This window comes from Ptychodera flava (genome assembly GCF_041260155.1).
Source record: "Ptychodera flava strain L36383 chromosome 23 unlocalized genomic scaffold, AS_Pfla_20210202 Scaffold_23__1_contigs__length_28996876_pilon, whole genome shotgun sequence".
Taxonomy (NCBI): domain Eukaryota; kingdom Metazoa; phylum Hemichordata; class Enteropneusta; family Ptychoderidae; genus Ptychodera; species Ptychodera flava.
This window is the reverse complement of record NW_027248277.1, coordinates 10,965,237-11,037,325: the sequence shown is the minus strand read 5'-3', so window position 1 is coordinate 11,037,325 and position 72,089 is coordinate 10,965,237. Positions and strand designations below refer to the sequence as shown.

The following is a 72,089-nucleotide window of genomic DNA, read 5'->3' as shown; positions in this document are numbered from 1 at the left end:
GTTTATTTGTGTGGGGAAACTTGCCCGTTTGCACGCGAGCGCCACGTTAGCTGCCCATGATGGTTTAAAAAGAACACAATGACGAATTTCGAGTATGGGTGGAAGTGTTTTAGTCGAAATATATCTTTTTCGGCGTGCTTTAATGCGGCCTACTTTTCTGAGACCACCGATTAACTCCCGGGCAATAAACAAAGTTTGCCTTCGATTTGCTGCGATAAGCCGATTTTCTGACAAGACATGTTTATAACCAATACGTACACCAAAGCGTCGGGTTAGAGTTATTTAGGTCAAATGAATATTTATTGCACATATTGATAAAGCCGGAGACAAACTAAAGGGCTTTTAAAATTTTCTTCTGGGTCATCAAATATACTACTTTTGTGACATTTTTCTCTGTCTATCCAAAGCATCGGAATTCTAGAACTAGAGTTGACTACTGCCAGCCTTTTAAATCCCTTTTGAGTATTCCCTGATAGGCAATTTTAATGATTTCCATTCAAGTTCTCCATTAAGTATGTACTGAGGAAAAATTTCGTGTTTGCCAAACTCCAGTCCCCAATGATAGGATTCATTCAGGAGGCCCCATGTCGCCATGTATATCAAGTTTCTGTCCTCTCAGAGCGCTTTTAGAAGTTGTTCACAGTATGTCAGCTCCCCTTCTCTCTGTCTCTGTCTCTCTATCCTATGTCTATCTGTCTGTCGGTCTCTGTCTGCCTGCCTGTCTGTCTGTCTGTCTGTCTGTCTGTTTGTCTCTGTCTGTGTGTCTCTTTGTGTCTCTGTCTGTCTGTCTGTCTGTATCTCTCTCTCTCTCTCTCTCTCTCTCTCTCTCTCTCTCTCTCTCTCTCTCTCTCTCTCTCTCTCTCTCTCTCTCTCTCTCTCTCTTCTCTCTCTCTCTCTCTCTCTCTCTCTCCAATATCATCATAACACAGCGTTTATTGGTTATATTACGCGGGAGTATAGCTCAGGCTTATTAGGCGGATGTTTTGTCTCCATGGATACAAACCCGTGTCAACAATTATTGTTGATCCATCACGGGTACGTTTATAGGCCTCTGCCACATCGAAAACGCGCTGACACAGCAAGATATTGTCCGCAGCATAGTACAAATAAGTAATATCTTTCAGAATGTTAAATTTTGCTATGGCTGTGGTGTTAGATATTTTCGGGTAATGAGGGCGGTAATGATTTTTCCTCTTTGTTAAATGCCGAAGTTAGTATTACATGGCAAAGAGAAAATTAAACACTGAGGCATCTGACCACAGGTAATTTATATGGAGACCTAATTGTACAGGACATGTGGTTCACTGTCTCTGTGCATTAATATTTTAGAAGTAGTGGGAGTTAAAGATTTCAGGGGAAGGATCTTGTAAATGTGTTACATCGGTTTTAGATAGTGCATAATAATATCAGCCACGACCTGAGAGCTGCTATCAATCATGTACACTTGTAAAGAGCCGATGCTTTTCGTCGTGACTTGTCGGTGTGGTAGATCTTTCGTACAAAGTTTGTATTTTCAAAAAATATGGAAAAATTGGTATTGATAGATAAACTCACAGACTATATGCTAAATGTGCATCGTGGGCGCTATCACACCACACTTTCGACGAAGGCGAAGTTGAAATACAAAATTTGTCATGCATGGCAACCGAATAGTTGGCGCCAAATTTAGAGTTGCCGACAACTGGTAATCCCAAAGAGAATATATTAATGGGCGTTTTTCATATATATCAAACACTTGTTGTGTGAGTCATGATCATCTTATGCAGAATTTAATCCCGCGGATACGATAAGTTTTAAATTTACGCAATGAAACTGACAGGCGCTGAAGAGTTACGTGCTGAGACGATGTTTCTCAGACTCCTGATTAACATGAATCAATACGCGGGGGCAACAACCGAACACTGAACTCTGAGCATGTTTGCTTCTGTGTTGTTGCCTAGCCACACTGCGTCGTGTCAAAAGCTTGCTGGCGACCTACAAACTTGGACACTGAAGGTTTCCCATTTCCTTTTAATGACTAAAGTTTCAATGACAGGTGAAATTCAATGTCTAGACTATGATGAGACTTGACAGTTACCGATGAGTAACGTGTTGGAAGTGAGATTTTCATTATCTGAATAAGACGTGCAATAAATACAAAGAGAGAGGGCCCTTCTTAACAACAACCAGTAAGAGGTTGCCATACTAGTATCTATCATCGATGCATTTAACGTATTGACCATTTTTGAAAGTAGAGCCCATTTCCTTATGATTAACTTGCTTACGATGAGAGCTGAAACAAGGGATACATAGTCCGTGTGTGTTTTATTAAGAAGATATAAATACTGATAATGACATTAAAGACGGTTAATTATCTGATAATGAAAACGCATGTTTGAAAAACAACAACTGAGGCGTGTGTGTCATGTGTGTTAATTAGTGTTGAGAGAAGGCAGTAAATGAAACATGAGGCTCTCTGCGGATTCTGCCGGCCCGTCAATGTCAAATATGCTGAATTATTTTACTTAAATATGCCCCATTATCACTCCCATAGATTCAAATTAAATATCTTACATGTGGCATGAGAGCGAAAAAAGTGAGGAATACCAAGATTTAATATTGACATGAATGAGCTGACCGTCAAAGGACCCTAAGTCTGTCTTCTTGTACGACACAGTCAAACGTCTTCCTTATGCTAATTCCATGTTACAGTGGTGTTTGTCTGGTCCTTAGTCTGGTCCCCTGACCCATTTCTACCGCTGGCTGCGCTGCTAATGAAAATAGGGTCAGGTATGGGCTATTGTAAGCATGGCTATCATTGGTCAATAGTACGAGTGCAGTGATTGCGTTGAATTTATTTCCAACTTGGAGCTACCTTCGAATTTAGATTTCGTATGCCAATGGAGTCATTTCACCTCCATAGTTTCCTGAATCAAGCATCCTATCTCGACATTGAATGAAAAACGAAAAATCATTTATTTTTGAGTCATTGCCGCACATGCCAAAGGTCACCATGGTCACGAGGTCACGTCTATGAAAAAAAACCAGTGACGATAATCGTAATTTCACTACTAAATACAATATTAGAAGATCAGAGTCGGAGAAGCCGTGCAAAGAACTTCAATGTTCGATGTTTCGTCATCTAATTTCCGAGCTCGCCACTGTACAGATATGCTGATCACATGATCTTGTCAGGTGACTGTGCTCATTAATATTCAGACAAAATTCTGACTGAAACATTAGCCTATACCCGAAACCCATTTTCGTTGCAGCGCAGCCAGCGGTAGAAATGGAGACCGGGACCCAGATTAAAGGTTTCATTGCATTGGCCAGGATGTACACCAGAACTTACAGAGGGCGCACTTGCTTAGAATGAACTCATTACTGCCCTGGAACTTCCCAATGGTCTAAGGAAACACATAAAGACATACCTTTTCAAGAAAATCAACAACAGCTGAGTTTTCTTTTGTGTATTCTAGTTTAATGCAACCTCGCTGTGGAGAACGATGCGTTAAAATGTTTATTAGTTGATGTACATACTGTAGTCGACACTGTGAACAGTTGGTAGATTACGCCCTCTACAATTGCATATCACAATTTTCTTGTTAGTCTGGCTCCTTGCCAAGTTGCACTAGTGTTTGCAATTGCACAACTTGAGCACAGTACTGTCTTCGGTATGCAACAACGATTATTACACGATATCAATTGCAATATCAATTGAATCTCCTGTGTCGCTGATACAATACAAGAACAATCTAGCATGACTACGCTTGGTGACTGCAAGTTGAGGTATTATTGCAATGAACGTAGCCATGTTATACTTATTATGGTTGGAAATTTGATCGATTGAAACACACAGTGCCAATCACGTGTCTGCAACGAAGGAATTCGACTTATTGTACGTGAACACCGTATGATCGTTACAGAAAACATACATCTATAGGGCTTTCGCTAAGGAGCAAGTCGAGCGATTTTTGTTTGCAAAACTGCGGACACGGTGCTTCGCTAAGTATGACCATGAACTAGCAATCTCTTGCGATCGAAATTTAATGAAAGTAGAGTGTTCGATGTCGACATATTTCATGAACGCATTTTGCGGACAGGAAAAAATTCGATTTTCACAGGCCCTTTGCAGCGCATGAAAATTTAGACATCCGAGAAACCTGTACTGTGGGCCCCACCAATTAGGTTACAGTACCTGGACAATTGCCACTTAAAATATAATAATGAATAATGCTTTTCAACCTAATTTTATTTACGAACCTTTATTTTCCTTGTTCTCTTCTCTGTAGCTCTCTGTTCATAGACCCTCTTTTTAAGAGTCCTTGGGAAGATAAAGTTACCGTTTGAATGAGTACGCCCTCTACAGTTTCACGTCGTCGTGCTTGTCTGACTCACTACCTAATTCTGCCACTGGTTGCATTCCATAACGAGGTTTGGTAATATCACTATATGAATTGCCATATACATTGAATTTTTGATGCAATACAAGAGCAATCTAATCGTTGACTGCAATGTGAGGGATTGTTGTAGTGACGGTAGCCATGTTATTACCTGATATTTTCGGGAATTTGAGCGATTGAAACATAAAGCGACAATCACTCTATAGTCTTCACGACACAGTCATTCGACTAGCCTAACTAAACGCCTTTTGATCGCTACTGTAAACAGCGTAGGGCTTTTGGGCGTTTGCTGACAATCGAGTCGCGTGACTTTTGTCGGCAAGTGACTGCGACACGATCCATTCGCACACAGGCACGCCCGTGAACTATCAATATTTTGGGATCAAAGTTTAATGAAAAATAGAGAGTACGGGTCGACATATTTCATGCGTGAGAACGCGTTTTGCGGGCAGAAAAATCGTATTGTCGCCTGTCTTGTTATAACATATGAACACTTAGGAATCCAAGAAACTTTCACCAAGGCCCCACTGATCAGATTATTCGATGAAGCAGAACTGTCAAGGCTATGTCAATCACAACGCATACTAATCCCATTTTAGCAAGGGTCAAATAAGGGCAATGGATTTTATATTCTAGCAACCGAGTGTATCCTGCGTCCAGTCTAGTTGTCGTCTTCAAAATTAAAAAAATCTGTGTGAACCAGGAATACCCGGATTCGTGTGCAGCATTAAACCTACGGTGGAAACAAGAAAATCTCAATTAATATAATAACATTACGAAATCTCTCATTCAAATTTGAACTCGTTGTTTTGTGCAGTATACTGACTTGGCTTTGTTTACAATACCATAGATCACTGTGAAAGAAACATGATTGACGTTATGGCTTGTGACTCTAAATCAAAACAGCTTAAATATTAAAACTTGGTTTCAAATGTCCAGCTGCCCCTCTCCCCTCACTTTTTTTTTTTATTTGTGTAACAGTCATTTCGGAATGTTATTAAAATATGAGCGGCGGTACTATAAAGGAAGCGACTATAAGACAGGCGTTAGGAAAACTAATATCCGTAGTTTTAAACCCATTTGAGTGACAGTGCAGTTGGAAATACCGAAGGTGGCATATATACGGGATTACTGTGTTTGTAGCTGGCTAGTGAATCTTGAAGAAGCTAACAAAAGTAAAACACCCTAGTCTGATGTACCATTCTTAGAATTGTCTTTACACACGGATAAAATTGCGGAGTAACATGAATATTTCAATTTGCAAACCAATACCTTTCAGATATTTGATAAAATTTTCATATTCATAAGGAAGGTCGTGCGATAGGATTATGAAAGGTTTGCTTGTGGGCTTTTATTTTTTAACTCTTGGATTGTACTTTTCGCATCTGGAAGGTTGAATCAAAATCGAGTGTTATCCAAGCAGTTTACACCTGCATGTTAGACTGCAGCTGTGGTAAGCCACTTAACGGACGAAGATATTGTTGACGTCTCACGCAGAAGCGCACGATTGGCCCTGAGCCGCTGAGGTAAGATCCACTTCACACTTACATCGAACTTTTTTCTCTCTCATTCGACCTTGTTCGGGTCTCGTCCCCTTGCTCCGCTGTACTTTCTGAGTGTCTGCAGTCAGGCCTCCGACTCTATCTAACTTCTAGATATGAGAACTAAATATTATCATATACCCATGCCCATATTGCTACATCATAGTGACGTTCAACGTAAAATATCAGCCGTGATGCACGATGAACGTCATCAGTTTTAGAGTTTTCCCGAACTACATTAGCAGTTTGTTGGTAAACAACGTAAACAACAAAAGGGCTGCCGCTCCCCGCCTGCAAAGCGATGTCGCCGACTTTGAAACTTGAAGGGCTTCGAGGAACACGGGTATTTCTGGTTGCGCGGCAAAATACGGAAATATCACATTGAGTCTTGAAATGTTTTCCCATGGTATTTTTTTGGTCAAGTTCTAGCAAACATTCTGCCGTTCGCACGGCGCCAGCACTGTGCACGGTGTCCACTGAACAGGTAGTGAGCGCGTGGTGTGACTGCGATGTCGCGCGACGACTGTTGACATGGCAACTCTAAAGGTAAACAAACAAAATGGCGTACCCTCTCCGCGCGAGCTCCGTGCCGCACGACGATCGAAATGAGGATAGATTTAAAGCTGAGCAGTTTTTGATCGGTTACAGTTGTAATAGCATATTGCACCTTAAAATGTTCCTTCTGTATGACGATTTTTGTATCCCGGTGTCTTTCTTCTTGGGTTTCATTGAGATATGGACGACTTCGAGCGATGTCGCGCGTGATGTTGACATCTTCGTCGTATACTTTATGAATGAAGCATAAACATTCTGATATTTATGCGCAAGGCGTAATAAAGTAAAGCCTCAAAATTAAAGGTTTTTCGTTCTATTAGTAAAATTCCCTTAAATTATGGGCATGGGTATATGATAAATCGGTTATTACCCAATATCGCCCGCTGTTCCTGTGTCGTATCAGCATTCGTGTCATTTGTGCTGCGTCAGACACGAGACGAAGTCGAGTGTCTGACGCAGCACAAATGACACGAATGCTGATATGAGACAGGAACAGGCGATATTGGGTAGTAACCTCTAAATACATTACAGAGAGATAATATGCGGTGGTCGTCACAACCCACGTGCGCCTCGAAAGTGAAAGGCTTAAACTTTTAATTTAATTTAATTTTCTCAGGGAAATTTTAATCAATTCTCTTCAAAATCAATAATAAAAACAAGGTTCACAGTGCAAATTTAGTAACCATGGAAACCAATTTCCTTAAATCGCTGCTTGAAATTCTAAATGGCTGTCATCCCTGTGGTATACTATGGAAAAAAAAATTCATTTTGGATTTCACCAAAAGGGCTGAGAAAATTTTATTGTTGAATAATTGTTTTATTATTGTTGTATTGTTGTATTATTATTGTTTTATTGTTAATTGTCCCCGAGGTTATCGTTCGCCCAGTTAAAGCGATGAAATTCGTTTCTTCGCTTCGATAAAGTGTGTATGTGCGATGTATGATAGTGAGCATGCGTGCGTGAGCGTGAGTGCTTCACGAACTCTACAACGAGTTGAGCGGTCTCAGTCAGAAAAATGTAACAACTTAGCCGGCTATTGAACCACTCTTTTTTGGGAGTGGAGATTTAGCCGAGCGGTTCTGTCTGTGGCCATTCAGCTAGGCGACTGATGCCGTATGTTGTGGGTTCGAATCCGATTGAAAACTAGCCGTATTTCAAAATGAGCCAACACAAGTGGAAGAAGATATATATTATTGTATAAAATGGGAATCTGAATAATCTGTCCCAGAAGCGCACTCTATTTAACTTAATTAATACAAAGAATGTAAAAAACGGTCATGTACCGCAATCGATTTGAGAGTTCGCATGTTGTAATAAGTGCTGGCGTGTACTTCTTGCCTTAACAAACACAAACGGTTTATGTCAGCCTGGACACACGACAACTGCGCTGCCTAGATTTTGGCCGTGATTCCGGAATGCCATTCAAAAGTGCACAGTGACCGAAACACGCTGGCGTTTTCACCGTTTACAATAAATATAGCGACAGTATGACAGGCGGAAGAAAACACTTAAGTTCGTAGCTTTAAGGAAATACGAGTTACATTAAGCTGTAAAAACTTTGACATATTTTTGACATAATCGTGTTGACAGCCTTAGCCCATGACTTAGCGAGACCTAAAAAAGCTATAAATTCGGACCCCTGGATATAGGGTATTAATGTGCACTGCATTACAATTGGCTTAATTGGGGCATTTGAATGATTTCATTCTGTGAGCCGATATAATTGATTTTGTGAAGTGGTTAGGAACGCGCTTGTTCGCAAGAATTCACTCCCAAGTCCTGACAGGAATTTTTATAAAAGTATCTCTCAGCCAGTACCGCACTACCGTGACTGCCGCGCCATCTTGGCAGGATCGCGTTCAATCAACAGCACTGCGTAAGTTATGGTGGACCACAGTTGTAAATGGAATAGTATTGCTAGTGTTTGTCATTTATGTAATGTAGTAATAATTATTGCATCAAAACAACCGGAGATTTTGGTTCTCCTGGCGACGGGTCAGTGGACACATGCATTGAAAAACCGATAGCCGATTGTCTGTGTGAGGTGTACAGGTACGTGTTGTTCTGTTCACATTATCTCTATTTGTTCAAACGTCGAAAACGGCGTGAGTATAGCGGGAAAACTTTGTATGGCCAACGGATTCAAAATAAACACTTCAATCTCTGTTTAATTCGCTTAGATGCAAGCACGAGTGGCTTCACACTTTTTGTGAATAATTTAACTTTAAATTTCAAGGTTTGAAATTTGGAACGAGGTTACCAATGGGATATAAATTATGGACATCCGCGTCTCCGCCCAGGCATTTTAACATTTAAAGACATCGTTATGATGATTTTACATTTTTGAACGAGACAAAATAAAGAGGTGACGGATTATAGGAACAGCGCCCAGAACACTGGATAATTATGAGACAGACAGACAGACAGACAGACAGACAGACAGACAGACAGACAGACAGACAGACAGACAAACAGACAGACACAGACCTTGCTAATAAGTGTAATATACGCCCTTAAAATTAGCATTATAATATTATTGTAGGTAACTGTGGAAACAGCAAACATCTTTTATATTTATCGATGACGTATTGACAAAGTTCAATCGTTTTCTTCATAAGATGCATATGAAATCAAATTTAAAACTGATTTGATGCAAACTCATTGGATACGATTTTGACCACGCCCAAATATCTGAACAGGTATTCACGAAAGCAACCAATTACCATTTACCCGACGCTATAAATGCTGGTTAAGAGAGCGTGCCATTTCAGTACATCCTTACGAGAACGACTGTGAAGATGGGTCGGTAAGCACATTTCAAATTTTGCATTTTAACCGAACGGCGAGACGAAGTGACGGCCTACTGAAAACCGCTATAATTCCTTATGCTAAATCTTAGAGGCCATGGATTAATTGTCTTGACGGCAATAATTTGAATACAATACTGTAATGTTGTTTTTCTTCCTATGCACCTCATTTTTAATATTTGTCTTGGTCTTTGTCCTCTTCCAGATTGAACAGTGCCCGCTGTTGTGCGTTCTATCGATACTTTTCGCTGTTTGCATTTGAGCTATGGAGACTGTGAGTTCCCAGCTTAGTTTGATTAAACCATAGACCCTCAAGAAACGTGTTAAGAAGTAAATAATGGTAGATTCAAACCTTGTGGCTAATGTACATTCTTCAAGCGACATGCAAATTAGCTTTCACGTACGTTTATCTGTAATATCATCAATATTAATGTATTTCAAAGTAACAATTTTAATATTTTGCCTCATTGCCTATGAAAACTAGCCGATTGCGAATAATTGGTTAGTCAGAATTTTCAATAAGTACAGAGTTAATGTAATCAACTTATATTGTAATTGTGAACATGTCGACGGTGCAAAGATGTTGCTCTCGCATCAAGAGAAGTCAACTCGCTTATTAACCAAACCAAGGGTTAAACAATTTTGTTTTGGATGCTAACTGTAATTCCAAAAATGCTGGGAAGTTTACTGTTTTGTCTATTTCATTTATCAACAGCGACATTACAGGAAAAAAATAATTATTTCGAGTTATCTGCTTTCCGTATTGTAGATCCCCCTACTACGATAGCTTCCACTAATCCGACTGGACAAACAACTACAACAAATGCCACTACGAAAGAAGGCAAGTAATTTTTAAATTCAGACAGAGTCTTTCTAGAACTATGATCATGATATTTCAAAAAATTAACTTCTGGAAGATTTTGAGATAGCCATTTCTTAGTGCTTGACAATGTCAATTCCCGAGGTAAAGAAAGCACCGGCACAAGTAGCTTTCATCATAGATGAGACTCTCTCTCTCTCTCTCTCTCTCTCTCTCTCTCTCTCTCTCTCTCTCTCTCTCTCTCTCTCTCTCTCCACAAACTGTAAAATCATTTTAGTATTAATTTTTCATGCGATGATGGCAGTGTTTGAACTTGTGTATTAAGGATTGATCCAGAACTACCAATTTGTCTTGATTAAAATGCACATTTTTCTCTGAAGGTGACAGTGGTGCCAGGACAGCGTACCTGAAGTGGTCGGTGCTGATCATTCTCGTTCTGGTAACACAGACTTTGCTCGACAATTAAGTGACAATAGATGCAACAATGTAAGTACAAAATCTTTCTTTGTATAGTATAATAGCCAAAGCACACTTGATTTTGCCTATTGTGTTCTCATATATAATACGCTTTCTTTTCTTTTTAATTGTCTAACTCAATGCCAAGAGAAAGATGATTAGAATGTTTTACAAAATAATAAAGATTACATTAAAGGAAATAAGCCAGAACATCTCTTCTGACGATTTCTTTCAAATTATATTTAACGCAAGTTCATTCTTAAGTATAGCTTCCATGAGTGTATTCCATTGTGTATATTCCGTTTCCCATCGACAACAAATATGTTCTCAAGGACACTTTAAACTTTCGTCTTTAAATAAATATTAAACACAAGCACTCATCTAGCATTTTCAAAAGTGAGCCAAATACTTAGATATTTGACAATGGAATATAAAAACCATAAGCCAATTTTTCCGGATTTCTTTAGCTTTGAAAGTGCATGCTTTTTTTCGCCTGCAAGTTTCTGAGCTTAAGGATTTAAGAAAAATTGACTTCAAATTTTGTCGACAACTCATCATATATTGTATCGTATAATTGTATTTTTCCTCTGGGGCAGTAAACTGATGAAAATATATTGATGAATGCATTTTTCCAGGTGGCAAGATACAACCAAGAAGAACTTCATTTTCGAAATCTTCAATAGAAATACAACATCACGAGAGGCAACAATTTATGACATCAGCAATCACCAAAGTCTGATCAGAAATAAGTTGAATTTCAATCGCTGTTGCAGTTTTCATTTCCCTAAGGGTAATCTCTCGACGGAGCCGAGTTTTTGTATTTAATAGTGTTTGTGAGGCATTTTAATACTACAAACGACATTTTCTGTAGGTTCAGTTTTGTTACATGGCACCATGACAAACAGTCTTGATTCATGACGGTGATATGGATGACGTCAAACGCGATTCTTTCAGAAAAATTATCGTTCCCTTTTTAGAGTGACTCCGTACTCGTGATTCAAACTGCGTAGAAGTGAAACATCTTAACCATGTCAAAGTTTTTACAGGATTTCGGCATACTTGTGTTCTAATTACTCACGGGTTTCTGATTTGATTTGATGCTTATTTTTGACCAGCTAGGGCTTTTGTGATAAGATCCTGGACAGCTATACAGCAACAAGACTGAAAGAGTTAAATATAGTATGCATTTAGTGATGTTCGGACCTGAGCTTTGTTACCAGTGTCCATGAGGACCTATATTCCACAAAATCTAAGAATACGATGGTATGGCTTCAGGGTTTATTTTGCAAAGCAAAAGGTCATCAGATTTTAAATCATACGGTTGTACGATAGACACAATGCTGTACTTTTCAGTTCGAGCATTCAGGTGCTTGAAATGAAATGGTTTCTAGTTTGTAGTTTCTTCTGTTGAAATAAAAATAGTTTCATCAAACTAAAATAGTTTGATTGTCTTTAACAGGGAACATCAATGTTTCCTAAAAATTGTTTATGAGTTGTCATTGAGAAAGAAAATATCTATGGTATAGCACGATATTTTCCAGCTGTCCTCTTGAACTTTTGAACAGTCTATAAAAAATGTACAATATCGGTGGTACGACGGCGATTTGTGGTGTATATTACATCAAGCTGAAGATACACTTCATAACCCTCCATGAATGGGCACCTATACCAGAAATACTTTTTACATTTAAACATCGTTTTATGTCGAAAACTCAGAGTATCGACAAGATTTTATCAACAACGGAAAAATCGTTGCTAAACAGCCGACTTGAGACTCAAATGCAAGGTGCAAACCTTATCTTTAGCTAAAGCACTGTTCGGAATTACGCAGAGGATTGACACGCAGGGAAAGCCACCAAAAGGTTGTTGTGCGCGTGGGCAATCGTTTCCTTATCGGCGAACGGAGAATGAGCTGGTCCACGTTTTTTTCGTAAGCGGATGGGGGATTTGGAGATTATCATTGTCTTATTCAGGGGTCAACCAGCTGTGAGTAGGACTCAGCTGTTGCTGGCAAATTTTAAAAATTCTTCAATGGGCGTGAGAGGGCGTGATTCGTGTCAATGGAGATGGGATTTTTGAAGCGACGCTATATGATTAAACCTCGGATTTAAGGATTTAATGTATATTTCAATGCGATCCTTAACACATTGTGTACGATTTACGGTTGTGCGCTTGTTAAATCTATATGAGAAAGGTGATGGCAGTCCGTGTCGTTGTATAAGAAATGACCAGAACGTTTCGCAAAGTGAGGTTATTAAACATATTTGATTAATATTTATGGTAATTGACACCGAAAACGTCAATTTATGTAAAATTTACCGCAAGGTATAATATAATAATAATAATATTTATTTCTTCTATAGCGCATTACATAATAGTATAAAATCTCAATGCGCTTTACAACACTTATAGATAAAAAGAAAGTACATTAAAGTTGTCATAAAAATAATAAGTAACATTACAAACAAGCATAAATAAACATACACGTACACACACGCACACACACACACTCGAGCTAATGTAAAACTAGGCAATCTGCTAAAATATCAAATTGTACACGCTAAAGATTCAACTTTAAAACACCATTGGAAAACACTAATGGAGTTCGATATATAGTATGTTCCGGCCAAAAATTCACTATTCTGACTTATGTTGGGTACAAATGCAGATATCTGGCATATCATATTTTCTCATTCTCTCCATTTACCGTATTTTGTTTTGAAAATTTCCTCATTCTCTCCATTTACCGTATTTTTGTTTTGAAAATTTCCTCATTCTCTCCATTTACCGTATTTTTGTTTGAAAATTTCCACAATATCTTCTTGAGGTGACACTTCATTGTATTATAAAGTGATTTTTGGTATATATTGCTTACAATAAATATAGTTAGCCGATATTGCCTCTGTTGAAAAACCTCGTTCCTTGGTGTAAACATCAGTTAATAAACGAAAGCTAAGAAAAAGGAGGGGAGACTTTCGTGAAAGTTAGAGGTCTGAGTTTTTGTTACCGTAATCGTACATATTTATCGAATTTAGTTTCTCGAAGAATGTACACGAACGTCTCTAAACAGCTTTACATAACATGCCGAATGATACAATTGCAGTACAATGTATACAAGAACGCTCTCTGTGTCCCATTGCGACTGAGGATGTACCTTCACAGCTAACTATGACTACACTATCTAAAACGTTTCTTTTTCTGCTTTTTTTCATCCGGTGTTTTGAAACAGTGAAAAATCATTGACGTGTGGCAGATTTTTATCTTGCATTGATAGCTTTTTGCTTCTTCATTCCTTCAATTTAAACTTTATACCTCAGTAGAGTTCAAAATTATCATAATAAAATTTGGAGAGGTTTACACTAGGCGCTCAAAAAGTTGTATAAATACTTGCTTTTGTTTGCGTTTCAGTTTTAAAAAATGATCTCGCCAATCGTAAGTATAAATGAAATCGCTATGACCTTCAGTCGTCCCATGTGGATTTACAGGCTGCATACACCAAGACATCAATCAGCACATAATAGAGATGTACGTGACATATTCGATACTAGAAATATTTGCAAAATTACGCCCTCTACAACCTCATATCACAATTATCTTGCTGATCTGATTCCTTGCCAAAACCGCCAGTGTATTCAAAATACGGAATGCTCCATGGAGCACACCGCAGTGTTCTGTATGCCATGAGGATTCTATACATAGGCATATACATATACACGGGGCTTTCGCTGACAAGCAATACTGCGACACGATGCCTTCGCACAAAAGAACGCCCCTGATCGATCGATATCATAAGGGATTGAAATTCCGAATGAGAGTAGAGTAGAGTACGGTGTCGACAGATTTCATGCGTGAGAATGGGTTTTACGGATAGAAAAATTTCGGACTGTCGCCGGCCCTTTGATTGCATATGGATAAACTAAGACCCCGCTGATCAGATTACTCAATAAAGTCGGCAAATCATAGCTATATCTAGCAGACATTTTCGTGTCTGAAAATCTATTCATGCAGTGATCGTAATCCAAGAAGTCAAATCAAGTGGAAGCTTGCAGCTCTCGCAAAGCTACGTAGTCAGCAAAGAGACACGTGACTTCTCAGGCAGTGGGGCACACTATTAAGCCTGTATGATAGGACTCTGTTCAATCTTTTACGCGCACTTTCTTTCGTCTTCAACCTCGTTCGCATGTCGTCCAGAGCTCTGCTTACTTTTTGTATGCCTTCGCTCTACCACCGCTTTCTCTCTCTCTCTCTCTCTCTCTCTCTCTCTCTTCTCTCTCTCTCTCTCTCTCTCTCTCTCTCTCTCTCTCTCTCTCTCTCTCTCTCTTTGTTTTTCTCTGCTCCTGTCTCATTTAGACGTGAAAACCAGTGCCTTGCTCAAATAAGAAAATGAATGTTGGGTTTCGGAAGACTTTGCGAATAATGTAGCCATCGTACATGATGGTGAGGGTTATTTGTGAATATACAACGAAACTTATTCCATTACCATTGTCTCGTTTATTAACCCGGAACATGGTTACTGAAAAGCAAGTGCCACAACCAAGTGTCGATGCCAGTATTCTGATCATTATGTTCCGTTTATTTGTACAGAACAGCTCACACGCGTGTGTGGACGTTCACGCCAATTCCGGCCAGAAACGCATTTCAGTAGAGGCCATCCATCATAACAGACATGGGTATGTTTTACTTGCCGATTAATAATTGATTCAAATGTGCTAATACTTAATGTATAAAAAGTATATTTTTCCTAAAAGGTGAAAGTGGCGTTGGAGCAGCGTACCTGAAATTGTCGGCTCCGACAATTTTAGTTCTGTGACACTGATTCCAATGAGTGAAAATACTGTTTGGGCTAAAACGTGGATAGCACTATCTTGTTTTGGTGTTTTATCTGTCGAGTAAATTTTTTATGCCATTCATAAAGGAAAAACCAAACCAATTTACTAAATCGCCCTTTTCTCAGTTCGGCATTTTGTCACATTGCAGCACGCTCAAAAGAGTTTAACTCGAGAACGCGTGAACGGAAGTCCACCAGATTTTCACAGATGTTTGTCGAATAGGTTGTCTCTAAAACAATGTCTCAGTTTTTTAATGTAGGTCTTTAGAGTCGAGTTATCGCTGCTTAATTAGACGGCATTGTGAGACTAATCGGTTGATAAACTTTGAACAACATTGTGAAAAAACTAAGGCTTTTTCAAAAATATGAGACACTGTTTTGTAGCTAGTACTCTGAAGTGCTTGTTGACACCTTGACAATCGCCCCATTCCACTCTGACTTAATTTTTTTTTACGTCAGTTTACCCATAGACCCTCGAGGGTCTATGGTTTACCCAAATTCTGTACACTTTCACAAATATCTTCATGAAAATCCATCGCCAAATAATTTTCTTGATCAACCAAAACAAATCATAGAAATAGCTTTCAGGTGATATATAATACTTGGTAGAAATATACAATTTTATGGTGAAATTCACGTTTGAAAAGAGGTCGTCGCAAAGGCGGAAACCTACCTTAATAAAACTGGCCAGTCACAGCTATATGACATATGCTAAATCCCTTGATTGATGTCATAGCGCAGCCAATGGTCAAATAAGGTGCGGGATCATATAAATATTTTTGCAGCCGAGTATTTCCAGCATCCACACAAGTTTTTGGGTTTTTTTCTCCTAAATATAAAAAACCCAACAATTCTCTGTGTGAACGAGGAACATCCATTTATTCATAGGCAACACAATGTTACTTTGGAAACAAGAAGATACTACTTAATGTCAAACAATTAGAAATATTATCACGAAAACACTTTAAATCGGTGTTTCGTCGAGTATACTGTATCGGATATGTTTACTCTGCCTTGGAGCCCTTGGGGAGAAGCGTGATGGACGTAGTCCCTTCTGGATCCAGAACAAAATGGTTTGAATATTAAAACTTGGTTTCAAAAGTCCAGCTACCTTTTCCCCACTTCTTTCATTTTTTCTTATAAGGGTAGCTGGTGTACAAACCACTGAGGTAAGCCTATACTGCTCCCTCCGATGCCCGGATTGTGACAGCCCGTTATTCAAAAGTGAGCGGCGACCGGAAGGAAAGACAATCTTGCAATGTACAGTAAAGGGAAGTGACTGTACTACAGATGATAGGAATATCACAATCCGTAACTTTAAGGCGATACCAGGTACAGGGCGGTTAAACACCCCTCCGGTGGCACGCATATTTACGAGATTACTATGTTAAGACCTAGGTCTCCCTGGCTTAGTGAACCTTGGAAAAACGTAAAGTACAACACCCTAGCATTGTTAGTATTTATTACACGCGGCTAATATCGGGAATTAATTCAATTCCTTATGGGAATATAGGCTCAATTCCAAAAAGGGCTGAGGATATTTTGAAATTATTTTCAGAAATTGGCTTACAAGGAGTTTTTCATAACATTGAGACATGTAATGTTGCACTTGTCAAAGAAAAACTAAAAAATTTCTATAGCAATAATTGGGAAATTAAGGTGAAAGATAAACCTAAGTTAAAAACATACATTACATTCAAGAAACATTATGGTCTGGAAAATCACTTAACAGGTAATTTGTCACGTTGTAAAAGATCACTTTTAGCACAATTCAGACTAGGTATTCTTCCTTTAAAAATTGAAACGGGTAGATTTTCAAATATAGATAGGGAGGAAAGAAAATACGATTTCTGTAAAGACGCAGTTGAAGATGAGATACATTTTCTTTTTCACTGTGGATTGTATCGAAAATTTCGAGAGTTTCGTTTTCAAAAATAAAGGAAATATACCGACATTTTGACATACGAGGCGACGAAGAAAATCTAGAATTTTTAATTAAAATCATGCCTATAGACCTAGCGAACATTGTAAGTAATGCTTTTTGTAAGAGGAAAGAATTTATGTATAATATTTAAGTATGCTTACTCTTATTTAATCATAACTTAAAGAACTGTATTACTCCAGTGTCTTGTAAGCTCTAGGGGCTGGGTGTGGCATTATATAAGTCCACACATGACACTTTAATGAATAAAGATAACATTGGGGAGCAACATGAAAATTTCAATTTAAAAACCAATACGTTTCGGATCACTTGATATTTGATAAAATTTTCATAAGGGTGATCGTGCGATAGGATTATGAAAGGTTTGATTGTGGGCTTTTTTTTTTAACTCTTGGATTGTATTTTTCACGTCTGGAAGGTTGAGTCAAAAAGCTATTGTTATCCCAGCTAGCAGTCACACCTGCACCCGAGATTGCAGCTGTGGTAAGCCACGTTGTCAGCGTTGTCAGACGTCATGTAGGCAATAGAACACTATTGGGCCTGAGCCACTACTGTAGGATCATCCACTTACACCCGAACTTTCTTCTCTTTGAAGTTATTCAACCTTGTTCGAGTGTTGTCTCCTTGTTCCGTTGTTCTTTTTCAGTGTCTGCCATAGCGACACCTTCTAGTTTTCTTTATTTGTTTGTTTTTTCCGTGTTCCTGCCGTCCTGACTGTGACACATGCAAGTAATGTGAAGCTTCCACATAAAAATGAATTGATATTGTCATGGAGGCTGTGCAGGATTTAAACTTTTGCTCAAACTTTTTCGAAAGGAAATAAGCTTCAATCATTGACAGTCTTAAGATCGAGAATAAATCAGGGGTCACTGTGCAAAGTCTGGTACCAGTGAAAGAGCATTTCCTTAAATTGACAAATATTTTAATTGTTGACTCTACGGAAAAATACATTTTTGATTCAGAAGATAAAGAAAGCAGTTTGTATCTACTCCTAGATCTTCAACCTGAGCCAACACAAAAGATAGATAAGAAAAGTACAGTGAGTCTGAATATCTGTCCAGACATGCATTCCACGTAAGTTGATTCAAACAAGCCCTGTAATGGTCGCTCATCTTGACAGGAAAACAAAGGCTGATGCGATCGCATATCATATTAATTTTTGGCTTGTTCGTCTCGTCCTTGCAAATATATAAACGTTTATGGTCACCGCTTTGCCTTTTATTACTTCAATATTCGTCAGTGTGATACAAAAGGAGAGATCCATAACATTCGTAAATTTCGCGAGTTTGAGGCAATACCAATTTTGATTCAATAAATACATTCATGTAGATCGTCAACAGCGTTTGTGGCGAATGGAGATTTTTTCACTCTGCCCTCCAACGCCTCACGCAGACTGAACACCATATATTTTACTAAGGGACTTGCCTGTTTTTAAAATTTGAATCCCTTCACAGCAGGCATTTATCTTATCTTTTCAAAGTGACACTCGAAAGAAAAAATTTTAAAAGCGCACAATGTCTAAGGTTTTAGTCTGTTTAGCCTGTTTATCTTCACACTTTGCAACAATTTAATGTATTAAGCCTTATGAGCCGTCTATCTCATTTGATTTGAACATGTAGTCATGATTTGTTAACATATCGAGATGCCATGGTTTCAAAGCCTTCTCAATTCAGCCTTTTCTATAACCTACTGACGTATAAATTTATTTTAATTAATAATTCCAAAATTCCTTCAGCAAAGTGAACATTTTTAAAACAAGTGACATTGCCCAGAAGGATAATGGTAACCATATGCATCGTGATATTCAGCTTGCTGAAACTTTCATGAACGGATATATTTCAATCCAGATCAACAGCTGATCAAATATTCACTTTATTGACAGAGTTTTTGAATTATTAATCAAAGAAATCTGGATCACCAGTGTAGGCCCATACAAGGCGTGACAATGTAAGTGTCGACTGTTTCTAGGGAAAGAATAGCAAGTGTGAATGCCTTTGATTGGTAGATGATAATATATGCAAAATTAGGCATTTTATATAAGTAAGCATTAGAATGCTGACTTCTCAGACCTCTGTTCAGATCTAATCGGCAACCATGAGGTATGTATTACATCTGGTAAGACTTTAGTCAAGCAGATAATTGGTTAGGTCTTACACATCAGCCAATGCTGAACTTTCTTTGAACATTATTTTTAAACAGTTCTTGGCTTTATTTGTTCAGTTTTGTTCAATTTAGGTCCTATATTTCGCTGTAAATCGTGTGTAGTTACGTTTGTTTTAGCCAACCATTAATTACAATCAAGTTATGTTAGCATCTGAGTGTCAGTGATAGTATTTCCGAAAGAGGAGTAAGAGAACGTTTTTAATCTTAAATGAAAATTACTCCTGTGTACATACTAATTTTTTTGCTTTAGTTTTGTTTTGTTTGTTTATTTTCAGACGCAACATCTTTGTACTTGTAATTGGTATAGCTTTCAGTGGCCTGGATTACGCTCAAGGTAAGAATATCAGTGCGACGTTAAAATTACACTGCTTGAGTCGGGTGATATATTTAATTTAGGAATAACAACACATAAGACCAGAAACTGGGGAGTGGTGACGTTTTTTAAACATCCTATTCTATCCCGTGTATTTCGCACAGTGCCATATTCATGTCCTTATTTTCACTTTTTCCGTGTTATTCAATGTCCCTGCAAGCCACCTTGTAGTATTCACGATCGAATTTCATTGAATCTCCATTGAACATGAGGACATGTCGAATACATTATGATTCTATTTCCTTCCATTTCCATTTTGTCAGGTGATTGTACAGTACCAACTCTTACACCGCCTCTACAATGGTCTGGCACTGCACCGACAGCTGATATCGGCGATGGCGCCACCGCTACTGTTGAGTGTGCGGCTGGGTACACAATCTCTGGCACAGCTATTTTAACCTGTACAGGCACAACATTAAGTGCATTACCAACGTGTACACGTAAGAATATATATTTTACACGTATGCATAATGGTGCCAATATTTCCATACCAGACCACGTGATAAAATTTGATTTATATCACCATACAATGGGAAAACCTCATGAATCGAGAAATGTATTATGACAATCTTCAAAATCACAGAGCATTAATGACTCGCTTAATTATCAGATATCCTGATTCAAAATCAATGCCATAACTTCATATACTATAGTTGACAGGCCTTGAAATACGTTACTTGATCGTGAGCATTCATTTATTTCTACAGCTGACTGTACTGATCCTGGTGACGCACCGATGAACGGTCAGAAGACTGGAACTGACTACTCACATGGATCAAGAGTGACTTATAATTGTGATGATAGCTACTCATTGGGTGGTCCTGGTGTTCTTACCTGTACAGCTGGTTCATGGGATAACGAAGTCCCTACCTGCAACGGTAGGACTTAACAATAATTGAATTTTCATGTAGTGTGTAGTTGTCCTGTTGCTAAATGGGAGTTCAAACCCAGCATTCTTGGCGTGAGTCTTCGTTCATAAGCACCACAGCTTTCTCTTTCTATTTTTAAGGCGTGATGGTAACAATATCTTGTATCTGTTTATTTATTTTATTTATTTATTCACATTGATGGATAACCCATTTACAGACACCTTTTTGTAAAAGTTCCCAACAGAGCCGTAATCTTCCATGGGGTCCTAAAACACTAAATACAATAAAAATACAAATAAAAGTACAGCAAAATAAACACAGGAGTAATTAAAGTAATTAAAAAATAAACAAAGTAACCGTATTCAGAAAAAATTATAAGTCAATGTTATCTTTTATAAAAAGTTTCAATTGTTTTTTAAAGATACTGAGACTAGGGCTACATCGAAGATTTTCTGGGAGGGGATTCCAAATTCTGGATGCACGCATTACAAAAGTTCTCTGACCTGATTCCGTTCGAAACTGACGAAGAAGGAAAACACGAGAGATTGCTGCGCGTGTGGGATAATCATGAACATTCATTAAAGGCATAAACATGTCTGCAATGTACGTCGGAACAGAATACTCAAAATATTTAAAGACTAAGATACAAGTGAAATAGATAAAACGTTGCTTAACGGAAAGAGCATCAGCGGCTTTGAAAAGTTCATTACTCGGCGTATCAAAATCTGCGTTAAGTAGAATCCTCAATGCTATTTTCTGCATTTTATACACCCTGTCCTTGTTGTTCTTACTGGTATTTCCCCAAACCACACAACAATATCACAATAGTCAAGAGTTGATTGAATTAAACCATAACGAGGTGGAGAACAATACAGGCTAATGGCAGTGATATATTTCATTACCGTAATGGCAAATTAAAAATAAGAATTTGCATGTTTCGATTTAGCCGCTGACGTGACTATTAGTATTATTTCGTACCGTTGTTCTCGAAATGTTGATACAAGAACAAACATCCTACGTAACAACTTTCACAAATGGCACAAGCAAACTTTAAAACATGTGTGTATGCACAAAAATGAGAGCAAATTTAAACAAGTTTGCACATCGGAAAATAGCAAGACCGCTTCTGTAAGAAATAGACTTTTTGTTCTTAAAGTTTCCTAAATTATGAAGACACTCGATTTAGTTTTGATGATATTTTGGCACTAGTACTTATTATGTCGCATGGTTAGTTATTATAATTCTTTCCATAGCCGACTGTTCTGACCCTGGCCCAGCACCCGCTAATGGTACTAAAACCGGTGATGATTACGCACACGGGGCTACCGTCACCTACGCTTGTGATGAAGGCTTCACTTTAAGTGGACCTGGAACCCTAACATGCAATGACGGCAGTTGGGACAATGCACTACCCATTTGCTCAGGTAGGTGTACTGCTTTATCGGCTTTCAAGTGTATATCATTACAGATAGTTTATCACGAGAATCGTATGTATGTATGTATGTATGTATGTATGTATGTATGTATGTATGTATGTATGTATGTATGTATGTATGTATGTATGTATGCATGCATGCACGCACGCATGCATGCATGTGTGTATGTATGTATATATGTACGTGAAACTTGCTGATTCTTATATACAATATCAGAATTATAGATTTTTCATAATTTTTTAGTTTACTTGTTAGTGTTCATTTTGAATCTGCAAGCAATGGCATAATTAAATTTAGCTGCTTTTCAAATTCAGCAAATTCCTGCGCTGATCCCGGAACATTGCCCACTGGACTCGGCTACAAGACCAGTGCTCCGACCTATCCCATTGACCACTCGACTTCAGTGGAGTTTGAATGCGATGAAGGATACACCTTAGGAGGGACCAATCCTGCTGTGTGTACGGCGGGTACGCTGACTCTTCCAACATGTACAGGTGGGTTCATTTCTTTCGAAACGTATGTGATGTTTAGGTCTTCCAGCCAAAGTACGGTACCTCCCGGTCATTTGGAGGAGTCTACCGTGTCTGAACTAAACAGCTCTGAGTATTATCTACATCCATAGACCCTCTAGTTTTTCTCGAGGGTATATGCTACATCTGATATTTTAAAGAAACATTTACCTGTCACAAATTGAAGAGGGAAAATTATGAGTAAACAACCGTTGTCAACGAAATGAACTTAACGTCTTCTTTGTAACCCTCGTTTTGCCTTCTTATAGTATTAGTCATTTTTCTTTAGGAAAGAAAACGTTCGCCTATTAAGTTCAAAATGCTAAGTACACAATCTGTTCATTGTGTACAACCCTTTGGGTTTTAACGTCATCATACTTCAAAGTGCCGTGTAACCATTATACACTAATTTTCCAATTGCCAATTACGTTTCAATATTATTCAACTTACCAAAATCTTCCACTTTTAATTAGATATTGTCTAAAGTTCATATTTTTTGAAGAGATCCCAAATGAAATCTCATTACAACAACTTATAATTTGTGGCTGTTGAAGCTTGGTCCTAGGTGTTAGCAAACATGTCTTCGAATTTTTTGAAATTGCAAATATTTTACCAGAGGGAATGTTCAGTATGAAATGTAGTCATTGTTATTATAATAAGATTCAGCATCTACCTGTGCTGATCCCGGCACATTATCCACTGGACTCAAGTACAAGGGTGACGCTCCGACCTATCCCATTGCTGACACTACTTCAGTGGAGTTTGAATGCGATGAGGGATACACTCTGGGTGGAACGAACCCCGCTGTGTGTACTGGGGGTACCCTAACCCTCCCCACATGTACAGGTAGGACCGATATAAATTCGTTTGTGGCATCATTCAATATGAATCTTTAAAAATATCAGACATTCCAAAACTCGAATTCTTGTTAAGGCTTTTTAGGTGTGATACTTTAAACATTTTATTAATTAAATAATTAATTACCGTTTCGTAGGAAATGGACTGTCAAAATACAAAAGTCATGACAAATTAACTCGCAGCAGTGTTACCATCCTCGATATCATAATTGACAATCCGCTTTTGTTGAAAGGGTATATAAGTCGTGAAAATATTGAACAATAATGACACTCTAATAAAAATTCGTCACAACTTGTACCTGAGTCCGGTGGCATTACAGGAGAAAGCACAAAGAGCGGACCGAAAATGTACACATGCTACTCATCAATTAGGGTTTTCAGTAACAATGACCTTACATCTCTCTCTGTATGTTTCTATCTTTCTGTTCGATGGTTAATCTAATGCCTCTTTCTCCCTGTCTTTCCCTGTCTGGATGTCTGTGTTCTCATTTTGCACACAGATGACTCGGGATCCAGCTCCGTCACAATAAGCGTATTCACACTCTTCACAACGGCTGTAGGAGTGTTGGCACAGTAAACAAGGTAATGGAATCCTACGTCCTATGGAATACATCTTTACTTTTATTCGCGTCTTTACTCTCAGACTAATCATGCTTGTCACTGAAAGAGGAACATAATTAACTAGTTCTTAATATCTTCGGCCAATGACCCCGTTTCTTTGCATGCATTTTCATTGTTCACATATCTGTATAGACTGTGAAGTGATATTTTTAAACTTAAATTCAATTCTGTTTACGATGGATGTCCTTGGCTCCCCAAGAAAAGTATTATTTCGTCGTTTGGCTATTAGCGGTCTAGCTGACCAATTTGGTGAAACTTTATGGTATTAATTATTGCTTTTTTTTCCTATTTTTTCAGATGCTCTGCTATCAGCAGCGTGCTTGCTAGATTACGTTGAAGACACCGAAAGAAATTAAAGCGCTCTCGTGAACTACATTTTAAACTTGAATAGATTAATAATCAAACGTTTTCGTTCCAGCTGCTGAGTCGAAAAGTATTTTGTTGTCAAAAATCACAAAATTAGCCGAAATCGCGTCCTCAAACGAGCATGTAGATTTCCGTGATCACAGTTGTTTCTATGACGGTGCTATGGATGATGGCAGGTAAAACCTATATCAAGGTAATTTTGTCTGGTAGCCAAACGTTTCAGATCTAATTAGAATGATGGTATTGCCTACTAGGTGACTCCGTATCCGAGAAACAAATAGAACTTGAGGTGCAGCAATAGCATTTCATTTCCTCACGGCTTTGGATACATTCTGTGGCTATGTTAAATGTGGTTTTCACGTGGCGGTAAAATATTTGCAAGACTTTTATTAGAAGAAGCTTTAAGGCACACTCATTTCGTCATTTCTGCTTTGACAATTGACATGATAAGTTTCTTGTGTTATTTGCAGTGCTATGATAATAAATTTATTAAAATGAATAATATGAATTCGCGTGTATTGATTGTCTGCAAGGAAATGACAATGAGAGTTCATGTGGTCAATTAAATGCTTGAGAGATGCAATATAAAATAACTTTGATAAGAAACTTTTCATTCGGAGTGAGCTGGTTTGTGCATCCAGATTCTGCTAATTTTAGTAACAACGAGTTCCCTCATCTCTACGTTTTTAATTTGCTCCCATCTACACCACTTAAGCTATGCGGTCCATCCTCATACATTAATCACAATGCCCCTTTCTCTATAATCAAGTGTTAGATAGTAAAACCTCAATTTAGAATGTGCCTTGGAGAGAGGTTTTCAGATTAGTAACGTTTTACGATACTTTGCTGGTCTAAAAAGTAGTCGGCTTATTTTAAACTCTACGGGCAAATAAACTTTCCACGTGCTTGTTGTTGTGAAAATCAAAAATCTTAATTTTGCCATCGAGATAAAAAAGGGATAGCGGCCATCATGAAATATCTACCATCATAAATATACGGTAATTTGTTTTCCTTTTACCAAAATATGCACTGTGTAATCTAAATTGTATTGTTGAGTTTTTAGACCGGGAAAAATTTTAAAAAAGTGTAAGTATTTCCGTTTGGAGTTGGATTCTAGTAATAAACCGGTGTGTGGTATGTTTAGCTCTAAATCTTGGCAACTCCACAAATTGCTTCTCGTGACTGAGTAGCTCAATATTCTCTGTGCAACTTGTACGTTGTAAAGAAATGTCGAGCTTGATGCAAAACGTGGATACTGGAGCGAACCAATCACAGTAGAGTTAAGTGGACCAATCAGGTTATATTACGTAGTCACTTGGGGACCAATCAGAGCAAAGCTGTAATCTTTGCAGCAATTTTTTTATGTTGTTTGGCTACGATTGTCCCTCCTGGCGGGCACTTTTTAGCGAATTCAGTCTCAACTTTGGGGAGTTCAGAGTACCAGTGTTCTTTTTGTCGTTTTTCTATGCAATAAAACCTCAAGTGTTTTATATGTTTTACTTCTACTGCTGGTGTCCTAGACTCGTGACTGCCATAAAAGAAACTGCTTCAACACTCCCCACATTGCTGGTTGACTCTTGATAATTTCATCTGTTGAAGCCGAATACAAAACACAGAAGACGTTGATGAGAATAACTGATCAAACCTAAAACAACATTACTTATCACATGCATAAGCCTCGTTTGGTTTCTCCCTGCAAAACGAAATATAGCATTAGTATTCTGGTCGTTCTAAGTCAAGACAACTTTGGTACCATGTCATCAATTTGTTCTATCAGACTAATTTTACCTCCGAGTCGATTTCCGTCAAAATTAAAACCAACATAATGGTGGCTGGTATTTTTCTAGAAATTGTCATTTTTAAGCATGACGTTCAAATTGTGTAATAACCACATTAAGCACATCGGCTGAGCAAATTGTGAGTCTTCGTGTCTTAGTTTTGTCGCCTTTGCGAATTGAAGTACGTACTTGATCATTTGCCAATTCACGACCACCTCTTCATGAACCTTAGACGTACCAGGACACGTACTACACCAATGAATGAGTGCACATACAGTTTTAAGTAACACAAGGCAGTATTGCTGAAGGCAATGAGTACTTGGGCAGTGATAGAGTAATTTTGAGGACAATATATACTACTATTCAAATATGGTCTTGAATTTCCTCCTGTCAATTAGGCATTTGATTAACTGGTTATTTAACGAAGCAATGGCATGACAACGGCAAAATATGTCTAGCAACTTTTGTGGAGTTTGAGGCAGGGGTTCTTTATTTATAGTGGAAATTGCTAAACTCCTTAAATATTCAAATTACAGCAAATTTCTTTTGTTCTCGATGGTAGATGTCTAATATTTAGATGGGCATATTTAGATTTCTACCCTACAGTTATCCCTATATACCAAAAATCGGACATCCAGCTCTATTGGCTTGCTCAGAATTAGATATGTGCATAATTAATGAGGTACAATATGTGGTGTCATAAGGTGTCCCATCATACCAAATATGAAGGGTGTAGCACTTGTGGTTACTGAGTTGTGGACAAATATATATATTTGAGGTCAAAGGTCATTGAGGTCACGTGATATTTTGTCAAAATAATTGTATTGCTAAGTTATTCCTATATACCAAAAATCAGACCTCTAGCTCTATTGGCTCGCTCAAAATTAGATATGCGCATAATTGATGAGGTACAATATGTGGTGTCATAAGGTGTCCCCATCATACCAAATATGAAGGACGTAGCACTTGTGGTTACTGAGTTGTGGACAAATATATATATTTGAGGTCAAAGGTCATTGAGGTCACGTCACATTTTGTCATAATAATTGTATTGCTAAGTTATTCCTATATACCAAAAATCAGACCTCTAGCTCTATTGGCTCGCTCAAAATAAGATATGCGCATAATTAATGAGGTACAATATATGGTGTCATAAGGTGTCCTATCATACCAAATATGAAGGGTGTAGCACTTGTGGTTACTGAGTTGTGGACAAATATGTATATTTGAGGTCAAAGGTCATTGAGGTCACGTGACGTTTTGTCAAACAAATTATATTGTTAAGTTATCCCTATATACCAAAAATCAGACCTCTAGCTCTATTGGCTCGCTCAAAATAAGATATGCGCATAATTAATGGTACAATATGTGGCGTCATAAGGTGTCCCATCATACCAAATATGAAAGGTTTAGCACTTGTGGTTACTGAGTTATGGACAATAATGTATATTTGAGGTCAAAGGTCACCAAGGTCACTTGATATTTTGTCAAAATGTCTGAGATATCTGCGTGAACCGATGGACTCACTGATGGACTCACGGACGGATATGACCCAATCTATAAGCCCCCTGGACTTTATCCGTGGGGACAAAAAACTGTGTCACTGCATCCTTTAGGCAATATGAATACGATGAGAAACTAAATTTTTATTTTTCTTGGCCTTATACATGGGAGTCCATGGAGGTGTAAACTAAAAAGTCCTCGAACACGGCCAAATTCGATCGCATTGTGAAACAAATCGACGTGCATCTGTATGGGGTTGGGTACTATTCTTGTGCAAAGCTTGAAAGACATTGACCAGGGCATGTCTGAGATATCTGCGTGAACGGACGGACGGACGGCAACGGACGGACATGACCAAACCTATAACTCCCCCAGGACTTCGTCCGTGGGCACTAAAAACAACGCAACAGTTATTACAGCTACACTGGCGGTAGGTTCATATCCAGAGTCCCGTACGGTCTGCCGCCGGCGCTTGAAAACAATCTCATAAACCTGGCCATATGGGCAACTGTGTATGTGCAGCTAGCTGGATGCTTGACTTCCCGGAGAAGGCGAGCTGTCACGTTCAAGCTCAGGATTATTTGTCGATCAAATTTCAGTAAATTTACCTTACCTAGATGAAATTTTGTCTATAGGCTGAAATTTCGCCGAAGTTTGACAAAATTGCATCGATTTTTCAGGTTCATATCCGACATTTTTGAGTTTTGAGTGCAGACAGAAATAAGTTTTGAGGCAACATGGCTGCGACCCCATGTTGACCCCTAGCCCTGCGTACGGTGCTGTGTGCACGTGTGCTACAGCTAACACACAGCATCGTACGCAGGGCTAGCGAGAGAGTTGCCGACATCGACGATTATTTACGAGAAGTGAATAAAAGACTGTCATTTTTGGAAGCGATCGAGTAGCTGAGGTAGGGTGGGATACGACTTGGGCCCAAGAACGCTGAATTTCGGCAGTAATTTGGCTTTTTACGTCAAGTCCCAAATGAATTTGAAGTCACCGACCCTACGTACGGGTTTTTGCAGGGCTGTGGTGAGCGGGGCGATTAGCTGTAGCGGAACACACAGCATCGTACGCAGGGCTAGTTGACCCCAACGTGAAAATGTGTTCGCGATCAAATTTTCATATATTTTTTTCAGAATTTTCGACAAAATCATTGCTTCTTAAATCTTTTGAAAATATAAAATACTAAAATAAAAATGCGATGTGCCATGTCTCCAGATTTCTAAAATATCGTTCGTTGACCGTTTGACGGAATACTCATTTCGCAAACTTGTGACGCAGTTGAAATTCAATACTGACCGCCAAATAATCTTAATGAGACGAGATCATTCTAGACATCCTCCAAATTATCCAACCATTCGCGTTAGAGTTCAGCTCGCTTAGAGTATCATAACATTCTTCGGCCTTCGTTTAGATCGACCCTAATCTCTCCCATTTATGAAATAAATACACATGCCACCTTGACAAAACTTCGTGCACCATCCAGGACCAAACGCACTGCAAATCTGTCTTGACGTCATCATCTCCTTACATGGTAATCGGCATACCGTATTTTTAGCAAAGGAGACACAGAATACGTCGGAGTATTCAGTTTCAAAACGTATTACATTGTGTGATGTTGTCAAAAAAAGGTAATGTTACTGCAGTGGTATAAATTACAAAACACAAAAGTTCAAATCAGTTTATTTTGGACTGGCTTTACCCAACATTTCATATTGTTTCTTATGCCAGATTTGACCACGTGCTTACTGGCGACCCCTTTACATGCAAATTTTTGTGTCAAATGGTGTGTTCTCCTGGAAAAACAAACGTACGATTTCTATATGAAGGAGGCGAAATTTGCCCTCAAAACTCGAAACCACCCCTTTAATGGGGTGTACCTAGCTATTTTGAACGAGCTTCTCGAATCTGCAGCTCTATTTCGAAATGATGGTCTGGTTTTCTCAGCTCAAGGATAAGTGTTCTCCATCGCTGTGGGCATTACTATTCTCAACTGGGGGTACAGTTTCCAGTCGTAATGTTTTTCATTGTGTCCGGGATATAAAACCTTTCCTTTTCACTCTTTCACTGTGATTAAGACTAGTCCACATCTTGTCAGCGATTAAACATGTTTCAAGTTTAAATGTTAAATTCTGGTCTCGAGCCCTGCTGTTCAACCAAACTGAAATTACCCCTCCCACTTTGGCTCGTCCAGTGGGTGTAGCAAGGGTCGTGCCATCGACTAGGAAACGGAGGGTGCATTAATTGTTGCATTTCGATGCACATTTTGATTATATTCAGAAGATTTTGTGGCAAAAACTCAGATAGAGAAGCATTAATATTCACATCTCACTTATTCAAGACTGGCTGAGAGCAGCACTTCCATTCAGTTAACATCATTAAGCCATTTATTATGCCAAGAAAGATGAAGCCAAGACATTTGCCCTCCCTGGTCTCAGCCAGAAATGGTTATACCTTACAGAGTTTTTTCCCACAGAATGAAAACAAATGTACTTGGCTGAGGCCCAAGTACAACAACAAGAGCGCTGCGTCCGGACCTCACATGGAGTCTTTGATGCGTCATAGCATCATTATTTTCACATACGAAGACAAAAGTGCTCTGAACAATGAAAAATAGAATGTAATGCCTGTATACTCAAAAATGAATTACAAGTCAAATATTTTTGAAAAAACTCGCAACCGGTGGACGATCTTGCACAAGAAATTTGGGTCAACTGAAGAAATACTTGTTAATTTGAAAACAAATACTTCACCTTTCCATATTACCAGTATAAGTTTAGATATTTTGAAACAGAAAAAGTAGAAAATATGTCCGCTGTTCCACAGATGAGCATGCATATTTGAATACCATATACGCTGCTTTTCACGATGTCTAAGGCAGAACAATCATAAAAGGAAACTTAATGGCCAGCCAAGTATTTTGAAATACACGAAAAAAAATAATGAGGTTGATGAGTCCCTAGGAGACAGCTGTGTAGGGCTGCGGCACTCGTATACGAGTGTGGATGATAACAACCCAACCCAGTGTATCGTTCTTCCATGGCGATAGCATCTCATATTTCCTGGAAAGACGGTGTGTTCTGTCGTCATGACCTAGTAAAAATCTTGCCTGCCAAATTTGATTAAATAGTGACTGCGTTTTTATTTACTGATTTGAATAACACCTATATAATTGAATACATTACAACTTCCCGATGCTAACTTGACACCTATTAACGCCTGTTAATCAGATGCGAAAAGCGCCACCTGTATGCATTTCCCGGCGAAGTGTAAATGAAGTTAGTTTGCTCACAGTATTAGTTAATGAGGGGATTATTGACGATGAATTTTCTGGCCAGCATTATGGCAATGTGGACCTGATATACATGATATTCTCAGCCTCAATCCCTCAACACGATACGGACTATGGCTGACCCTTACCTCCATGGGTTGACCCATGGAGCTTGAAAAAGGACGTCTCTTGCTTGGATGAGGGACTGCCACTGTGATAAGTCGATACCGGTTTTGCCCATGCAATGCAAGAGTACATTGGTACCTGATTATGTGTACCTAGACGTGTATAGATCATCAGTGGTTTATACAGCGGTACAACGTATCGATGTAAGCATGGAGCCAGATCCGTTTCTAGCTCCATGGTCACGGTGTAAGACTACGACTTTATATTTTTTGCTGACTGCACCAGCGATGGTCCGCATCAAACAGTAATACAGAAGAAAATTTACAACGCAAATTTCCATGGACTTTTTTCCATTTTTTGAAAATCACATTATACCTGAACTTATCGTGAAGGCTCACTTCTCAGCCGTAAGGTTTTCATATCAGTGAGGTGTGCATGTGCGCAATTTACTGTTGCTAAAGAGTGTCGATCGACCTTCTGTGAATGCTAAAACACTTCTCCGAGCCACAGACCCTCTAGGGTCTATGTCCGAGCAGAGCATCAATAACCTGTAGTAAAGTAACATCCCCGGAAGATTTTATTTTCTGACATTTTGATCCTGCATACCCTCTGCTTGTTGACAAGCAATGAAGCTAACGAGCGTCCTATACTGTTCACCATATCCTTGCCCCGAAAACGACTACGAGGCAGATTATTTCAATTTTTCAAATTCCATGGGAGAGAGTGGATGTAATCAGATAATTTTCTGGAACTACCAGGCTATGTTCACCTAATCCAATCATTACCCGTTTTCCGAAAGATCTCTTGATATTAATTTAGTGTGTCATGACAAACTTTCACTTTATTACAATGCTGAACTTCTTTCAAGAAACTTAGAAATAAAGATCGATTATTTTTACCATGTGTACACACCAACGAGATGCTATTGTTTAGCAGGAGCGGAGATTAACCCAGTTGGTCATGGATGCCTTCTGATCTGAATAAAACGTTGGGTATCTTTCTAGAGCGGCAGTGTTTCACCATGAAGGCGCAACTTTGCACAATTTTTAAATATCGGATATTTACTATCTAGTATCGAAGTTTGACGATTTCGGGACAAGTATCGATACTAGACGATACTAGAATGAACTGCGGTTGTTCCATGGGAAGCCGCGTCTGTGAAATCGACGATATTTAGGATACCCGATATTTTTTCGGCGATTTGGGGACTCTAATATCGATACTAGAAGATACTAGAATTACTTGCCCTGTGCCTCGGCTCGCTGGATCTGTGAAATCTCCGATATTTACCCGATATTTATCGGCGATTTGGGGACTCTAACATCGATACCAGACGATACTAGAATGACTTGCCTCGTGCCTCGGCACGCCGGATCTGTGAAATCTCTAATATGTATACCCGATATTTATCGGCGATCTGGTGACTCTAATATCGATACTAGACGATACTAGAACTACTTGCCTTGTGTCTCAGCACGCCGGATCAGTGAAATCTCCGATATTTACACGATATTTATCGGCGATTTCGGGACTCTAATATCGATACTAGACGATACTAGATTCAGTCAAATCACGCGTAAATATCCGATATATATCGGAGATTTCACCACCTCACAGTTCTGGCCAAACCCGACATCCAAGGACTGACTCTAGCTTCGATACTAGACGATACTAGATTCAGTCAAATCGCAAGTAAATATCCGATATATATCGGAGATTTTAGCCCTTTATAGATCTCGTGAAGCCAATCTAATTTCGATATTGTATAGTCTAGTAGCCGTAAATATCGGATATCATATAAAAGTGAAATGTCGCCATGTCCTCTGTAAAAAAAAAAAACAGTTTCACACAAACGAGATCGTCTTTGTCCGACAACGGAAGTTGACCGGGCAATTCATTTCGCAATCCAGTTTCTTCCAGTGATTGTCATTCGAAGTGTTTTTTCTCAAAGGAACAAGCTATAAAACTTCTCGACCAGTACTTTCCATTAGCATAAATAAAAAAACAGACAGACAAATAGCTAGATAGATAGATCATGTGGTTGGATAGATAGATTCTCTTTGTGACAGCGACTGAATGGATTCGTGATTTCGTAGAGGGCACTCTACTGCTGCGCAATGAAGTCGACGACTCTATGATGAAATTCGCTTTGCTCGTTTGATACTGAAGATGTATTTCAATCTGTCCTCTGTTGTATTTGAGAATTTGTAACAGTAAGAAAATGTGGTTTATTATGGAATGACTTTCAGTACAACGTTGCATTTTACTCCTTTTAAACATGTGAAATCATAGTTTCTTCAATTTTGTAATGATGTGTAGCTTCCAATTGGAATACTTATCAGCTATTTCATCGTCATCACTTTTACAAGACTAGGGGCAATTAGAGGAACGCTGCTGTGCGCTCTTCGAAGGTAGTTCTTTCGTTTTTTCAGCATGCGTCACGTGACCTATTTCGCATGAAAGCCATAATCGTTGAAAGGTCAAGAGGTCAGACACAGTCACACAACAGGTGGTCACACAGACAATCCCCTTATAACTTTAACAAAATGACCCGAGTTATTGGTTTATATTGCCGCTTCGTTGCCTTCAAATGAGGCGCATCCTCACTCGTGTTTTGATTGAAATAGATACTAATAAAATCGATAAAAATGTATAGCTTGTACCAATTTATGTTTGCCAAAAGTCGCATTGCAACTTAATCACTCACGTATTAGCCATTTGCCTGTGATGAACTCCACATAAAATTAGAATGTGTATGATTACTTTGCTATAATATTGCAGTAGAACAGAGCGAAATATACGGGTCAGCTTTTTGCTTGGTAAAATTCTAGCTCAATATCTAGTTATTCTAAATGAGAACTTGACCCGAACATCTAAACATTATATTCATAACAAGTAGTTCAGTAAGGAAAAAACGGCCCTTCTTGTCTAAAGTGGTCGTAAATCCTACTCAAAATTCCCTTCCCACGGCCCGACCACTAGCCATCAGCAAAGTTCAAAGGTTGACTATAGCTCTTTACAATGCGGTACGCTGAATCTATGCATGTCCTTGCAAATTTTGCAAACTATTTTCAGCTCAAAACTGAACGTTTGGAGAAATGAAGAATTTCCTGTGCTTGGCAAATAACAGGGAGATGAGATTACAGATGGTGCTCCTTTCCTCTAAAAATTCAACAACCCGCATGAGTGACCTTAACGTGAGTCTTGATCCTGCCTACTGTGCGGATCGACAAAAGCAAAAGAGTACATGTAGTACATGTACCTGCGGTCGCAACAAGTATGTCACCAAAATTACACGAATTATTAAATGGTTGCGTAACGACAAAGCGCGATAGCATTGTAGTTAAAGTAATGTGCCAAAGTTTATGTTAATCATTCGAGAGGGGAATCTGAACATTCGAACGATTCTAATGCCAATAAGTAACGAGTTGGAGAAGTTTTATAGTAACTTTAACACAACTATCAAAGTATCGTGTACACAAAAGAAACCCTTTACAGTAGTGAGTTTTTCTTTTGGTAAAGGGTAAGTGTTTAAGTAAGGAGTTATAACGAGTTGTCAAAATAATTTTGTAATGTAAAAGAGAAAAGCTATAACACTAATGGAAAACTTATGTAACATTAAAGTATCTTTCATTATCCCTTTTTTAAACGAAAAAATGAAGAAATTCAATAAATTCCGAGAGAAAATGAGGCTAGCATAGAAATGTTATTGAGACTGAATAAGAAGACAGAGATCACAGATAGATAGATAGATAGATAGATAGATAGATAGATAGATAGATAGATTGATGGATGGATGGATGATGATGGATGGATGGATGGATGGATGGATGGATGGATGGATGGATGGATGGATGGATAGATAGATAGATAGATAGATAGATAGATAGATAGATAGATAGATAGAAATACTCTCGTCGTCACCATGAGGTGGTTGGTTTTCTGTTGAACGACATAGGAAATGCAAGCAAAACATCATCAACTCAAAAAAAAAACTTGTACTATTACACACAAGATTGACGTTGTAATGCTTCACAGTAAAATCAAACATGATGGTTGATCCTGCTGGGGTTGTTATGCTCTAGGATTAACACGACGTAGTTTAAATTGGTGTTACGCATACCGCTTGCCAATATTTTACCTCATCAAAGAATTTATAAATTCTGTTCTAGTGCGTTTGCCATCCAATTTCAATATTACACGTCCCACGACACTGTGAATTTTCCCTTTGAATCACCGTATTACTGCTCTTTGTTTGGCCTTTTTGTGCTGCAGATGAAAAAATCCGTTGTTCTTATTCTATGACAACGATTGACCTTGGGGAGAGCAGGAGCAAGAGGACCAAAAACCATCAAGTGAAGGGGTCAAACAAAAATAATTTCAGGGTCCCATCAGTATTTTCTAATTCCTTTGTTTGGGGGCTTTAGCGATAGGTGGAATACAGTGGCGTGCAACATCGACGCTTTAACTTATCACAATGATCTTGTTCAACCTCCGAGTTTGAATCGAACAAATATAAAGAGGGAAGTGGGACAGACATTCATAGGGCAAAATGCTTGATATACAACAATATACACACATATACTGACTCTGTACATTTGTCAAATACGTTAAGTATACACGTACGTATACTAATAAAATGCACAAGTACAGTGTACACTTGTGTGTACAAAGATCTGCATTACGTATACTCTTGTTCTGCATTGATATACGCTACGTATATCAATGTATTGATATGTTCCCTATACAAAGATATACGTAAAGTATACCACTAATTTTGTGTTCCATATACGTCAATATACTTAACATACTGAACGTATATCAAGCAGCTTCTCCAGTTTCTTTATGAGTATCTATAGTTTGCAGTGCTTGTTTTACCTTGTGTGAATAACACATCTAGTGAATGATTACAATCTATCTTGCCCTCTCTCTGTGTATATCTACGTCACTCACTATTACTCTATTCCCCTCTCTCTCTCTCTCTCTCTCTCTCTCTCTCTCCTCTCTCTCTCTCTCTCTCTCTCTCTTCTCTCCTCTCTCAATAAGATAGAACGAAAAGTGATGATCTCTTTTCATCGCTCGAGTTGCAAGTATAGTGCTTTCAAATCTCCACGGGACTTGCATACACTGGACAAGAGGAATAATATCTTTGCTCATTGCCACTGGTGGCGTCCAACACACTACGGCGTCGACAAAAAAAAATGCGCCGTTGTATGGTCCCTTACCCATCTCTACCGCTGGCTGCGCTGCTAATGTAAATAGATTAAGGTATGGGCTATTGTAAGCATGGCTATCATTGATCAATAGTAGGAGTGCATTGAATTTATTCCAGCTTGGAGCTACTCAGTATCTTTGAATTTAGATTTCGTATGTCCATGGAGTCATTTTACCTCCGTAGTTTCCCGAACAAAGCATCCTATTTCGACATTGAAAAAAAATCAATTATTTTTGAGTCTCTGCCGTACATGCCAAAGGTCACCATGGTCACCATGGTCACGTATTTGGAAAACAATCTTGACGATAATCGTAATTTCACTACTAAATACCATCAGAGCAGAACAGAGTTGTCTCAAAAGTGAAGCCATGCAAACAACTTCAACGTTCGATAATTCGTCATCTAATTTCCAAGCTTGTCACTATACTGATATGATGATCACATGATCTTGTCAGGTAACTGTGCTTAGTAACATGCAGTCAAAATTCTGACTGAAACATTGGCGCATACCTGACCCCTTTTTTGTTAGCAGCGCAGCCAGCGGTAGAAGTGGGTTAGAAAACCAGATACATGCACCGCTGAAGTTGCCATTTGCTTACGAATTGTTACATGGCAGGAGCAGACAAGAGATCAGTGAACCTCAAATCAACACATTGCTCAATGTTCCATTTTTGGTATGTGCCATTATCTTTATCCAGTGCCCGCTCAGTGATCAGAAAGTGCATATAGCATATTATCTTAAACCTGTGATTCGTCCTCACGTCTTTACCTTCTATAACACTTCGCCACCATGGACGACACCTTGCGTTTTTCAATGTAGCCTTGCTGTGATATCAGAAACTGTCGGCCTTCGAGGGTCATTCCTTGGTCACGTTTCTATAAGTCGAAAGTACTGGAAATGCGCAGTGGCTATTATTACTAGTTTAAGTGACCTGGTTTTCATTGTCTACAAAATTGAGATTCCTGTTGCTTGAAAATGTTGAGCTGTTGGTCAGGTAAACCGTAAAATAAATCCCTGGCACATTTTATCGCTTTAAAAATCAAACAAAGGGCGCCACTTGGTCGTCACAGACGCGTCATGAAACGGCCACACTTCATAATAATTATCCTATGCAGCAAATAACTAATTTGTTTTTCTTCAATTTTTGTCGTCCGTCTCAAAACTCCATTCTCGCGAGCCAGAGCAATAATTTTCGCTCCGCTGACCTTCAGCGTTGGGTGATAAGACTCGCCGAAGAGGGCGTGGTTTACGACGATGCAAAACTCACTTGTTCGTGATTTGAGAATAATTAACAGTGTTTATAGAATTAGTTTTTTCTATACATTTTATCGTTGTCGGTCTTCACATTTTCGTATAAAATGTCTCACAGTCTAGCTATCCTGTATTTCAGTCCCATCGTAGGAAAGGCGATTATTACTCTACTTTTAAAATTGGTGGGTACTATAAATGTCTATTGGATGGCAAACTCTAGCTTAGCAACTGGATAATAATAAAACATCCACTCAATATCTGGTTGTCGTGAAGAAGTGCCCTCTACCATGTGAGTCACATTTCAACTTCGGAATCCAAATAAAACTTCGTTTCAGCACGTTACCAATCGGTATCTTTCAAATCTATTCATAGTCCAGACACTGTGTTTACCTGTCATTAAAACTTTAGTCATTATAAAAGGAAACGGAAGACATTTAATTTCAATGTGTGGGGATAGGCAGCAAGCTTTTGGAAAGGCACACTAGGGCATGGAAAAAACACGAAAAAAGCGTGCCCACAGTCGGGTTGTCTGAAGTGATCCCGAGTATTGATTTCTTGTCCACTCAAAGTTTTGAAAAACATCGTCTGAGCATGTAACCCTTCAGCGCCTGCCAACTTTCATTGTGTAAATCTAATATTTATTCTGTTAAAGGGATTGGATCCTGCATCGAGTGATCATCACTTACACGACAAGTGTTTGATACATTTGGAAAACGCCCATTAATATGTTCTTCTCAGGATTACACAATTGTCGGCAACTCTAAATTTGGCGCCAACTATTCCGTTGCCATGCATGACAAATTTTGTATGTCAACTTCGCCTTCGTCGAAAGTATAATGTGAAAGCACCCGCGAAGCATATTTATCATATAAACCCTATAAGTATACCATTATGACAATTTTCCATATTTGTTGAAAACACCAAACTTTGTACAAGAGATCTATCAACTCCGACAAGTCACGACGAAAAGCGTCGGCTCTTTACAAGTGATTATGATGGATGGGACTCTCAGGTCGTGGCTTAACACGCCATGAAAAGTGACATTAAAAGAATGGTACTACCATGGACCGAAGCCTCCTTTCCGGCCAATAAATTACCCTCGGCTTCGCTGAAAAAACAAACAACGGATCAACAGAAAACGAAATGCTTGGGCACTTGCCAAACCAGGGCGTCGCGTATGATCTCTATTTATGCAACACATGACTCACAATGTTATGAGGAAATGACAAACTTAAATTTCTTCGTCTCAATGTTTTCTCTAGAGATCTCGTGTAGATATATCCAGCTTTCTAATTTGAAATTTTGCAAACGGCAGACAAATTCCATTATGGGTGTACTTCCTTTGTCGTGTATATTATTTTGAACCATTTATAAGCGACGTAAGAGCGTTACAAGGTCTTCGCCCGGGACTCTTGTACTCATACTTCTTCTAGAATATTAATGCGCTTAGACAGTAAACCAGATTTCCTGTAAAATCACATCTCAATGAACATTATCGTTGGCCATTGAACTCACAACAAGTGTTCTCTTTGCCACGTAATATCTCTCCTTGTCATTTAACAAATAGAGGAAACAGTCGATACAACCTTAATATTACCGAGGAAATTTCTAAAACCACAACCATACCAAAATGTCGTATTCTAAAAGTTGCTATTTGTTTGTTTGTAATTTCTCTTCGCTGTAGACTATTTCTTCAAGATGCTGTGGCAGCAGGTTTTCGACCAAGTAGTGGCCTAGCGATATATGACTCACACACGTGTACTATCAAGGGGTCAACGTTCATATTTGGCGTGGGGTCGCAACTTTGCAAACATACTACCTCACAAACGTAAGTGATATTCCTGCTCAATGTACTCAATAAATGTTGCAGAATGATCATTTATGACATTTCTGCAGAGAGAGACAGACAGACAGAGAGACAGAGAGAGACAGAGAGAGACAGAGTGTGTGTGTATTCTGCAAGCGCTCTGACAGGACGCAAAGATTGAAGGACACATGTTTGCAGACGTAGAGAGAACCAGAAAGTAAATTTAAAAATCTTCCTGACGACATGAAAGGAATGTAAGAAAGACAACGTCTTGGAACGGGCTGAGCGTCGTAACCAGATAGTTGAGAGACAAGAATGGAATAAAATCATAACATTTCTACTGAGAACAAACTAAAGGGAATTTCCAAGGAATTCATGAAAGTGCAACTAAGGGAATACTCACATTGGATTTAAAAGACTTGCACAAGCTTTCTGCGTTTTCTAGCAACGCGATGCCTTTGATAGGCCACTGAGAAAAGTTCGCAGAAGCAATAGGTTTAGTGACCATATTTCTTTTCATTAATCACATAGGGAAGAAAAAAAAATAAAGCCTCTCCTTCAGTTTGTCTCCGGTTTCCAGACATCGGCGAAACAAATATTTATTTAGTTAATACTCGAGGACACTTTCCCTCTAGCCTGCCGCTATTGTCACGGTGCACGTAGTGCTCATAAATATGTGGTGATAAAAATCGAATCAACACGGCAAATAATGCGAAGGTAAACTTTCCCTGGTTAATTCATTGCTCTGGAGTCACGCAGCGGTCACTGTGCACTTCATTGCAAAATACCGCCACGTCACATGTAGAGAAAGACCGCATTCTAATTTGCCTAATGGTGAAATCGCATTTCATGTATTTTTTATCTTGCTTATTGGCTTAGCTGAGTAAATGCAGCTATCTGTGACGGGGCAGCTTGCGTCTATGCGGGTCATTAAAAGGTCAACCTCGCCACGGATATCCCTGGGGTTGACCTTTTGATGACCAGCATAGACGCACGCTGCCCCGTCACAGATAAGCCTCTGTTAATTTTCATAGGCGGTGATACGCTACTTCGTCAGAAACATATTTGTTTTTGTGGCAACAAGGCCAATGATCCTTCGGAGTACATTCCGTCCACAGCGAGAAGGGGTGCATGCAATTGTAAATTTAATAGACGCCTGTCATATGGGTGACAGTTGCTATACGTTTTAAAAGTCTGTCTGCTGTGTATTCCCCACCTGGCCTGTTAGCCTCTCAGGCTCGCGTTGTTGACAGTATTGCTGACATCTTACCGTTCGGCTAGGAACAGGTACTATACATCTCGGAGATTTAAATTTTAAAATTGAAATTCAATTTATGGTGATAATAAACATAGGGGTTTGTCACCCCGTAAATTTCAATCGGGATGCAAATTTGTCAAATGTACTGAGATAAAACGGTAGCTCCTTGCTTTTTTTTTTTCATGTCAAAAAAAAACACCAAGAATTTATTTTTATACACAAGTTTAAAGTGGTTCAACAACTGTTATCAACAGTAAAGATTCGAAAGATTTAAAGTCTCTAAATTTCTCTAAAAATTACAAACGGTGAAGTGTACTTCATAATAAATATTTACAATCACGTTATAAATGCAATCATCGCAAGCGTGTCCTTCAACGAAACGTCACATTTTTGCTACATCAGAGCAGATATTCAAGTATAGTGCTGAATTAAGCACACACACTTAAATCTATGTCACCATTTTGACGAGGTACTCACGATTTATGAGTAAAGTTCTCACAAAGAGATGTTAATCGGGTCATTTCACTAGACTATTAGTGATCTGCAACGGGGCTACGACCAAAGCGGCCTGTCGGAGTTTGTTCTGGTCTACCACTTGTGAGAGTACATTTTAAAGCCCTTGGTGTAAGAAAACTTTTCTAGATAGAGTTAACCCAGGGATGGCGGCCATGTTTAATTTCAAATATCGCCAAATCGTTGGTTATTTGTTTCTCTAGTAACAAAATTTGCACGATGATCACCAATTTTTATTTAATTTGCTCTTGAAAGGGAATGGATGAAATAATCCCAGAGGAAAGTTTGTGCGAAAGTTTAGGTCTTTCACTGTAGAGAAGCATACTACCATAACGAAAGCATGATTGGATCACAGCATTCAGAGACATATACTGTGGTAGACAGACATATGTTGAAATGTTCTTACAACACTCACATATATTTGTGTTCAACGTCTTTGCAATTAGCTTGAAGATGGTAGCTTTCGGTTTCATTTGTTAAGACCTGAATAAAAGTTTTCCTTTAAATCCAAAGCATGAACCGTATCTGTGTGCTACTTTGTTCTGAGTTGAATAGGTCATGGAACATACGCTGTTATTCACAGCTGCTCGATGAAGTCACTATGTGTACAGAAATATGATGTTGACTCTCTCTCTCTCTCTCTCTCTCTCTCTCTCTCTCTCTCTCTCTCTCTCTCTCTCTCTCTCTGTCATAATCTTCAGGATAAACGCTGTAAACACTTAAGCATGTCGGAAGTAATCGTGTTGACAAACTGTAACTTTGTTTGCAATGGGGCTGTGTCAATTTGTTTAAGATAATTCGAAGGGGAACACCGTGAAAGTCGGTCACGATTGGAGAATACAAAGCCAAAACAAGCAGACAAACCACAGCTTGGTTATCAATTTATTCACAGTATTTTTCTACCCAGACAGTCCAGTTGGATATATGCATACGCACACAACTGACATCGGCTCTTGATCGGTGACCGGCAAGGCTTCTATGTAGTTGACCTGTTTACTGACAGCAGCCTACAGCGACCCAGTGGATGTATTTGGTAATGCCTTTACGTACCACAGTAAGTGAACATTTCTGGATATTTAAGCGATAATAATTATCCATCAGTTGTTAAAGAAACATGATATGCACATCGGCATTTTGACTGGCAGTATATTTGCTATTTGTTGTCTAACAGTACACATTGCGAGTCTTACTGACCTGCTTGTTTGTCCGTTGTCTGTCAGTCTATCCAAATTGTTCAATTTTATGTAGTTGACAAGGCTGCCAAAATTTCTCGTCTTTGAGAACAAAACAGTGTATCTTGCATTTGTTGATTATTTTACCACAGTTTCTAATCATCGCCATCATAGCTGTGAAAAGGATAGTTTTTAATATTGTGATGTGCGTGTACGTTGTCATCACAATATTTTCTATGGAAATAATAGAGCTAAAATATTCAAGTTGGCTTCAAGTTATTGAGATAGCGACTGCTTTAAGTTAGATACACTGTTTCATTTTTATTTTATTGGTTACGTCATTGTTGAGTAGGCACTCAACAAATATTAATTTCGAGGGGTATGCGGGTGGAGGGGGTCAGTAGCGTCGGTATATGTGTGATTTCATAGCGACGTAATCACCGATTGTTGGTATACTGATACAGAATGAGGCTCAGTTGGTTTTCCGCACTACCAAACGTTAGTTTATGGGAGAGGGGGGCTTTGAGGCCAAGCATAATTAGTTGTAATTACCGTGTGCGTGTTTTAATTATCCACGGCCCCTAACGTGGGAATAATACATTACCAGCGCAAACATAATGACAGCAATAACGGACCTCGGAAGGATTCGCAGCTGTATGGCACATGCTTGAACACGTGTTTTTGTAAAGCTCCGCAAGGGGAAGCTCCGCAAGAGAAAAACGATACACAGCAAAAAAATTTCGCCCCTGTGACAGGCCCTGCACAGGCCCTGACACAACCCTGTGGCACAGGACTGTGTCAGCAAAGACGTCCCATTGCTGTGTCAGGGGCTGATGTACAGGTCTGTATACAGTGCTGTGTGCACAGTGCTGTGGCAGGGTCTGAAATTTCTGCCTGTCACAGTATCTGATAAACAGGACTGTATACAGTGCTGTGTGCACAGTGGTGTAACAGGACCTGAAATTTCTGCCTGTCACAGCACCTGTACCCACAGGACTGTATACAGTGCTGTGTGCACAGTAGTGTAACAGGACCTGAAATTTTTGCCTGTCACAGTACCTGTACCCACAGGACTGTATACAGTGCTGTGTGCACAGCTCTGTGGCAGGGTCTGAAATTTCTGCCTGTCACAGCACCTGTACCCACAGGACTGTATACAGTGCTGTGTGCACAGTAGTGTAACAGGACCTGAAATTTTTGCCTGTCACAGTACCTGTACCCACAGGACTGTATACAGTGCTGAGTATACAGTAGTGTAACAGGGCCTTAAATTTCTGCCTGTCACAGCACCTGTACCCACAGGACTGTATACAGTGCTGTGTACACAGCTCTGTGGCAGGGTCTGAAAGTTTTGCCCATCACAGCATCTGTATCCACAGGACTGTATACGGTGTTGTTTGCACAGTGGTATAACAGAGTCTGAATATGCTGTGGTTATTATGACTTGAGTTGTACACAGAATGCTTAATGTTCTTATTGTTTTTGAACAGGAATTAACATGTTTTCACTAAAGATGTCAAAAAAGCCTGAATACTTTTAATCAGCCAAAAACCAAACGACACAGATATATTCCCAGTAGAAATTTTATTCAGACAGAAATACACTTACAAGTATTTACATGAAACTGGTGCTATGTTTACTTGTATAAACTTTGTGGATTGCATCATATTGTCAGTCTTTTTAAATACTGGTCATTCTAACCTCATCAAATACAACTTTCATCAACTGTCCAAAAGAGTCTGTATCAGTTATCTTCTGCAATATGCAGTCAAGGCATTCCAACGTGTCACTACAATATGAAATTATTCAAGCGATAGTACGGATAACTTGTGTCATGTTGGAAAACAAACTGTCCGTTTTCCCTGATTTGTCTGCAAATTGTCTTTTCACAGCAGTGGTGAAATGTAGCACCCTCCACAAATGTGGATGCTGCTACCAGTTTGGAACCACACAATCTAAATATAGAGCAACCAAATTTGTCATATTTGTGTATTGGGTGAAAGGTTTTCAAGAGACACCAGCTGTCATCTTCTATCTTGAAGACTTTTAGAAGTATTCCATACAGATCCTGAATGAAAGTACACAAAATTCCTGTTACATCAGTATGATAATCAAGTGGCCTTAACCCTTCCACCCCCAGTTCCCTGTATAGAGGTCCCACTTTATCATAGAAAACAATGGATTTGGGACAAACCATGGTGGTGAAAGGGTTAAATGGCAGTATATGTAACTTTTGGTGTGTTTATAGTAGTTTTATTTTTGTATCAAGTGGTGTTCTTATTCTGTTGCCCAAAGCCAGTCAAAATATTCATCTTATAAAACAGCCTGTATAATGTATAATGTAGTTGGGTGTTAATTCAGGCAACGCATAGTGCTCAATATGTTTCTGTAGGGCAGAGATATATTTGGGTGTGGAACCTGTGGTGCTACCTATGCAGTCTGTTTCTTGCACTGGTAAAATCATCAGGAGATCTTATGATTTCCCAGTGCATGCAACAAACTATAGGGGTAACCACCACAAGTTTCACAACCAAATATATGAACAATACCATTTCACAGTAATATACTCAGACATGTTACTTATCATGTGATAAATACAATTATAACTCCGCATTGAAAATGTTTGCTCTGTAGCACCCAAGAAAATCCTACTTTTGGGGATGAAATGTTGTGCAGACACAATAAAGTATTTAAATGAGCAGATTGCTACAAGTGTAATATTCTCTCACCAAATACATCATTATTAGAGGGTTGAACTTTACTCCGGTGTGCTTTACATACGTACAGCAACCACTCAACATAAGGTATCATGGCTGCTATGGAATGGGGTTATGGTTTCTACTGCAAAGCAGATATAGGTCAATATTTTGAGCTTTTAATTTTAAGCTTAAAACATTAGAAGAAAGAAAATATTGATGTTTGGGCTGGTACCCTGTTAGCCAGGCTTGGAGTTTCCTGTTGCATGCTCTATTATCAGAAGCAAGCATGAAGAACTCTGCCTGGAGAAAGACTATGCCATGCCTTATAATGCACATAGGATAGTAATGGCAACAAGTATGATGGTTTCAAAAAAATATTTGCCTTTGAAGGCCTATTGCATGACCTATTATTATCCATGTACTCTACTGAGCTGCCCCTCTAAATATTTGCAGCTGGTGATAGCACTATTTACCATTTGTGTTTCACTGATTTTTTTATCTCCAAGTTGGTGATTAATTATTTTCTCTTGTTTGGAGAGACTATTTCTTGGATATATTTTTACATACACATAACTTGCAATGACTCACCTTTCCATCCTTGTCTGCAAATTGGGCATACTCTCCACAATGGATTACACCACCTCCATCAGATTCACTAATGCCTCCATAAAAAGTGGCCTGTTTTTCTCCAAAGTCTCTGTGAAAATAGGAAGAAGTTTAAAATTTCAGAAATTATCACACGCAAAGTTTGTTGGAAATTAACATGTAAACTACAAAACAGCCTGTCAGGCACACTGTCTTTCAGATTTCATGAATAATTCTGCACATTGAATCCACTTGATTTTATTATTTACACCACACACAAGGGCTTCTAAGTTCTAATTACATAGATGCATTTTATTGCAGTTGTCTCATCACAAATACAAAGAATAAACATTGCATTACACCAATAGTAAAAAGCACTACTCTGGGGCCCTGTGTAACATGTAAAACCTTCTCAGTAGAAAATAATCCATGGCCTTACTCTTTAACACACATAAATTTGCTTATACTGCTCAGCAATATTGAGGATTATATTACCATGACCTGCCCGTTGCATTTTGATTGGTCGAGCTGAACCACGTGACTGACCACAAATACACAGTAATGGTTCGTTTACATGCACGTGAATATGAATAATAAGATTAACAACTCAAAGTATCGTAACTTTACGGCTCAAACATAAATCATAATCAATCACAAAATAAAATGGAGCACTTGTAGGTCAAGTTGAGATACCTTTTTCTGAAAATATTTCTGGATTTGCCAATTTTTTACAGCGCGCGTGACAGTGCGTCGCGTATTGCTCAGTTTCTCGGGCCCAGCTGTCGTTTGCTCCTGAAATTTTCGGAAATTTTGACGGTTTTCTTGGGTTCGCTGATAATATAATGGAAATAACAGACTCCGCTCTGACCATTAACGTTTATTTGTGGGCGCGGGTTCGAGGAAAGCCAAATTAGCGGGCTCGGCAAGCCTCGCCCGTTAATTTTTGGCTTTCCTCTCGCCCTTGCCCACAAATAAACGTTAATGGTCAGCGCGTCGCCCGTTATTTCTATAATCAATTATCACTTTATATTCATCAACTCTTACCAAACAAAATTTTATATCCAAACATAACATTCACTTGTTGAGAATTTACCTATGATTTATCTGTGGTAAGTGCCAGTGAACATTATGGAAACTGCACTACACAGCAAACTTACTGTATTTTATTGATATTATAACTAACCTGCACACATCAAGCTCTTCTGCTGTAGATAGATCATCTTTTAGAGTAGCCTGCTTCCTTAGCTGTATAAAGATCAAATTTGAAGATGAAGCAAACCACAAACAGAAATGCTTCAATCTCAATGTATATTTGTCATTGTTTCAACCCCAAACAATATAACCATATAAAAATATACCTATATCATACAGTGGACAGCTAGTGGCAAATGTGGTATGTCTTTACAGAATGTTTGTCCTGTAAAGTAATTGATCTTAACAAAATTTACAAGAATTACAATCATACGTATGTGTTTTCACATGTAAGTAAATCTATTATTATGCGCAGCATACCACAGAACAAAAAATGAACATAATGAAAGATGAAAACTACAGACAATATACAAGCAGTATACAACAACAGTTCCCTAGCTAACTACAGTATTGACAGTTCAAATTATTGAACTGTGGCGCATAAAGCATTGTTTCAGGTTTGCCTTGACCTGAAATCACAACTTGGCATATACCTGTTTAGGCAATCCACTTCTTTATGAAAATATATTCAGATAATCTCGTGAACTAACAAATATAAACCATGTGAAACTTTCTCTGAACACTTACTAAACGTAATTCTCCTTTTTGTGGCTTGATCTGGTTGTTTCTAGAGTACAAATACTGCTGAACTTCAGGATCTGAATTTAATTCTTTCAGCCTTGGGCCACATGACCTGTCAAAATGAATGAATACAATTAGTAAAGTGCATGAAAGTGTTTGCTGTTGACGGATGGGGGGACACACACACATCACCAACTTCAGCTTATACAGTAACTATAAAAGTTCATATTGGTATACCAAATGTGAGCTAAAACATGTCTGTCAGCACATTTCTACGTTATAATCAACAAGAAAATAGCAATCAGAATAAAATGCAAAGGACCTGGAATAATATTTCTCACACTCATTGGTGATATTTTGTTTCACACCAGCTACAGGCAAGTGGGATACAAAATATCCCAATGAATACTATCCCAGGTCCTTGTTTGACATTCTTTTTCTCACATGACCACAAAATGTGTAAAATCTGTATGACTGTCGTGTGGTCACATTGTAGGTTTTGTCTGTTTACAACACGTCGCGCTATTGGATGACTTTTTGCGCACTTCAGTAAATAAAAATTTATATCCAACTAAATCAGCCCTTGTGTTTCATGTCTGTGAGAGTGCAAGGTTGAATCAATCTCACACTGTCTATCTCAAAATCCCAGTGGCCAAGAATGTGAGAAAAATTCAATCTCTCTTTAAACAAAGGGATCTGAGGAAAGACACAATCCTATACCTACACAATGAAGTCTGTTCAGATATATCGCTGAAGAACCAGTGGAGTGAAAAGCTCACACACTAACTCACTTTTGAGTAGTTATGGTTGAGAATCAATCAAAGTTTTGGGTTTCTGCTGATTAAATGGTCACTTTGCATCAATTTCTTGGGTAGGGACAGCACCACCAACCCACGCTCAAGGAAAGTAGCACAGTGATCAATACCTACTCCTCTTGGTGATACTCAGTGCATATTTAATATTATTCTAAAACCTTACCAACAAATGGCATGTTCCCCCAAATTGTACCCTTTTCAAACTATGGCCAACAAAATGATATTATGTGATATGAGAACTTAAGTCTGTGATCAATTTGTTTTGATCCCATGAACTTCTATAGACCATAGTAGTCTATAGTAGCTAATGAGAGAACAAGAAAATTAATCATCGCAAAATAGTCACCTTTGTGGATATCGCAAAAATTTCCCATTTACAGTATATAAACAATACTCACATGTAACTTCTTTCATGTACGAAGCCACCACTGAAAACAAATCGCAGATACGCAACTCTTGCAAAATGATGGGCAAGGTCTTGTGATGGTGAGTGCCTGTTTGTGTATTGATATGCCAAACGCACATGGCCCATATAGCTTTCACACCTGTTAGAGGAAGATGGAAATGCAGAATAATGTTATAGAGAACTAAATTTCTTGTCTGGTTGTCTATCAATGAGAAAACTCACCGTGTGTGTTGATCAACCAATTTTGTAACTACCTGTGAATCAGTAAGATGGGTGTCAGAGAAACTGTCCGGAAAGTCCATGTTTACAAACTTGCTACTCAAAATTGCTTCTACAGGTAAAAACTGTGTGGATGAGTATATTACAAGCTTCTGAAGTTTTTGAACTTTGTATTAACTAGACTCATTATTATTTCTAAACTGATGTGCAATTACTGTTTTACCGTTCTGTACTGTAGCAAGTTGTTGGACCAAAATCAACTAAATCTTCTGGTAGGTGTTGTAACATATGGACTTTTGATTTATTAAGGAGAGTTGGCATCACTTCCTTTGCCTTCAACAGAAAACTCTTCACCAAAGTTTTGACCTTGGCAATATATTCAGCATTGATGTTGGATGAGTACAGCTCCTTGAATAGCTAATGCAATTTACAAAAAAAAAAGAATACATATTTCATGAGATTTAGTACTTTAAAGAATGGCAAAACTCTACAACGTGTTGAGCGGTCAGAAAAATGTAACAACTTAGCCGGCTATTGAACCACTCTTTTTTGGGAGTGGAGATTTAGCCGAGTGGTTCTGTCTGTGGCCTCTCAGCTAGGCGACTGATGCCGTATGTTGTGGGTTCGAATCCGATTGAAAACTATCCGAATTTTCTACCCTTGGTAGGTAACACTGCTGGTGGACAGAATTGTCCCCGAGGTTATCGTTCGCCCAGTTAAAGCGATGAAATTCGTTTCTTCGCTTCGATAAAGTGTGTATGTGCGATGTATGATAGTGAGCATGCGTGCGTGAGTGCTTCACGAACTCTACAACGTGTTGAGCGGTCTCAGTCAGAAAAATGTAACAACTTAGCCGGCTATTGAACCACTCTTTTTGGGAGTGGAGATTTAGCCGAGTGGTTCTGTCTGTGGCCTCTCAGCTAGGCGACTGATGCCGTATGTTGTGGGTTCGAATCCGATTGAAAACTATCCGAATTATATTGTATGTTATTGTTTGGATTAAAGTTGCCCCAAAATGGATGCGTCACAAATCTTGCACAATGCAATCAGATCACTTTTTCTATGCCTCTCAGTCTATATCTCAAAATGGCTAAAAATATTCTGATAAAATTATATGTATATGCAACAATGTAAACCTCACTTTGCATAATAACAGCCACAGCTGTCTCTCTTGAGGCTGGATATGTTCATTCAATACAAATACTGCCATCTGAGCCCATATTTTAAAGTCTCTTCCCAAAAATGAGTTGCAGTTGGAAGAAATATTTCCCAAAGAATTGCCTGGCTTCCAGTTCATTGCCTGTAAAAGCAAACAGAAAAAATGCTGTCAATGGATCAGATTTGATATATACTTACATTGTACTCTCACACTAAAAATCTTTTGTGGACAGTCTGGATTCTTTCCTGCTACAAAATTATTCAGTGCTTTAAGGTAGTACGCACCTCAAAATTAAATGTTTTCTTCATTTTCAAATTTATGGTGCTGATGAAATATGACCCACAGGTGTTATTTATGTAATAAAAATATGAGGTCATCCATCTAATTTTGGGGATACAGTGCCCTCTATGGGCCATTATTCGCGGCTGGGACATATTTCATAATACCCTTTGGCTTAGTCATGTTATAAACTTACTTACATGCAACCACATACCTTCTAGTGTTTCTCAAAAGTCTATGGTAGAACTACAATTACATACTAAAGCAACCAGAACAGTACATACAGTTCAGACTTTTTTGATATTCAGCACTTCCATTTTTTCCATTTTTGAGTGTGTGTGCAATGTCACCTTCCATCTGCTGTTTATGGTACACCTAAATGCCACACAATAAGGTGGCACAGAATGACTCATATTTTTAAGTGGCGATGTACAGAAATACATACAGATATCCAACTGTGAACCAAGACCATCAATCATCCATCCAGATATACAGGCAGACAAACTTATTGATGATAGATGCTGACTGACCTGATACCGTAGGCTTTCATTGATGTATATAAAAGCAGAGAGGAAAAAAAAACTCTGTGCATGGTAGTGAAATAATTTAGTTTCAAGACTGGTCTACCAACACTGAATCAACTTGCCTTGATTTTTAGGAGTATACTTTTCTTTGCTTCTGGTGACATATTGGAGAAAGTTCTCCTTGTTAAATCTTTCACTGGCCCCAACAACAAGCAATGCAGCCTTTCATATGGCGTCCTATAAAGAAATGTCATAATATACATGTCAGACTTATAGATGCAACAAATATACCTTACAATGCATGCTTTAAAATCTTTGTCCATGCATTGACACATTTTGCCTGTTGGTATACAAGTGTCATACAAGTCTATTCATACATTGAAATACCAATGTGAGCTAAAAATTGCATGACTATATATCTCAAAGTTCTGTAAATCACAAGTACCAGATCCAGTAGTTGCCAAATTTGCCAATTAAAATTACACAGATGATCATTAGCTATCTGACTTTAATTGTAAACGACAGTACATTGTTACTTGAAATTCATTTGAAAGGAGGTACCTGCAGTTCTCAAATATCTTATGCTCAATGATTGGGTTATTCTTTTCAGACACCCCAGATTTCTTCCTACACTCTTGTTTTTCTCTGAAATGACACATAAAGATCTTTTCGCACTGAAATATTAAACATATATTAATATGTAATGGCAGCAAGTCAGTCTGATGGAACAAAACCTTCTGACAAGAACAAACAAAAGTGAATACATGTGTTCCACCCAATTCCAGGTGCTTTACATGTTGTTTCCCTTGAGTACTAGCACATGTTGTCTATGTACCATGGTACCACTTCACCTAAGTAGAGAAATCCCCAATGCGAGATTTAATTGCTACCTCAGGTTCTATTTTGAACTTCTCCCGCCCGTAGTGGGGCTGTACAAAATGCATCACATGTTTGAATGTACATAGATTCAAGCGATTTAATTGGATGCTATTTTTGTCTACACAACTCCAGCCAGACTACGTAGCTTTCCATCCAAACTCTACTCATGCGCACTGGAAAGTTACGTGGTTTGGCAAGCAGCTATTTGTACATCCCTGCTACAGGGGTGTGAGAAATACAGCTGTAACTGTGTGTGTCAGTGAAATGTGAGTGACAACGTTGTCGTTCACACACCTTAAGCAGCCATATTTTTTCAACAGTGTAGCATACATGTAGCAGTGCACAGCTGTGAGGTACATGGCTGTGAAATACACCCCTGCTATTATGCTGACACCCTTGTAGCAGTGACAATTTTGCTAGGTTGGTACAAGGTGTGTTGTTCCATCGGGCTGATACAGCTATGCCCACAACCGCACAATACAGTACATTATATACCCACAAGTCTGTATGATGTGTACACTCGAAGGTTCATGTAATCATAACTTTTCCAGTTCTGCATATTGAGAGTGACATTTGTCATTACAATGACCATTTGATAATATCTAATAAAAGTACGGTCCGATTTTTTAGTAGAAATTTCAACATCACCATTAAACGGCCACAAAATTGATGGTTTACAGGGACTACAAATAACACACTTTTGGGAAGTTTGTAATGACCAACTGAGGTGGTCACTTTCAGTGCAAAAGTTAACATTAATTTCTTTTGCAGATCTATTTGAAAGAAATCAAAATCCTTTTGTTTGACAAAACAGGTGCCAAAAGACTCCTTACTTTCCATGAAATTATTGTGTATCATTGGCTCTAAAATTGTTTGACAATTTCACAAAATTGATATCTCCTCTCTCAATCAAGTATTATTTTTCAAATCATTCAAACTGGACATTGAGCACAGCCATGTCCTCAAAAGTACGGTTTCCAAATTTTTATTACTTGTCTACAAGTTTCTCTGCACATGGGAGACTTTCCAGACATCAGTGAGGAACCTCCGAGGATACACATCATAATGAATCATGGGATATTCCATGCAGAGTGAACCGTGTAAACAGCCCAGTGTGACTGTTACAGAGGTGTGAGAGTTATCCTGTGTGTTCCAAGTGCAACTGAGAGCAGTTTGTTTTTACAGCTGCTATAATCTCTGGCACCATCTTCAAAAATGACTCTGCCAGCACTGATAGTCAACTTTTCACAAAAGGATACACAGCAAATTAAACAGCAATGTATGTCATTTTTCATTACTAATACACTGGTTTTGATAAAATTTCACTTTAGACAAAACAGTCTTCACCTATCGTTTTGTTTTAACATACCATCTTTTTGTTTCACATGTGTATCATATAACTTGCTAATTCGAACAATTCTGACATGGTTAATTAAAATAACTTACTTTTCTGTTTGTACAAGTCTGATTTTCTTGATGGCATTCATTGTATATGCTGTAGATCTTCTTTTACCAATCTGAAGAGGATTTTCTTTCACCTGTCTTCGAGTTGTCTGATGAAGAAAATAATCAAGGAATACACATGTAAATTTAGGGAAATGAAACCATACACATACATGGATACATTTTACATTAAATAAGTTTTTCTTGCAAAGCTCCAATCTAGCAATCAATATAAAATACTTTAGAAATATTATTGCATTAAGTTGACTTTTGCTGGAAGAACTCAAGACGTCCCATTGTCTAACAACTCAAACTTCACAAGTCAAATTGAACAGGAGGAAAAATCCACGTTGGTTGATTTTAATCAAAATTTTATAAACACTGAAGTAATCTGCTACATTTTTAGCCACTTACAGTTTGTACAAAACTGCAATTTGTGAACAAGTGGAAAACATACCAAACTTCACAAAGTCTGCCAGTAGTGTACACAGATTATCAAGCCAGTGTCACATACACACTTGAGCAACTGCTCACAGGTTATACATCAGGGCTCAATTTATTAGAATGGGTTCTTCAGTAGTTCATCCAGGATGCTATATGGTGGTAACTGTGTCCCCTCATCCACATTTCTCTGGTGTTTTGAAATCTGTAACTTCTACTTTTAGGAAATACATACTTCTTTTTTTAGACATCATAAAATTATACAGAGCCACTGTTGCTAAAGGTGTTACATTGTAGAACAAAATTGAAATTTTTCCAGGCTGTAGGATATTCATTGATGGCAAAATCTTCAAATGCAAACGTGTATCTCAAAAACAACTTTCCCCTTTTCACTGATGACCAACATGAAAGTAGTCAAATTTACAGTTAGATTTTAGCCTTACTGTCAATAGGCACCAGTGCGTGGTGGAAGGATTTACTGCATGACAAATCATTGTTTGAGCATTTGACAGGCATGATATGGTTTGCCAAATTGACTCATGAATCTCATAAATAAGCAACTGACATGAAAAATTAGACTTCTCCAGCCAAAATCTTACAATACATTATTTCTGTATACCTAGCTAAATAGAATCTATGAATCCCAATTAAAAGACCATGAATACATGTACTTACATCACAGAATCTGCAGTATTGGAGGCTGCTGCATCCCAAATGACTGCATAATTCAGAGGCTCGGACATTGTCAGCGAGAGTGCACAAAACCGAAGCTACAACCATAACTTCTTTTCCCTCTGCTGCGTCAAACATTACCACACCTTCTTGGAGTGTCTCCAGTTCTGATAATATTGCTTTTGAGAGGTCTAATGCACCGACAGAATTTGAAGCATTCACAAAGGCTATGTTTTCCAAATTATTATTTTCTTTGTGGGGAAGACCAGCCAGCATGAAAAGCCAAACACCAAATCTATTCCACTTATTTGTGGTATTTCCACCAACATCATCTGAAAAAAACAGCAGTGGCAAGTTAAGAATTCTTCTATTTCCAGCCTTCTTCTTCACAGGGTGCTCTGAGGTTAGCAGATGAAGAGTCTGTGTGTGAAGGGAAGAAATACTCAATTATTAGTAATTTCCTCTGTGAATCCATTTACAAATATGAGTACACTCAATAGTCTCTCTTATGCTATCCCAAATTAGTTGTATAGACTCTGGTGCCATCTGTTCATGTGGGTTCCTTGCAGTAAATTGCTAAACTTGTTACAAATTAACGTAAGGGGAGGCAGTACTTGAAGTTTTGATTTGATCCACAAGACAAATGCTAACGTTAGCTGGATAGTCATTAAAGTTACCAAAATGTGTATAGGGGATATTCAATTCTGTATAGACATTGTATTGGATTGTGTGATGAAGTTTTTCATAGGTGATCAGAGCTTGGAAAAACATTCAGTGCAAAGTGGCAACTATTGAGCAAGCATTGTTTATCCACTTTATGTATGAAGAAATGAAGCTGAACGATTACCTTCTCAGGTACACGTACTAAGCGATCACCACACACAGTCCAACCAACTCTGTCCCTTGTGATTTCACCTTGATAGTGTTCAATGATGGCATCAACAGATATCAACTCTCTTCTACCAATAAAGCAGACTTTTTCTTCTCTTACTTCGGCTATGCTAACTAAAGCATGAAGCTGTGATTCTCTGTTATTCACCTTGAGAAAAGAATTAACAAGTGATATTTGTGATTATTCTAAGTGCCGTCCAGTCAATATATACAGAAGAAGTGCAGTTTAATTTACTTTGATGGAAATAAGTATATCAATGGTGAGATGTGTTATGTATATATACATCCAAGGAAACATTCATCTGCACATGAACTTACCACATTCTAACATAAATAGCATTTTCTTTTCAGAATTTATATCTGTATTTGTAGTAATGAATACATGCATACTATAGTTGTCACCAAAATATGGAATATCTGTTTATTGATACGCTGTGCAATAAATGATGTCAAGTATTGCATTTTCAGTGTAACCATAGATATTAAAATACCTTTGATCTGTCAAATCAGGGCCAAAGCCATGCATTGATCTTTTAATATTTGTGAACAAATTCTGCCAGAAAATTTGTTGTTTAATGCTTAGACCTTGTGTAGGGTGCACAGGTCTTAAGCATTACACTGGTAATCAATGTGTGTTGTAACAAGTCAAGTACTTCTCAAAATGGTTGATAAAAGTGACTTGTACAATTTGTTACAGCTTTGTATATGTCTAAGTACAGTAATGTTTATGATTTATGAATGAAACTTGAAATTCAAAGAATACATATCAATATTAATAGTTACCTTTCCTACAAATTTTAGTATGCAACTGATACTTCTTGTACCATCAACCACTGCAACAACAAATTCATTGACATAATAAAAGCTTCCATTCAGGATTATCATAGGTGAGTAAAACTTCGGATCATCTAGCCATTTCTTTGCTTGATACATTTCCCTGGAAGAGAGGTGATATGGTACTGTAAAATTTCCATGTCACTTCTAAAGCCAAAACCACCATTACTGAGGATCAACTGATTGATATGTTTATCAAAATGGGATACAAATGAAAGTTATAAAAGGAATTTTTCACAATTTTCTTCAAGATATTTGTTTGCAACATGTCTACAACATCATGAAATTTCTCCGATTCATATCAAACAGGCCACACATTTTACAAATCACTTTTGGGACCTTCTTACTTGTTAAACTTGTCGCATTACATTTCTAAATTCAGTGCTAAGGGGAAAAAAAGCATAAAAAGTATTTGTCATATTATCACTGAAAGTGATCATCTATAAATTAAAATTGCAGACATTTTCATATTTTCTGACATTTTTTAACAGACATTGGTTTCCCCTTTTGAACCCAAAATGAATAACATGACACAATTTTATGTTTAAGTCAAAATTATTAAACTTGTTCTTCATATTTTATGCACATAAGCAGACAATTTTGTGAAAGGTGTTAAAAGTTGACCACTATGATAAAAGGGTTAAGTACCTACCTGACCATACCATCTGTATTAACTTCAGGAAATCTTCTCAAAGTTGAAGCTGTAGAAGGCACTGCCAATTTGTAGCGTATGTTTTGTATAATGCTGTGAGTGTAGTATGGAATTCCATCAGGATTTTCCATCTGGTGGTTGAACGGTGAAAACATGTCAAAATCAATGGATGAATTCATAAGATAGTTTTTATCACAAATTGAAGCAATGATAGCCTAATATGATGTTTTATATCTGGTATTGCATTTCTCACTGCATGTGTAGTAAGGTAAAGTGTGATCCCCATACACTGTCACTGATTTCTTACCCAAAAGCAAACACAGGGCTCGAACTTAATCCTTTGAGCGCCACAGTCAATTTTTGTCACCTTTATAAATTTTACCCAAGTCAATTATTTTCAGATTTTTTACCGATAGTTTGAAAAAAATGTAGCCAATAAAACATGATGTCCATTTTGTCCAAAATTATCAAAAGACTCACAGAAAAATTCACAAAAACTGGTTAAATGTTGCACTAAAATTTTGGTCGGAAAAGTTACATCACTCACATCCATTCACAGCATTATTTTGGTGATGACAGGTTATCAATCACATAGTCCAGAATGTACTTCAAATATCAAGATGAAAGTGCAGTGTTTTTTGGAATTGACAGATATACATACAAACACACACACACATGCTACCAAATTACGCTTGTACTATAAGCCCACATTGAAATACCAAATCAAATGTGACCTAAAAGTGAAAATATAAAAGTTGAGAAATCAGACGGTAAATGGATAAAGTTGCTCATTTTGACATTATTTTGATTTTTGTTTCTCTTTTTATTCATTCTACAAAAACTGACGAAAATTTGCCCAATCACAAGATGTGACAAGTCAACTCTCACCCTGCAAATGATAATAATACATGAATTCTTCTACAATACATTTTTTGGTACATACTAAAAATTAAATGATGGCAGTATTCATGCACTATGTTCATGTACAGGGTGTGAGTTGAGCTGTTTTTACCAGAGATTGAGCCAACTTCAGTGAGAAGAACGCTACAAATATTTCAAAAGAAACTAAAATGAGCAAAATTATGTCAAAAATGGGTGACTTTGTCCCTTTAAGGTAAAGGGCGACGAATTCGGACGCGCACACGCTTTAGAACGTTTCTGCGCAGATTTAACTCCAGCCTGCCGCAAATGGGTTATTTTGTAGCGCATATATTTAACATCACCTGTCATTGTTGAAATTGCGCTTTTACCTAATTTTTTGACCCAGTGTCTTAGAAATACATGTGACCTACAACCTTGTCATATTTTGACCCCCTAGGAAGCTGGATTTTATTCAATATGAGCGAAAAATTAACATTTCTCTCCCATTTATATGGCGCAAATTACCCATTCACCTGGAGATATTGTAAAAAGTAGCGTGGTGACACCCTTTTATTAAAAGTGTAAACTAAAAGGTATTATTTCAGGAGTTTATTCGCCAAGTTTGGTCAAAATGACACCATTCAAAGCGACAGGAAGAAAATTCGAAAATTATGTAGTGATATAATTTCGATTTCGTCATTTTGTAATCGATACTTATGTTAAAATTTCTCCACAAACATCATGAAAACTATAGATTCGATAGATATGGATCTTAAGTCTTGGTATTTATTAAAATTAACTCGTTTGCTAAGCGTTTTATAATTGCTTACTTTAGTTTAAGTGAATTATATCATTTTTTTATTTTTCTAACGACGCCATTTTAACGTCCGTTTCCATGGAAACGAGCGTGGTGACCCCCATTTTTTATTTCATTTTTGCACTTGCACAACTTCTAAGAATATTTGTGCAAAGTTTAAAGAAAATGGCACCACAACTTAATTTTGACGTAATTCGTAGTACTTCACCTTATATCATTACCTTGTAAGGTTTCTCAAAGCCTGGTAAACTATCAATAATATTTTTTATCTTATACCTTGGTGGAACAGATGGGTCTCTCTTTTTCAGTAAGTACCACACATACTTCTGTAAACTTTCACCCTACAATGTGTACAAAATTTCTAACAATAACTGTCTTGAATGTATCAGTTCAAACATGTCGCTTTCAAATGTAGAGTGAAAGGCTGTAGCAGATAACCCAAAACACGGTTACTCTACAAAACGTTTGTTAGAGTAACCGTGCCCAAAATCAGACAAGCTAACAATTTAATTAAAGAATTATTCTGTCAGTACTAATCATAAAACATTTCATTTTGCAAAGAAGTTGGCTTAGTTAACTTTGGAATTGAAAGAACACAACCATTACCACTTAAACCTTCCCAAATTATAAATGTGAATGTGGTATCTGTCACCACAAATACAAGTGCAAAAACACTCTGGCAGTAATAAAACCAAAAAAATTGTGGTTCCAATACCCAGCTAACTGTAATTTTAAAGCCCCATGAGCTGTAAGTCGATAAAATTTGTGAAGCTTCAAATGTCTATAATAATCTAGGATATGCTTTTTACTCCACCTATTACATGATATTATACCTATAGCATGATATTATATCAAGTTAACACTTATTTGAGACAAAACGCTAAAAAGGAAATATCGATACATTTGAAATTTCTCACCATTTAAAAACATGTGAAATATTGCAATGAAAATAGAAAATGAAATGTTTCAGAATTATATATTTAGTTCCATGTGTTATAGGGGATGGGATAATGTTTTCTTCCTAGAGAATCAAAGGTAAATGCACTGTTTTCATCTTATTTTGTTTATCATATGGTGGTGGCCATATTTGGGTCCAGCACTGTTTTATTATTTATAAAGTTAAAACTTACATTTGCAGTCATATTTAGTGGCTAATAATACTTGCATTATCATCATTCATTGAGTACATCTGTATAGGCTAATGTTATTTTGAAAATAAATTTCATGAAAAATATCCCAAAAATTGCAGCTCATGGAGCTTTAACCTACCAAACCTTAACTTTTAATATAGCCATTATGCAGACATGAAAAATAAGATTATTTATGAGAGATTCAAAGCAAAATAAAATCACAAAATCAAGCAAGATCAAGAGATTGTGATGTATTACAATGACATCATCACCTAGATGGAAGGTTCGCTGATGAGGGCATTCCCTGCACTCAGGGAACATCCTTGTAAACGGACCTTCAATCATTATCCTACTCAGTGTTGTTACGTGGGACCTGATCACAACTATATTAACATATCAGATGAATTTGCAACATGCAAAAGCAACCAAATATTTTTTAACCCTTTGAGTGCTGTAATTTTTCCTACCAAAACTTTAGTGCAACATTTTACCAATTTTTATGAATTTTTCTGGATTTTTTTTTTCATTTTGGATCAAATGGACATCACATTTCATCAACTACAGTTTCTTATCAAAATTTTGGCAAAAATCTGAAAAAAATTGACTGGTGTGTATTTATAAAGGTGGCAAAAATTGACTTTGGCGCTCAAAGGGTTAAAGACTTATTTCAACCTACCCATTTTTGAAAAGTATGTTTCTGGAACCACATATATTTTTGGGGTTTGACCAAGTAATATTTGGACAGGCGGATGTTACTCACAAGTGGATGGGGTCCATGAAGCAACAAAGCAAGTTCAGCTTCAGCCTCGTTTTTGAATGGCCACCAAGCTGTTCTTTTCAATTCATCTGTATTTAGAGAATCAAAGCAGAAAGTCGTGATAAGCAAGTGAATACATTGCAATTTCTACTGATGACTATGTGGATACTAGTCAATGAACAGCATACAGTTCATTTTGATGTGGTCTATCAGAGGATGGTGGGGTGGAGACCTGACATGTTGAGCAAGGCAATTCTCCTGTCATTGCTTCTCCCCTACCCAGGAGTGGTGGGTATCTCACCCTGTAATTGGGATATACTCCCATTGGATAATGGATTAAAATAAATATTTGAAAAAGTTCGCAATTTATGTATAAATTTGTATCAACTAATGTCTTTATGCTATTAAAACATGAATGTATGTGTGATAGAAACATCAGAGCAGTTGGTAGCATACTGTACATTGGAACAGTGTGCACAATGTGCTGGCAGTGACTTCAGCAGCCATCCTTTCACAAGAGTGGCAAATAACCCTTCACCACCATGGTTTGAGTCAAATCAGTATGCTGATGTACATGATGATGGAGTGTACATCATAATTTGTAACATTACTTTCCCAAATGTACTGGAGTATTTGTTATATACCATAAACCACAAAATCACACTAACCACATTGATCTCTTGAGCATCCTTTTTGGTTAACGTCTCTCTCTTCAACATAGTCTTCCTCTTGAGGAGTCTAGCAGAAGATAAGATCATTCTGAGATTATTTGTCATTTGTAAACTCACGGAATTAAAAACAAGTGAAACAAATTACTCAGCCATCAATTTCTACATATATGTACAAGCAAAATGTTGATGTTAACACAGTACAAACTGTCAATCTCATAATACATAAGAAAGGGGCAAATTTTGTTTCATATTTTGAACAATATTGATCAACATCATTAAATTTTGTCAGTTCCAATATTTTTTCCCTCTTACACAAGCAATCCTTTGGGCATCAACACTTGACAACAACAGCATTTGGCAACATGAATGCAGAGATTCTGATGTCATTGAATTTTCGCTGAGTTAAGGCATGTACATATTAAATGTAGTAACCAAAGTAAAGATTTGAGGTATCAATGATATTTCCAACAGCCTGTCTTTTTTGGATGGGTGGGTATTTTGTTGGTTTTCGAAGTCTCTGCAATTTTCAAGTCTGACCTTCCTACTAGTACTACTACCGAGGTTCCGCCTTCAGTGTCAGAGTGCACTGACCCTCAGCCTTTAGCCTCAGACCTATGCAACGGAGGAAGCACCTGTGATACCAGAGATATCCTGGCTATGGAGGAGACTTTGCAACTGATATAGCATGGAAGTCTGCAGTCACAGAATATGATCTTATGTTTATTAGCAGTATGATTATATATGATTGCCTGGTTTATTAAAACAGTTGCATAATCTCAGCATGATATAAGTGGCAAACATTTAAGACCAAGTGATCTTGGCTAGAAGGGTAGTTGGGAGCGAATGTGGAAAACTAGTACGTCTGGACACTAAATTGTTTTCATTATTATTTTGACATTTAAGCCCCTTATCAAATCATGATAACTATGGAGTGCACTTTTTGGTAAATTTCTAGTATTTCACAACTAAAAGTGTCGTGAAATTCATAACAAACTAATGATGTAGTGTACTGCATGAAATTCTGAAAAAAATATCAAAAAAGATATTTACTGTTGTTGTGGGCCACCCCTCTATTTTTGGAGAAATATGGTCATATGTTAATAGCCAAACAACAAAGCAATATGTTAATGGTGTATTGTTATGCAAATTGACCACCCATTGTGATTTCTGGGCTGTGGAGAACACTGCAATTAATTATATGAATAACAGAAAAATCTTGAAGCCTATGTTCAGTTAATTAGTATTATGTAACTCAATGTATCCCAAAGGGCAATGGCTGTAAGACCACCTTCCATTATGAAAACCTACACTTGCTTAGATGTACACAGAGATGTCTTCAGTGAAATATCTCATAAACTAGCTGTTCCACAATTCTGAAATTTTGTCATTACAGAAATGTTTTTGTGTAAGAAAATGCTTTTGAGGGAAATGCAATACATTGTCAAAAATACTATTATATAATGAATATTTCATAGCAGAGGGATTTCATCATTATCCTCAAGGAGATTTAACAATGTAGTCTCTAAAATTAACAATGTAAAATAGTCTCTAAAATTTAGTTAAAATATTTTTTGAATGAAAGGATGGGGAATATTGCCCCAAAATATATCAACATTATCATATCATTGTTAAATATCACATTGAAAATATTCCCAATACTATGCTGAATTACAATGCAAATGGACAGTGATTTTTTTTAGGAAAAAACTGCCCTAAAAATACAGAATAACTTTTTTAATTAGAACAGAAAAATCAGGACAAGCTATTGCCCTTAAAGGGTAAGGTTACCCAGCAATTAAGTGTTCAGCAATAAAAAATCTATGAAAAACTGGTGCGAAATCTGTCTTTGTTATTAACTTTCACTTACTCATAGTGCAATGGCACCCATTTAAAAACCATTGATTATAGGCAGAAGTGACGTAAGAGTCTAGCACTGCACTGACACTGCCACCCTCCCCTTTGCACATTTTTAGGGGGAATGGGGGGATTGAGCATGCAATGAACAGAAAGAAATGCGTTCAAGTTTTGGGGTTTGGATAGGCACAGTGGGACATGCCTAACCAAACAGAATGCACTGCAGGAATTGATTTCAAAACATACAAATAACAAAGAGTTCAGTAATAAAAATAACAAAATAATGTGTCCAAGGCCAACTAAGAAAATATCTGATGAGGTGTTTTTCAATGAGTCATGTGAGGTATGCTATTCACTATGCAGGTTTCCTTCATGAAATTCAAATGCGAGACAAAATAATTTATCTATAAGTGGATTGACATCTTCTAACGTGGAACATTTTACTGTAGCCTACCACAATCATCTTACCGGATTTATCACACTGCTAGAATAAATCTCGCTATCGGTGCAAATATCTGGAGATAATGACTTCTGGGAAAGAGTATTAGAGCTGGTAGGTGACGGTACATCATCCAATGCAGTCAATTCCATTGCCTCTGATGAGTGACACTTAAAAGATGTCTGACTAGATGTCTGTGGGTAGGGAAATTCTTCACGCAAATTTCACAGAAAGAATCCATGGATTGTCCGTGTCATTACAATCAATGTTTACCTGTTCAGTGTTAGAAAAATTTAAATGGAAACATTATAATGCCATAGTTATGAATCCCAAAGACAGTAGCAGGATATCTATGTAACTTATGTAAATAGAAGGAAGCTTCGGTCTAAGCACTTCAAACCACACGTGCGTGTACGTGGGAACATGGAAGTATGTGTGGGCACAGGCGCTTAAACCGTCGCTACGCGAAGCCGGCCTGTCTCCTCCGGTATACAGGCCGGCTTCGCGTAGCGACGGTTTAAGCGCCTGTGTGTGTGGGCACAGTCCCTCAACCAAAGGACTGTGGTGTGGGTTATATTTCCATGGTGGGAGGGACGAGGCATGGCCGGCCGGTGTAAGAATTCAGTCCAGTACACCAGTATTTCTCCTCCTCTTCCCGAGTCACATGGACAAACCACATAAATCAATGCCACTTGGGAGAAAGCACTGGAATACTACATAAATTATATGTTAGTTACAATTAACACCAATGTGTTGCTTGATTTTGTGAGCCACCATCGATGTCATCAACAAAAACATAGACGAGTGTGTTCCCTGTGGATTCACGCATAGGCTTACCTCGTCCCTTCACTGTCACAGTATCACACTGTCAAAAATCTCTTTGTCTGTAGTTGCCGGAACACACAGACCGGCATGTACCTGTACGTACGTGCACGCAGGGCCACCGACGAAGATGACGCCTCGCAGGACGCTAACTCGGAGCAGTGGAGGTAGTAGAGACTACCTCCATGCTCGGAGCTAGCATAAGCCACTGCAGTCGTGACCGCTGACGACATACTTTAGTTCCCCAGCGAATGACACAAACAAGGATGCACTGCCCCTGGTCAGAGACGTGTGTGCGGGGCGCTTGGGAATTACTCTGACAGTCATGAGCGAGAAGTACTACTACTAGCTGTCCTGAGGTATGTCCTGCATCATCCTGCATCGTTGAGGATGCTCGGGAATGCGCATGTGCAATATGACGTATTTTGCCATCACAAAGGAGGCAGCAATATTGGTCGTTCTTTCAGAAAAATGTAAAAAAAAGAGCAATAAAATTTCCTTACGGAGCTTAGTCGCATAATACGAGACATGAAATACAAGTATATATTACTTTTTTAAAATGTACTTTTGCTCGTCTTGAGTAGGCGGCTTTGTACATGAGAACTGAAATGATAGTGAAAAGTTGTCGGCACGTAGCGCAACCTACCGTAGGCTACACCGTAGGCTACAAGACGCGGAAACCGGACAAACCAGCACAACTATGAACCCAAGACCAGTGGGAGTGATTCCACATACAGTTTCAGTGAAAATTATTTAAAATGAAGCAAGCACGTGTGAAATATGTCTGGGAAATAGCTCTATAGGTGCGTAGGCTGATAGAAAACTTAGGGCTTACCTCCGGTTCTACGGGCAAAATTTACAAGTTGTCTCCTCTCAAACTTTGGTCGGTCGTCGGAGCTTCTTATCGTCGACAGTTTGAGTCTTGTGATTGGTTTAACTTTAGCAGTGTGCATGACGTAATCCAATCAGAAGGTCACAAAAGTTTATGAAAACGTCGTCTGCAGAATCTATGTCCGCGCCGGAAAGTCGAAGTGACTAATCTACATGCCCGGGCAGCATTCATCTAACGCCATGCCTGATTGGTTAGATGACCACATTGCTTGAAATATTATCCAATCGAAACATTTTTCCGAAGTGGAATATAAATTGCGAGCTGATGGAAAGATTGTCTGCAAAATTTTACTCAGTCGCATCAACTCAGCAGCAGCTCAGCACAGCTAAGGCATGACGTCCAGTCTACACACCACCTTCGTTCCCGAAACACCAGAACTGTATGGCAGTAATGAAAGCAGCCCAAGTAGTGAAAGTCCTGCTAGCCTGAACGTTTACGATTTCGAAACTCCGCCAATGCGAGAGCAACGCGTTCCAAAAACCCTCCCAATAATAGATTAGGCCGACAGGGCGAACACGGACCGACTGCTAAGCAGACAGGTAAAGGTAGGACAATTTACCAAACAAATCATTAGCTAAGAGCTATAGGCTAAGGGCCAAAAAAGAATTGTTTCTAGTCATCGCGCGCATCACTTAATGTGTGCGCGTCAACCTTTTTTTCCTTTACAGTTTGCCCTTTAGGAAAAAGAAAAAAATATATCAAATTCCATTAAGAATTTCAGAAAAATAAAAAAACGCGTCGCCGTATCATTTTTGCCACATGTCAATGACCTGAAACATTTCTTTTTTTTGCCTATCGTGGCTTGTTTGTGGTAGGCCTAAATTATGTTTTACGTATCCCGACCCATGATTTAGAAATAAAAACAGCGCCCGACCGTAGCTAAACTTAAAATTGTTCGCATCTTCCTAAAATATTTAAAAAATAGGATGTGTGTTTTTGTATGTGACCGGGGTTCGACAAAATTTAAATGTATGTAGCAGAGGCTATTAGCATTTTGCATTAGCGTTTTCATCAATTATTTCCCTGTTTATCACGTCCCTTGGCAATACATACGGTCATACCATCTAGGCCTACGAAATGGCGGCAGCAAAACTCTTATCTCAGATTGCAAACAAACTTTTCGAGCACTTTACTTTTTAAATGTTGTCTATTTTGTCAACACCATGCTTTTATATTTGATAATATTTTGGTAGATAGGCCATACAGATTTTATTTCTCGACTTGTCCGAAAAGAGTTTGACATGAAAACTCAATGGTTATCGAGACTTAGCTTATAGAAAGTGATTGACCATGGCCAAAAAAAGATACGGTAGTTTTCCGCATGTCTTGATTAACCCGCAATTCCTGTTTCTCTGAATACAGAAAGTTGCACATGCTCCGAAGAGCTGAAAAAGCAGAATGAAAAATCATCAGCATGTTAAATGAAATGAAAGAAAATCAAGAGCGGATGGAAGAAAGACTAAGAAGAATCGAAAAAACGACAAAAAAAGACTACGTTGAAGACTTTAAATTGACTAAAGAAGATCCAGAATACGTAAGTAACTAATGCACTTGTCATGAAGACCTGCGTTATCCTACACCCTAGACTTACAAGATAAACTTCGGTGAAAAACAAATTTTGGGGAGCGCGAAAATAGGACAGTTATTTTTGGTGGTGTGCGATTGCTTCGATTTCGACAGAATCAAGTGCAATGCGAGTAAGTTTGTCCATACTGCTTGTGTAACATGACAGTCACAAACAAATAGAAAGCATAAAACATATTTTTTGGCTTTGTCAGTCGAGTGTATTAGGGGGGACGGCATTTTTTCCAGCCAGCGTTTCGTGTCTGGGCGGCTGCAGCTGCTTTCTCCCCGAAATTAGTTAGTGAGAGCTGGGACTAGTATACCAACAGGGATCGGAAACGACGCGAATAGAACGAAGATGTGCCTCTCGGGTATTGTTATGCAAATGAGAACCAAATATGTGGATGACGATCCCTGAGCTTGCGCAGTTATTAGATGGATCCCGGTCCGCCCTGAAACCATATAAGGAGAATATATTAACATAAAATCAACATCTCATTTGATATTCAGAACTCTTGGGAGCGAATGGTAGTTTGCAAAAGTAGGTCGTGACCCGCCTTTTCTCATGTAGATCAAATGACTTGACATTCACAAAGGAATTATCGTAAGTGGGCGACCCTTTTCACAAACTTTTTTCATTCATGTTTCTGAAAGGGTTTATCTGAAATCGTAACCGGCAATGTTTCAGTAATTTAATAAAATAAATGTAAATTGTTGGTAACGAATAAAATAAAATTTGTGTTATCTCATTGACGAGGCGCGCTAATATGTTAGGTATATTCGTCCCAGGTGAGAGTGAGAATTATTTTCTCTACACACAATGTACGGTGTTGCCTTAGTCCAGGGCCCGATGTCACACATTTTATCATATAGGGCGCACATAAAAATCCTACATAAAAACAATTGCGAGTCACAAAAGCATCTGTGGCCGTTGACTGGTTTTCGATATTGTAAAGTTCAAATACATTTATAACGAAAGAGGATTTATAATACAAAGTCAATATTTTTTTCAGTGTCTCAGGATAGATAAAGTCTCAACTTGTCTTACGATAAAACGTACGCCCTAGGGTGGTGACAAACTTTTATTATAACAACTTCTATCCATAACGTCGACAGAAGCGCAGGTTAGACACGAAGCTGTCGTCATTTTCGAGCACATTAATAGCTGGATAACAATGGATACCAAAGTTCAGTTGTAAGGTTCCCACATCCGCCGTAACACATGCGCAGTAATTTCTCACGGATACCGATCTTATTGTGTTGAACCATATAGATAATCGCTTTCTCGACTATCTATTTGAACCTGGTTGAAATACGCAAAAATATTTATGCAGTGGGTTTGTCAGCCCGCCACACTTAGATACAAGTATGGTATTGTCGAAATTATGGATGACTTTGTCGAACGTTGTATGCAATTTGATTAAACTCGGGTGTAGCGATGTACTCCCGCTTGAATTCAGGTTGATGGAATTGCAATCCTACGGCGATATTTTGTTTTACTCTGCATCAAAATAAAACATGAAAACATCAGGAATATTTTAACATACTCAAGTAGTATTCCATGCTTCACTCAAGTTGCGACCGCGGCCAGCCTGTCCCCGCCCGGGCCCCACCCCACCCAAATACTTTTCGAGAGTTGAACAAGAAACTGTAGTTGCTAAAAGATACAAAAACCTTTTTAAAAAGGCCCAAAATTAGTGACCAGGACTTAAAACTATTAACCGAGAGTGACTGTATGCAATTATTTAATCTCACCAAGATCTATTTTTTGTCTTCAGGTTCATCTCATGGGAGCTCTGGGAAAAGAGTATGTGCATAGTACATTGAGGGATATTTCTAGACAAAAAATACAGGTAATAATACCCAATGTTGGCAAATTGTAGTGATTCAATGATAACAAAACTGTGGGTTCCATTTACTCTCATTTGTACTCAATGTATGCTGAATACTAAGTTATACTGCTGGATAACATACAACAGGACATGAGGTGTGATTTAAATTCGCATGAGCGTCGAGCTGCAACTCTCTGAAAATTGTCGTTCTCAAGACACTTCCATTGATCTGTGTATGCACAGGGTATGGTAGCATGGCATTTGAGAGTACTTCAGAGTGGTAACTCTTCCATTGTTCTTTATTGGCCACGTACAGCGATGGCACTTGAGAGTGCCCTTCCATTGTCTTTATTGTGCATGCACAGGGTATGGTAGCATGGCATTTAAGAGTACTTCAGAGTGGTAACTCTTCCGTTGTTCTATTTTGTGCATGTACAGGGCATGGTCGCATGGTATTTTACAATGTAGACATTCAATTATATCAATAAGCAGTCTTTAAGTTCTGTTGTCATCCGGGGAGGGAAATTCCAAGAGAGAAATTAATTTGTCTTCATTTTTCGCTCATATTTAAGAAAAAACAGTTTCCTAAGGGGTAAAAATATGACAAGGTTATAGGTCACGTGTATTTCTAAGAGATTGGGTCAAAAATTAGGTAAAAGCGCAATTTCAACAATGGCAGGTGATGTCAAACATGTGCACTACAAAATAATCCATTGCGGCACAGACAAGTTCTAAAACGCGTATGCGTCCGAATTCGTGGTAAAATTGTTGATTTTTGGATTCTTCTCTGTAATTATAATCAAAATTTGTGATAAAATATGGGTGTCCACCAAACTTGTTTTTGAGATACAACACTGTGAATTTTGACATTTATGAGAAAAAATGCCAAGTCACCATTTTTCCACTAATGCATTTTCTATGGGCGAAATAATTCACTGCCATTGATCTCAAAGTTTAGCGCGGTGACCATATAGTTAACATTAAGTACATGTAAACAAGTTACAGATTTAGTGAAAAATAAAATAAATTTATTTTGCTCTGCCACTCATCTTTCAGAGAATATTCAGAGCATTATGCCTGCAGCAGCTGCATCATTGTCAAAGATGCAATATTTGACAAGCCTATGCCTCAGAAAATTGGGAGATTGGAGACAGGAAGAAATCAGAAAAGTAAGTAAAACAAAGAGCTCATAAAACATGTACAATGATTCCATATAGCAATATAATCTTTGGATATGTCTTAATGATTAAAATCGTTGGACATTGTGCAAAGAAAGGCATTATGAACTATGGGGTCCTAATGTAAATCATGATACAAGCGAAGAGAAATCCTTCAATTTCCAGGTACACTTAAATGTGTGAAATTGGCCCCTACACACTAACCGTTTCAGTTTGAACTTTCTAGGTTGTAGGATTACTGTATGGGACATTGTTATCCAAGAAGAGACACAATTTTGAATTGAAACACGTGTTGGTTATAAGGTCTAAACTATTGTGTTTCCTCTAACGTGCTTTTAACGTATGACTGATTATTTAAAAATAATTAATTAACGGATAAAAATGCAGCATTTTCCAAAATGGTCAACGAGTTTTATGCAAATGTAAGTTTTATGCAAGTGATATCCATGATGTCACAAAAATGTACATGTACATTTATTTTTGTACGAATTATTTGCACGACATATCATAAATCAGTTGTGGTTTACATTTTTTCAAAAACTTGCGAGGTTTGATTTTGAGTTGGAAAGGAATTGGGGTTTAAAGGGGAAGGTTACCCAGTGATTATGTGTTCAGCAATTAAAAAAATTAAAAATCCATGAAAAACTGGTGCGAATCTGTCTTTGTTATTCACTTTCACTTACTGATAGCGCAATGGCACCCATTTGAAAACCTTTGGTTATATATAGAAGTGAGGTAAGAGCGGAGGACTGCACTGACGCTTGTTCGGCTTCCCCATAGTCTAGAGCCAGGGAAGCCCTATAGTGTCGAAGCAGGCCTGAAACGTCACTTCTACCTATAACTAAAGGTTTTCAAATGGGGGCTATCACGCTCTCAGCAAGGGAAAGCGAATAAGAAATTCGGATTTCGCACCAGTTTTTCATAGATTTTTTATATTAATGAACACAAGATGGCTGGGTAACCTTCCCCTTTAAACTATTGTAGGTTTGATTTTGTTGTGGTTTACATTTTTTCAAAAGAGCTTGCGGGGTTTGATTTTGAGTTGGAAAAGGGGTTGGGGTTTAATCTTTGGTAGGTTGGGTCACTATCACTCGACAGTGCCCTTGGTGAGGCCTAGCTGTTTGCACAGAATTTAGTTTAGGGCCAATTAAATATGTCTGTTTAACTCAACCTTTATAGAGAATCAGCAGAAGTAAAGACTAAGGCAATATGTACATGTTATTATGGAAATGGTGTTTTTATAGCTGACTGACATATGATTGCTTGACATATAACAATCTTCTTTTCTTATCAATTGCAGCTTCTTGGGGAAGCAGGACGCACCAAGTACCTGAAAATGACAACAAAAAAACTAACAAAGAACTTGTGTGCACAAAAATTTGTAAAGGCAGACAGAAATGCTGAAATTGAGATTGCATTATTGGTAAGTAAAACTGTTGCAGATTGTATATTCTGTATGCACTTGAAATTGATATTAATCTAAAAATAACTGAGGATTAAATTGATGAAGGCATAACTTGCGGTCAGGTTTATAGACAATGTATTTTAAAAGGCATTAAGGATATACGATCGTTACGCGCACATGGAATTTGTCCCCTTCCATAGGATTATATTGAAAATTCCTAGAAAAGCAACTTCTCCTATTGTCATTTTCATGAAATGTTGTACAAAGCTCAATCAAAAAAAGAAATAATAGTCATCAAATAAAATGATATGATCACCGCGCTTGATTTTGAGATAAACGGCATCGAATTATTTCGTCCATGAAAAATGCATTAGTTGACTCGGCATTTTTTCTCATAAATGTTAAAATTCATAGTCTTGAATCTCACAAACACGGCAACCCCAAATTTTATTACACATTTTGATAATAATTACGATTCAGAGAAATGACATTACTTTCAATTTCACCGATTGTCCATCTTTAAACAGGAAATTCCACAAAATTAATGAATGTATATAAACTTTCGCATCATGTTCACACAGTAATAACCACTGATTATTACCTTTAGGTATCTCTACAATTATGCATGAAACAATGTGACCTTCCTTTGTTGGTAGTTTGCATAATATTTTCCATTTCATTCTCATTTCTAGCGCAAGTTCGTCAGAGAGGAAAGCCCACGCCACCACGGGTTTTTCAGTTCATATAGCCTTTGGAGAGCGCGTCTGGCCGCCAGCGTCACTGACCTGGAAAGGTTCTTCCAGTTTGATGTTAATTTTGATTATAGTTTGTAATTTGTAACGTTTTAATAAATATTTATTATTGTTCCCAATACCTTTGATGGTCGATGTTTTTTAACATTCAAAATGTGTGATGAGTGTAAATGTGAGTGTTGGGAGTTCCATATGAAATGATCTATTTTTACATTGGTCATTGTACTGAACATGATTGCATTATCTGTACAGGCAAACCTAAAAAACGAACATCATATTGATTGGAATTTCGATAAATATCTTGGTAATTTTCAAATAAACAAACCATGTAAACCTACTGGAAATGGCCACTATCAAAGTCAAAGTCAGCACTGGATACAGTCAGAAATTTTCGCTCTGTATACAGTCATGTACTACCGGT

General features: G+C 38.0%; 1 protein-coding gene and 1 long non-coding RNA gene across 6 annotated transcripts; one reads left to right on the top strand and one right to left on the bottom strand.

Annotated features, from left to right (window-relative positions):
• Positions 1-22,460: 22,460 nt before the first annotated feature.
• On the top strand, positions 22,461-25,034 carry LOC139123933 (uncharacterized). Its single transcript, XR_011549798.1, has 4 exons — positions 22,461-22,667; positions 23,343-23,528; positions 24,040-24,121; positions 24,458-25,034. It is a non-coding gene; the product is annotated as an uncharacterized lncRNA (long non-coding RNA).
• Positions 25,035-43,991: 18,957 nt separating this feature from the next.
• On the bottom strand, positions 43,992-64,482 carry LOC139124226 (uncharacterized). Of its 5 annotated transcripts, none has more exons than XM_070690357.1 (19): positions 64,062-64,478; positions 63,254-63,497; positions 60,929-60,998; positions 60,180-60,349; positions 58,595-58,714; positions 56,696-56,826; positions 55,993-56,146; positions 55,166-55,357; positions 54,322-54,738; positions 53,209-53,315; positions 51,445-51,528; positions 51,006-51,120; positions 50,063-50,221; positions 49,145-49,338; positions 48,695-48,841; positions 47,488-47,593; positions 46,892-46,953; positions 45,712-45,820; positions 43,992-44,492 (listed from the first exon to the last, which is right to left on the bottom strand). In XM_070690357.1, exons 2-19 carry the CDS (start codon positions 63,374-63,376, stop codon positions 44,214-44,216), a joined length of 2,739 nt encoding a protein of 912 aa, XP_070546458.1. In that variant the 5' UTR covers positions 63,377-63,497; positions 64,062-64,478; the 3' UTR covers positions 43,992-44,213. The 5 variants fall into 5 exon arrangements, with proteins under 5 accessions (XP_070546458.1, XP_070546459.1, XP_070546461.1 ...); XM_070690358.1 differs by having other exon boundaries at positions 60,264-60,349; positions 64,062-64,474; XM_070690360.1 differs by lacking the exon at positions 51,445-51,528 and having other exon boundaries at positions 64,062-64,482.
• Between the last annotated feature and the right edge of the window lie 7,607 nt (positions 64,483-72,089).

What these genes read in the sequence shown, in the direction of transcription:
- LOC139124226 (XM_070690357.1), bottom strand. Translation starts at nt 63,376, where the DNA reads ATGGAATTGACTGCATTGGATGATGTACCGTCACCTACCAGCTCTAAT. An exon ending in ACTTGCTACAGTACAGAACG is followed by an intron (nt 48,842 to 49,144) that starts GTAAAACAGTAA and finishes TTCCTCTAACAG; the next exon opens with GTGTGAAAGCTATATGGGCC. An exon ending in TTGCAGACAAGGATGGAAAG is followed by an intron (nt 44,493 to 45,711) that starts GTGAGTCATTGC and finishes ACTTTCATTCAG; the next exon opens with GATCTGTATGGAATACTTCT.